A 70,183-nucleotide genomic window follows, 5' to 3' on the forward strand; every position below is an offset into this window, starting at 1 on the left:
GTGCCCAAGGTTTCCCACTTTGATTTCCCTACCATCCCCTGAACAGTCTCATGAAGGCAGCAGCGCCTCTGGGAAAGCTGAGCAGACAGCAGATGGCATGGGAAATTAGGTTGGGGTTAAAAAAAAAATAATGGAGATATCTATCCCATCTCCTAGAACTAGAAGGGACCTTGAAAGGTCATCAAGTCCAGCCCCCTGCCTTCACTAGCAGGACCAAGTACTGATTTTGCCCCAGATTCCCAAGTGGCCCCCTCAAGGATTGAACTCACAACCCTGGGTTTAGTAGGCCAATGCTCAAACCACTGAGCTATCCCTCCCCCAGGGTGACTGATGGCATATAAATATCTAGTAAGCAGACAGGATGTTCCCTTGAGGGTGCAGATGGGTTGGAGGTCACTAGACATATAGGGCCAGAGAGGCTCATTCCTTCTGCATTCCCCATTCACTTCTTCCTCTCCCTATGTTAACACTGACTGGAGGCCAGCTGCCTCTATGCTGGTGTGCCTCATATGGTAGTGTACCAAAATCTCAGAGAGCAGCAGCATACAAGGTCTACTACACAGCAATCTGGGCTCACACAAAGAAGTAGTGGGCAGGCTAAGTTTACTGAAAATGGGACCAAAAAAAAAAAAAATCTTATGTTTCAGAATAACTGGATGAACTAATAACAATAGTATACCATGATTGCACAGGGATGCATGCCAATAATAATAATATGGTAACCCTAAGAAGCTGGTCCTATTTCAAACCCATTATAGCAGCTCCACCTGCAAAATGAGTTGGTAAGTCTACCTGCTAATAGCCAAGTGCCCACATGACAAAACCACCACCACTGCTACAATTGGTTTTAATCAACCACTTTATTGGCAGTCTCAGTATAGAGCCTAAAGACTGAATGGGCTACGCAGACTGAATTTTCCTCTCCCTCCTAGAGAATTAGCAGCAAGGCATTGGGCATGCTGTGCTACTACTCTACCAATCTGAGGGGACAGAGAGAGGACTTCAATCTCTAGGGCTTTTGGTCTTGTACCAGCCCTATATTCATTCATAAATTGTGAAAAACATCACAAGCAGCAGCAATATCCCCTGCTGGCTGTGTTGCTGCAGTACCACTAAAAGCTTTCCCAGCTTGGCCAACTATCACCCAAAAACATCAATGACGCTGGTACGAAGTACACACAAGGCACCCAATAGAATAGAAACTGTCAACTACAGTCATTGCTGGATGGAAGATAAAACAGCTGTTTCTGAGAACTGGAAATTTAAAAAATAAAGAGAGGTAAATGATTCTTTAACAGTATTTAATATTAGAAGAAGCCAAAATTCCATGGTTCTGCCCTCCAGGGTATCAATTCCAAGGCTGGTTATGTGACTTCTGTGAAGTAGATGGGATAGTATACTGACTGTGTGTTCTCTTATACACAAAATGAGTTTGAATGGTTGCAAATAAATTCAGATATGAGAGGTTGGGTTTCCAAACAATCCCTTTATTAAAGGCAGTCTGACCCTCCAGTCTGCCTGTTTTCCTGCCCATGGCATTCAGGAAGGTTCAGGGTTAAATAGGATAACAAACAGACAATAAATTAGAACAGTAACAAGATAAAACTAAGGGCTCTCTGTTTTTGGACACTATCTGACTGAGCAAGTAAAGGTTGGTGGGGAAGTTTTTGAGAGCTCAACTCCCTCCTCAGTGCTTTCTGTCTTTCAGTCTAGTTATTTCACAATGCTGAAGTTCCTGTACTCCAGTGCAACAATCTTCTTCTCATTGCGGAATTCTGCTCGGTTGATGTGGGATTTGGGGCTTCCTGTCTTCCTGAGCCATTCCTGCAGCTCCCGTACCTTGACACTGGGACCTTGGATTTGTCCTTGCACAGTGCCATCTTCGGTGTTTTGGACCCAGCCAACGAGCCCCAGCTTCTTACCCTCAGCCTAAAAAGGAAATGTGAGATGAAGATGGGATTAATATGAATTGAAGGCAGACCACAGACTGGCATCTTTATATAGGAATCAGTCCCCAGGGAGGACCATGGGAAAGCCATCTATAAGAGAGATCCCATGGAATAGCCAGACAGAATGCACTTTGAGATTAATCCAGTTATCCACTGTAACACCTTTATATTGAAAACAGCACCTGCAATACATCCCTTGAGTTATCCCTAGGGAATACAAACCAGGTGTCACTGGCAACAGGCAGTGTCAAGAGATTCCAAACAAAGCACAGCTGTGGGTATAAAAGCCATGATGCTAGTGACTCAGCAAAGACTCTCCTGACTCAGTCTCAGCTGAATTACTTACAAATGACCCAGCAGCCTCATAAAAGCCTCTGGGACCTTTGCCGGAAAGAGTCTGTGCTGTAGACCATTAAGAGATCACAACAGAATGTCGGCTGACCAGAAAGAGGGTAAGGTGACTCCCCAGGACAGGAGGTTCCAAAAGGAAAAGACTTTGACCTTGAATGTTAATGTTTTTCATTAAAGTACAAAATTTAACTCAGATTTTGTTCTCTAGGGGGTTCAACAATACCTAGGCCTCTCCAGTCCCAAGACAATACTCTTGCTCTAGGACCTGGAATTTAATGGGCTATACTTATTTAGTGAGACAAGTCCTCAGCAAGTCACAACCCAACCCCAGTCCTCTCCCCCAAAAAGTAATGGATCCAGAAGGCAAGACTGGTGACTCCTGCAGCTACCCCAAAAGGAGAAAACATAGAAGAGCAGTAGGGGGAAACAGCAGCAGCTACAAGGTAGATAGGGCCAATGCCAAGTTGGGAGAGGCAGCTCAGGCCCAGCCTGTGCTGAGATTCAAATACAGATGGGAGTTCAGTACAACCTGGGCCCCGGTGGTGACTAGATCAAGGTGCCTGAGCAGCCCCATCCTGGATGAGCCGCCAGCCTCGCCCTCTGCTCCAGCATTTGCAGCAGACACACCTGGGTGTACTTGCGGAAGAACACTCCTTGGACCTTCCCAAAGACTTCATAGTCCACAGAGATGAGGCTGTCGCCCTCAGTCATAGTCACGCGCGCCTGGTACAAAAACAAAGCGGCGACTATTAGCAGAGATCCAGGGGGATGCCACCACCCTCCTCCCCCACGCAGGCCAGACGGGCTTCCCGCGGGGCCCCACTGCGGCTGCATTGCGGGGCTCGGGGGAGAGGGAGTGACCGGGGCAGAGGAGGAGTGGGGAGGTGAGGGGGGAGACAGGCAGGCCGGAACCGCACCTTATTTGGTGCCTAACGTCCCAGGACCCGTGCCCAAGGAGCCACTGAGCAGCCACCCGGCCCTCCCAGCAGGCAGAGGGAGCTGCCTCTGCTCCCCGCCGTGCCCTGGAGGCGGGATCACGCCTCCGCCAGCCCCCCGGGCAGGCGTCCCGGCTCCGCCCACGACCTGTCCCCTTCCTCAACTTCACGAATAAGCAGCAGGGCGCGGAGACGGGTCCGGCCGGACTCACCAGCCAGGGACCCGCAGCCAGAGCGAGAACTCGCGCTGCCCAACGGCTGTGGCGCGCTCCGGGTTTTACCGCCGTCCGGTCATAGAGCCGGGAACAGAGCAGCCCCAGACCATAGAGCCGAGCGCCAGAGCGGCCGACTCAGCTGGAGGCTAGAGCGACCCTGGAGATTGCGTTGGCGTGCTGGTTTCCAGGCAACTAGTAAACAGACAGTGCGCGGCGCCCAGCGCGGCCGGAGGCCCAGGTGAGGATGGCGGTGACGGGGCGTTTGTTTCCCTGGGGGTGCGTGAGGGCAGCACCTCGCCCGGGGGAACCTTTCCCGGGGCGGGAGTCAGGGGTTGGCTGCTGGGGTGTCGGAGCGTGTCTGGGCAGCCTCGCTCGCCAGAGGGCGTTTTCTGTGGTGCCGAGCACCTCCCGATCCCCCTTCGCTGACATGGGATAACGGGTCCCGAGCGGGGCCGGGCCTTCCCCACGCGGAAAGGAGGAAGGGTGCTTTACTTAAGGGCCTGGTTCAAGTCCCAGCTCAGCAGCCACCTCTCGCGGAGCAAGCCGTGCCTTGTCTCCGTCTGACAACGCTGCCTGTCTCAGCGTCTGGGACACGGAAATATCCCACCAAGGAACGTGACCTCATTGATTTTCACTGTCTGGGCTGAGAGACGGGCAATGAAGGAAACAATCATCAGCATCAACTGCACTTTGCAGGTCCTGTCAAAATTCATTCAGCTTTAGCAACCTCAGGGGCTGTTGGTTAATATAAGGGAAAGTGTGTGTGTGTGTGTGTGTCATAACAATAAATGCTGTTTAGTTTGACAGAGTCCCTGCAAACCTGCCCCATTCTCAGCCTTGTTTGCAATGTGTCACTGAGAGGGTTTGGTGAGTTCTAATATCAGCAGAAGGCTGTAGCCTGTTTCCTGGTCTCAGTGGAATAGACTTCCCTGCTGGCTGAGCACATTCCTGCTGCTTTCATAGCAAGACATTGCACGGGCAGGGAAAGAAGCATTTTATTTCCAACTGCATTAGAGAATTCAACAGCTCCATTAATGTCCTTTGGGCTGGTCCCCCCCAACCCAATTTTGTGAGTATTCATGGCCTGCCATACAATTTCTATTCCCAGATGTGGCCCTCAGGCCAAAACGTTTGCCCACCCCTGCTCTAGAGTATAGATTTTTGGGGAGGAAGCCCCATCTTGGGAACAAATATGTCTGTAATGTCTTTGTTTTTGCCCCAATGTTCTGCCGCAGGCACTGAATGGCTCAGCTGCAACTGGCTGTGTGTCCACCTGTGGATTCTATGGTGGCAGCTCCCAGTCTTCCATTAACAGGGCAGAAGAGATACCATCCCAAGGCCCTTGGGCACCAGTCCCGGCTAGAACACCTGAAGAACAACTTCCAGCAGCAGCTCTTGCGTGACAAGGAGGAGAAACTGAAGGATCTTTGCATCTGCAAAAGCCGGAGTTATTCCTGCTCTCTCTCTTCTGGGAGCAGCCAGCAGGACTCTGGACAGGGAGGCTTCTACTCTGCTGGACCCCATAGCAGGTATCTCACCAGCCAGACCAGTACTTTGCCCTCCAAGTGGGCAGCCAGACGGAGAGAAGGGGTGGACCGCTCCTACCCTCTGAAACCAGTCTTTCACCGCAAAGCTGAGAGCGTTCCAGTGGTCAGCACAAGTCAGCTCAGGAGCTCGCCACCCATGGCTGAATCTCCCAGCAATAGTTCTAGCTCAAAGAAGAGAGGGAAGTTGCCAGCAGCCAGGGCCCAGCCAGCTGTATTGCCATCTTCTTTGGCAGCAGAGCAGCGTAAGCAGTCAGCCACCCATCCAAGCAGGGCAGAGTTGGGTTACATCCAAAGGCTGGAGGCAGCTGGGCAGAGCCTGGAGGAGGAGATCCGGAGGAAAGAGGCCCTCCTCAGAGAGAAGCTGAGGAGAACAGAGGAGGAACTCAGGAGGATCCAGAGAGAGAAGCAGCAGGTGGAGGTGGAAGAGAGAAAGGAGAGAGAGGGTCTGAGGATGCAAGAGAAGAAAGCAGCAGGGCTTTCTGGGGGGAACATTTTCAGGGCTACAGCCAGGCCCAGTGAGGGGGACTGTGGTTGGGAGCAGTGTCCAGAGGGTGCCATGCCCATGCCAAACAATACCCACCTTCCCTATGTGCAGGGCATAGAGAGACTCAAGAGGGGGCGGCTGGTGGCCAGCAACAGCAAAATTCAAGAGCACATGGCTTTGGAGAGCATGGCCTCCTGTTCAAAGTTGGTCATGAAACACAGCCAGGGTCCACCTGCAGCAGCCCCCTCCGAACAAGACCCTGCAGCAGAAATGTTGCATTCACAGGATCCCATTGGCAGGGAGCAGGGGGAGCTAGGAGAATGTGGCTTCTGTGGGCGTCGGTTTCTCCATCTCCGGCTGGAGAAGCACATGAATGTTTGCAGCAAGAGCCAAGGCTCCAAGAGGAAAGTATTTGACTCAAGCATGGCGAGAGCCAGGGGAACCGAGCTGGAGCAATATCAGCACTGGAAGGGCAAAAACCCCACCCAGGTAACATGCACTTCCAGGCAACTGGCTGGCCTGGCGGTGTGTCAGTCCTTCCCTCTTTAAGAAGCATGGAATTATAGCTGTTTTAATACCTACTATGCCCCTGACACTCCATTCAGGCCCACTAGAATATCGCCACCTTTAGGGGATAGGCCAGCAATGAGCCCGTACACAGGACCCAGCATTAGAAGGTTTTAGGGGCTTGGTTTAGGACACCGACGCTGCCTGGAGATAGTCACCTGATCTCCAAAATAATGAAGGGGTATGAAAGAACTTGCTTATAAGTAGGGCCCTACTAATTTCACAGCTGTGAAAAACGTGTCATGGGCTGTGAAATAAGCCCTTCCCAGTGAAATCAGATCTCAGCGTGCTGTTGGGAGTGCCCCAGCTGGGGGCTGCTAGTCCAGGCTGGGCTGGGGAGGGATGGGATTTGTCCTTCCCCTGCACAGCTGCTCTTGGTGGTAGGGCCGGCTCCAGCTTTTTTGCCGCCCCAAGCAGCAAAGAAAAAAAAAAAGATAAAGCCACGATCGCGGCACTTTGGCGGCAGCTCTACCACGCCGCTTCATTCTTCTGTGGCAATTCGGCGGCCGGTCCTTCCCTCCGAGACTGAGAGACTTGCCGCCGAAGACCCAGACATGCTGCCCCTTTCCATTGGCCGCCCCAAGCACCTGCTTCCTGTGCTGGTGCCTGGAGCCGGCCGTGCTTGGTGGGGAGATCAGACCCACCTCCAGAGGCCACACAGAAATAACGGTGGTACACCCTCACTTCTCTACTGCAGCAGCCCCAGAGCTGGGCTTGGGGCTCCTACTAGGGTAACCATGGCTTCTGCTTGGGGTACCCCCAAATTGACCTGGGCTCCTGGACACAATTAATCTACCATGGACCAAGGCTCGCAACTAGGAGATCCCCTTGCTGCTGGGAGTGGCCCAGTCAGGGAGATCAGACCCACCTCCACTTCCCATAGGTGCTGGAACAGGGGTGCTGCACCTCCTGGTTTGAAGTGGTTTCCATCATTTACAGGGTTTACAGTTTTGCGTAATGGCTCTCAGCACCTCCACTATAAAAATTGTTCCAGCACCTATGCCACTTTCGGTCCTTTTACACTGTGCAAGGGGTAGAACCCACTCTTACCAGGCCAGGATGCTCCCATCAAGGGGCAACCTCTTAGTGTTGGGAGGTCTGCTGTGCTTAGGTTGAGGGAGCTGCAATATAATCGCAGGGTCCCTTTAGGTGGCTACTTTCCCCTGCTCCTCCTGATGACTGATGCCTTCCCTTGGCAACCACCATCTATCTCCACTGTCTCAGCTGCCGTAAAGGGGTAGTACCAATCTGGGGCTTTGCTGCACTGGAGGTGGGTTCAGGGCTGAGTATGCGGTTGGGCCCTCTATGAGAAGATGGTGAGTAAAGGCAGGACCTGGAGCCAGCCCAGTTATAGCTCCTGCCATCTATACTAACCACTTTTCCCCCTCTGTGCAGAATGAGCCACCCAAGAACAACTGGAGACAAAAGCATGAGTCTTTCATCCGGACCCTGCGCCAGGCCCGTGAGATACAGCATGTGATCTCCAAAGGGGGGAAGCTCTCAGACCTGCCCCCACTGCCCCCTGTAGAGAACCCAGACTATATCTCCTGCCCCCACTGCAACCGCCGCTTTGCACCCAAGGTGGCTGAGAGGCATATTCCCAAGTGCAAGACCATCAAGAACCGACCCCCGCCACCACCACAAAGGAGACGTTAAGGATGACACACTGCAGTGAATCCCAGCTCTCTCTCTCTCAAACTGTCTAGAGGAAGCTTTGTGTCCTCACCATCCCCCAAGCAGGCTGCTAACTTTTGAGATATTCCCCTGTAAAGTGAGTAAGGAGCTCAGGCCCCATGAACAGAACACTAAAGTGCTTGTACTTTGAGCTGCAGCCAGTGGTTCCTGAGTGTTTGCAGATAGGTCCGGGAGAGTTTAGGCCACTACCCTACTGCTGCTGGTTCCCATCTCTTCCCCTTCTACAGCTCTTCACAAGGAGTTCAAGTTCTCTTGCTTGAAGAGATTGCTGGGTCTTGGTGTGAGTGGGAGGAGATTACCATGATGTCCCTTGTGTAAGGAATGGGGTTGTTGGTGGGACAGCAGCAAGGGAAGAACCACCATGGGTGGCTGGTCCTCAGAATCATGATTAGCTGCTATGGTCAGGTGGTGGGGATGGAAGGCTGAGGGCTCTTTCCTCTGACATGTAGTAGTACAGTGTGGGGCAGAGGTCATCCAGAGCTCACAGATGGAAAGAAGCCCTTTAGTTAAGCACCAACAATGTGCTCAGCCTTGAAACAGCCACACAAAAATACCCCTATGCTGCTGAGATCAAACTGATATTTGTATGTTAGCACCCTGACTGTGCTGAAGGAAGCACCTGTCTGCAGAACAGCTGGGGAGTGGGCTAGAATTCTCCTCTGTTTAGCTGCAGATGCTGGCACACGAAAGCCCCCAAAGATCAATTCTCCAGCTTCATCTGCCAAGCCTATGTGTGGCGATCTCTGGGAAGAGGGGGTGGGAGGGAGTTCTCAGCTCCTGCAGTGAGAGGCCTTGTGTGGGATGATACAGTAGTTTGGATAAGTCAGGAAAGGTGGTTTCTTTGCAGAGAGAGGGAAGATAAGACATTAGCATGTTAGAACAATGTACAAACTACAGCTTTCCTTCCCTCTGTTTCTAACAGCCCCTGGAGGCAGAATCCAGAACTGCTTCCCTCTCGCAGCTGCCTTTTTGTGCTCAGTCCTGTTTATTTTCCGCATTGGTTTTGAGCTGAACAATGAAAACGGAGCAGGCAGGCTCATTCCATGCTTCTCCTGCAATAGCCCACGGGAGGATTTATTTAACTTGTTTCCACAGGAATTCATGAAAATCCTGGGACTGTTTCTATTGGACTTTGGGTCAGTAACATTTTGCTTTTCAACATCCAAAAACCTTAATTTTGGGCCATGTTTGACATAGCATCTCTTTCATCAGAAGAGCAGATTGGGGAGGAGGACCCATAAAATGCTGCTTCAGCACAAGAATTCCTTGGGGCAGAAGGCTTGCAGAGGGGCCTCATAGTAGCAGAGAAGCTATGTACGACCAGCCACTTATTGAGTATTTGGAGAGGCACCTTTCAGCCCAAGTTCCAGCATCAACTGTGGAATGGTAAAGACTCCTAGAGCTGGGTCAGGGCCTTTAGGCAACAGGGTGACTGTTACAAAGGGATTACTTACCAGGTGCACAAACTTGGACTCAGATGCAAGGTTCTTTCCAGCCTCAGTTTTCCATGGAGAGCATTCAGGCTGGCAGATGTCTTTAGGCCCCATGTAAGTAGCAGGTTGTTCAATACTAACGAAGTCCTAGCAGGTGGGTCACAAGCAGTGTAGGGATACCAGTGGAAGAACAAGTAATTCACGAGAGGAGAAAATGAACAAAAAAAGCCCAGTAGCTTTTTCTTCAAGGCCCATAGTGATCCTGCCCCAACTCAGCACAGCCTGGGGAAGATACACGGGCCAGATTTAACTAGGCTTAGTCAGAGGCTGGATATGTGGAAATAGTCCTTGATTGTGAGGTGTGTAATAGTCTCCCAAGGAAGTAGGAGACCTCCTGTCCCCAAGATAAGTGAGCAAAGCCCCCTCTCTTGGGACACTATGGTAGTTCTCAAAGACCCCAATTAGGGTTAAAGCTGCATGGTGCTGGGCACTGTACAAGTATTGAAGAGCTTACAGCCTAGGAAGAAATATTAAAATCCAGACACGGGGTCTGAAATGGGTTCAACATACATGCAGAGTGATCATGGGAGGCTGGGTACATGACTTAGTAACTCCATTTCTGCTTTTATTATTATGGGATAGCAGTGAGGTCACAGGAAGGCAGGAGAGGAGTAAATAGCAAGAAAATGGTGGGGGGGAGAGTGGAAATTCATCTGAACTGATGGATAAATGAATGTTTAAAATGAACTAAACATGAAACGAGTTTAAGAAAATCAGTACAGTAAGCCCTGTGATGTGTTTATATTAAATCCAATTTTACACCGTCCTCACCCTGTTCTCAATGTGCCAAAGGCTGTTGGTGTCAGCAATGCTGATCTGCATCACAGAAGTCAGCAGGGGAAGTTGGTGAGGACAATGGAGCTTTTAACTCTTGGGAAGTTGTGGGAGGCAGTTGAGATTGTGGGATAAACACATTCACTGCAAATTTCTGCTAAAATAATGAGCAGATTAAATAGCTAATGTTGACATTGAAGTTGTAAGCCAAATTGTCTGCTGGGGTTTCACTACTGAAGTCAATGAAATTATGCCAGGAGATAATTGGCTTGCCATCTTTATGTTTCAGAGTCAACAATGGGCAGTTCACTGCTCTTGTTGAGCTATTGTTTCAGTTCATCTGCAGACTCAGGCAGGCACACCGACACCACAGAATACAGGAGGCCCTGATTAAAACCTCCAGAGACGTAAGGGAGAATCAGAGTTTTTATGTTCTCTGTTTGTACAGCACCCAGCACAATGGGACCTTGATCCATGACTGATGCTCTGGTAATGCAAATATATCATCAGAACAGGCAGCAGTGCCGCTTATTAAAACTGCTGAATAGGTGACTGTGGGAGACTTTTAACACTCCAGTAAAAGCTGTTCTAAGAGAACCAAGATTTTGTTCCGTTGGAGCCCATCTCTTCCTGCTGCTCATACCCCATGTGGTACCACTGGAGCTGTGGTAAAACGGTATCCTCATCAGGAAAAGAAGCAGCATCAAGAGATCAGGTCTCTCGTGGAACACACAGCCTCTTTTCATGTAGATGACCCTCGTAATGCAAAACTTGCCACTTTTTCACAGCAATAAACCTTCCCCTAAGCTGAGTGCGTGCACACTTTCCCCACACCTCTTGGTGAAATGAGAACACAGGAGACCCTGCTCCAACAGGAACCTGCCCTGAGTCAAGATTCTGCCTGGAGGAGAGGTGGGAATATGCACAGAGACAGGACGCACTGGAGAATTAGTTTAAACATTTATTTAAACAAACTACAAACCACTCCATTCTTTATTCTTTCAAAGAAAGACAATGACAAACTAGTTATTCTGCCAGTGTCAGAGCAGGCATAAGTCGTGTTCCACTATAACAACTCAATAGCAAAACTAGCAAAAGACTTGACATATGGAGCTAGCAATGCAAAAAGGGGAGAAGTAGAAAGGGGTTTGAAACTGTTCAAAGGCACTTCTGCCCACTTGCCCTTCACTTTCCATCCCAAAACATGGTGCTGGGTTTAAACTGCTTTTTTGGTTGCATAGCTAGCTGGTGTGAAAATCAGTGGTCTTTAATAGGCACAACTTGGATAGCATGAATCCTCTAAGGCACATATGTGGTTGTGGAGCACAGGACACCCTCTGCCAGGGATCTGAATCCTCTACTAGATCCCAAGGGGAATCCAGTCTTCCCAACTGCAAAGCATTGAGAAATGAGGATAGCAGTGCACTGCAGAAGAGCAACTCCCAGCAGCTTGGTGCTCGCTTATTGGACATGGCTTAGGCTTAGCACTTCACTCCTTCTCAAAGCCACTGCTGCAACATGACAGACTCCATCTCCACTGCAGCAACAGAATTCTTATGCTGAAACTCCTAACCTGAGAACTAGCTCCAATACATATGGGAGAAGAGAGGGCACGGTCCCCAACAGTAACCAAGCAACCCTTGAACTCCTGGCATTCAAGACCCTACATTGAGGCTGTCTCCCTCCTTCCCTCCCTACAATGATAAGGGCAGCCAGATTGAGGTCTAACTGCCCAGGTTGCTGACCAGAACAGACTGCATTTGATTCAGCTCTAGAATACTACAGTGATAGGCACTAGAGAAGATCCTAAAAGACAGGACGCTTTGGCATCTGTCCCCAGACAGAGAATTTCATCAAGAAAAATGTTAGCACCCTTAAACAGTCCCCACAAGGGAAGAAAAGTCTAAGGCAGGTGAAACAGCTCTCATTGAAAGATTCAAGGCAACACTAGACACACCCTGGTGATGGGGACAGTTTTAGGGATAATGAAATCACAGTCCCACCCCACTGCATGGGAGGAGAGGACTCTGCTCCCTTGAAGCCCCACCTTGGGGAAGGGGTGAGGGACTAGCTTCCCCCTAGAGGCCCTTCCCAACCCAAAAATCCACCCCAAGTCAATTAGCTAAACAATTTAGAAAAATCTCTCTCATTCCCTACTAGAGATATGGGAAAGGCCACTTCAAGTTCCTTGGGGGAGAGAACCTGGTGCAGCTAGAGAAGGGGTGAGCTTTAGACTGAGGCCTAACCATATACTGCCCTTGGGAAAGATACATTCTGTGTGCACTGCAGTAAAGACCCATGCTGAGAGGGCAGCTGTGCTCCCACTTTGTCAAAATAATGGAGGGGGAAAAAATACTGACGATGCTGACACCAGTATGGAGACTGTGTGCCAGCCTATTGTGAGGGATAAGTAGAAGCAAAGCCAGGAGCAGCAATGGACTCGCTCTGAGAAACCAGACATGACAAGAGCAGCTCTGGCACCCAAAACTATCTGAACAGATGGAGTAATGAGTGTGCAACAGCCTGAGATCCAGATACACCTTTTCTGGTTAGGAAGCAGCTGGTCTGAACTCAACAACCCTATCTCAAGCAGTTCCCTCTGCTACAACTGGAAACTACATCCAATTCTCCTGTTTGTGCAGTGCTTGGAGGGCGAAAAGCACTAGCTGAGTGCTAGGCCCTCAGAATAAAGCATTTAAACTTCATCTGTAGGACTAGGGCACACAGCTGTATGGCCAAAGCCTGCACCTCAAGTCAGGGGCATGCTTTCTATCACCATCTCCCCACTGCCTCCAGAGTAAAACACATTCAAAGCTCTGTTTGCCCGTAAGCAGGATGGAGCTGTCCCACGGGCTAGGGCCCTGTCCATTGCCATAACGGCTGGGAGCAGCTCAGAGTTCACCGCTCTAAAGTGAAGGTGGGGAGTTAGGGTTCAGCCAATTTCCGTTCTCAATGATTCTCTCTCTCCCTCTCTCTCTCTCTCTCATCTAGAGGTGCAGTGACTAATGCTGGGGTCCCAAGGGCAGCTCTCAGGAAGCAGTGAAACAAAAAGGGCCACAAGCTGCTACCGGAGCCATCAACATGATGGGTCCAGGGTTGTCTTGCTTCAAGGGCAGGATTGATGGATGAGGTACAGAGAAGAGCTGCTGCTGCCATAATCACTGAGCTGACCATGACCCGGAGCTCAGGGCCCTGCCCCTCTGAAAACTCACTCCTAGATCATATCTAAAAGGAGGTGTCTCCCACCGAACGTACATGGGTGCTGCTCTGGAGCCTCCGCCCTCGCTCCTTATCTGTGAGTGACCTGAAGCCAGGAAAGCCGCTCTCTGCATTCAGTTAGTGTGTTGTGAAGTTGGATGGACCCCAGCAAGCTCAAGAGACTAGAGGCTGGAGCGGCATGAGTCCGTTCCCAAGAGACACCAGGAATCTGAATCCAAGTCAGTTTTTGGATCCGTTTCCATCTCTTCTTTGGCTGTCTGGGTTCCTTTGGAATGAGCCTGCAGCTGTCCAGACAAATAGTCAGTCACTCCCAGAACTCAGCTGCTGGCCATACACAATTTGCTGGCTACTCCAGATGCAAGTTTCTACCATCACAGAGAGAGCTACTATGGCAATCCCAGCCAGGACACACTACATCTAACTGCTCCCCTCTTCTTGGACAGGAGAAATACAAGTTGCCCAAAGCCCTTTAGGCACTGAAGTGCCTGCCTCATGGCTGTATTACTATTAAATTATTGCCATAGAGTAAACCAGAGTGTCTTTGCAGTTGACAAAGAGCAACAGGCACAAGGAATTTCTACCCTACACCCCTCTGTTCTGTTCCATCTCCTCCTGGCTTAAGAGATTTGAGTTTGATTAAAAGCTCTTCCTCTTCTCCTCCCCTCCCCCAAATCCAGCCAGAGCTAGGATCAAAATTCTCTACCCCCACACACAACTTCCAAAGGGTGTGGGGATTCTCAGCCTGAATGCCCCACCCAAGGAATGTCCTCACCTGCTGCATTCCCTCTGTCCCCCTGCAGAACCTCTGGAGCTGGGCACTGAGACGACTGGTTTCCTGCTGCAGCTTCTGTTGATCAGCCAGACACTGTAACACCAAGCCCTGCAACCGCTCCACCTCAGTTTGCAAAGTGTTGCACACACAGGCTGAAACTGGAGACGCTGCCTTTCCCTCCATATAAGGCAGGGCTGGAGCTGAACACATTTGCTGCAAAGAGAGATGGGGAAGTGAGTCTGTATGTGTGTGGAACATGTGAAACCTCCCAGGCCAGTGGCTGCCTGTGCCATGGTGAGAGAATGAGGATGAAAGATGGCACCACAGCTGCTGAAGTTGCAGATTTTCAAGCACTAAGTGCTGGATCCTTGGGCAGCCAGGTCTCCCCTGACTCCAAATTTGGACACACCTTCCTCCCTCTTTGCAGCTGTTGTCCCTACCTGCTTGTCATTCTGAAATCCTCGTTGATGCCTCCCCACCTCAGCTTGATTTCCCAGGTGAGTCGGGAATTAGCACCTCATCTAGAGATGGCAGCACTATAAACTCTTGTATAATTTCCTGCCCTGTCCATGCTTCCCAGGTTCCTCCCTCCCACTGGAGTCTCCCAGCATGGAGTTAATATTTCCCCAGATGTGTTAGCTGCATTTTTCCTAAACCAAAACTCCTTTTATTTCCTGCCCATATGTCTAGTGTCTCTTGGATTTCTCTCTCCTCACTGGTATTCACAACTCCTCCCAAGTTAGCATCAACTGTGAACATCACTAACATGCCCCTTTCCACTCTCATCCAGACCATTAATTAGCCTGATCCAATAGCCCCCACTAGACCTCCCCACATCTCAAATGTTGCCATTTATGCTCCCATCAGCTCTTAATCAACCATCATTCATTGTGGGAGATGTGATCTTAAGATATATGTTACCTGGGGCTCTATCTTGGGCTTGAATTCAGCAGGAGCATCAGAGGCCACTTTGAGTCCTTGCAGTTCCTGATAGGGAAGAGTCTCCTTTTCAGGCTCTGAAGAGTCTGTGCTCATAGGAAATGGGCTGTCAGGCATAGGTATGAATTCAGCATTCTCCAGTTCCTGGACACACACAGAAGCAACATTGTGTCAGAGATTCCTCATGCTCTCAAACACCCTGCATCTCTTCAGCCAGGACACCAGCACCCTCTTGTGGTGGAAAACAAGACTATGGCTTAAGGGCTACTCACGCAGCAGACCCCTTGCTTGAAGTCAGACTAGCAGCAACACTCTCCTCTGGATAGTAGCCTGGCACTGCACTAGGCTCTCAGATCATCATCGGGGTGAACTCCACACCATTTCCTGGTGTAGGGTGGTTGGCCAACAGGTCCCGTTTGTGTGACCATTTAGGCGTGTGACAATTCTCCAAAAAGGACCATACTAATGTACTCACCCTACACACACCCACACCATATATAACTTGAAAACTTATGTATGTTTATATGAGGCATAAAATGGAGTAGTCAAGTGGTGCCGTAAGCCTGTAGACAAGGTGAAACACTGGTACCTAAAAACAAAAAAGTGTCATTTTCTGCACAGTTCCAGAAACACTGCAACAGGACCATGAGTACAGTTTTTACTGTTTAAGTTAATTTCAGCACCTTAGTGTGGTACTTCTTGGTCAAAGCTACCAAACAACAGTGTATTAAAAGATTTTTTAGTTTTGCATGGGCAAGTATTTTTTTCAGAAATGAAGCTGTTTAGAATGTGGCAAAAAATGGTGAATATCAATATGCATCTGACGAAGTGGGTATTCACCCACGAAAGCTTATGCTCCAATAAGTCTGTTAGTTTATAAGGTGCCACAGGACTTTTTGTTGCTTTTTACAGATCCAGACTAACACGACTACCCCTCTGATACTATCAATATCAAAGTATCTTACACGTGATAATAGTTTTCTATACCTTCAATTGAAATTTGCTGACCAGATCAGTCTCATACTGAAGGTTTTGCACCAGTAGAAGCAGATTGTGTGCCTACAGTTTGTGCTGCATAGTGGGTACATATAAACGTATGTGAATTCCTAATATAGTGCTTCTCCATCTGTAAGCTATTGTACATATAATGTAGCATCTAGTCTGCCTGGTAAAAGATTTTAATTTGTAATTGCCTATGCATGCAGTACTTGCATTTGAAATATTCTAGAAACTAGCTTTTTAATTCAGTGACACTTATGCAGAGCTCTGTGTTAGAGATAATACATAGCACCATAATATAAATATGCAAAAGCTATGGGAGAAAGAAGTGGCCTAATGAGAAGTAATGAAGACTTCTGCACTGAAGGGTGAAGAGCATGTTACAACTCTTATCAACAATGTCATCAACAATATGACAAACCCATTTGACCTGAATCACATCCAGAGGAGTTTAACAACATATTTGCTAGACTGCATGTAAAACCAGGTGTACACGAGTCTACTGAAAACAGCAGATGTTGGTGAAGAACAAATAGATTTATGAGAAGGGCACTTGATTCTGACAGGACATATCTTCTTCAGCTCAGTCAAGAAATCTGGCATCAAAACATTTGCTGACATGGCCAAGACCACCAAATTTAAGTCAGGCAAAGGAGGGAAACTTGCAGCAGCTATTAGTCCTGAAATTGTTTTCTGCAGAGCCCCGTCCTTAGCAAGATGCAGAGATGATGTTTCAATGGCAACTCTTCTTAGTTAACCAATAGGACCTGTGCCTGTGCCCCTCTTCCATGCTGATGGAACAATGAGAAGAACAGATAAAACTGAATTAAGGCATCAGCTGGAAGCTCAAACTGAAAGACTCCATGAGCAAAGAGCATACAACCAAGAAGCCAGAGATGCCACGGCTGTCATACAACTGATGGCTGGAGACTAATTCTACGCATTCGATGAATTATCTGCTGAGTACTTAAGGCAGGTCCTAAAAGGATTTGACAAAGCCAATTCTGTAATCAAAGTCTTTGACAGATATGGCAGAAACTTTGTGAAAACTGCTGACAGACTGTGCTGGACAGGATATAAGGTTGGATGCAAGAAATACCAGATGATTGGTGGATGCCCTGTGCCTCCATGGAAAAAGTTTCTAAATGTGATATCCAACAGGCAGTCACTTCTAAAATTCCTCTATGAATATAGGGTTAAAAATGCACCTAAGTGTGTAGGAGCACACCCAACACAAAAATTCCTTTTTGCTGGAGGCTTTTCGGATGGTGAAATAAGCAAAACCAGTAGAGGGTTTTGAAGTAGTCCCAAGACTTATACAGAACTCAAGAGGAAGAAGACATAAGGATACTTTTGCATGCTGTATGTACCAATATGGATTTTGGCTCTCTGTGTGTCAAAGGAACCATAATAAGGTCACCTGATACACAAGTTTTGATCCTTGCTGTTCATTGCTTTCCAAAACTGGAACACATAGGTAACATGTAGGCACCATCACCATTACCAGCACAATGGACAAGCACTGCTTCGTATCTGTGCATGCAATTTGTGATGCATTCACCCTGACTTCTGCAACACACTTCCTGCTGTACATGTATTCACAGGATGCGACTCTGTATCAGCCCTATTTAATATTTAGAAAAAATTGTGTTTAATGTTGTCAAAACAAAGGTACCGTACCACTTCCGACATCTTGCCAAATTGGGAAAGAGTGATGGACAAGCAGCAATTTCTGCACCAAATAAGTTGGCAGCGGTGCTGTCTGACCAGCATGAGAAAGAAAAAAAAGAGACCCATAGAGACGCCTCAATCTAGACCTGAGGACAGTTCTGAAAAGCACATCAAAAGAGCATCTTGGCAAACAAATATTTGAATGTCTCCACAAATCGGTAAACCAGCTATTGGATCACTATTGCAGTGTAGAGGATGAACTACTGCCTGTACTCTTCAAGGGCCCAATAGCAGCTGAGCTTCTACAAGACCTTATTTGTGCCTGTACCAGTAGAGGTTGTTGCACAATCTACTGTGTCTGTAGTCAGAACAATCTTCCCTGCACAGAACTGTGTATAAGCCAAGGCAATGAAGACTATGTTATCCCATGCACTCCTGACAGAGATCATAATGATGAACAAGATGTTGACTAGGGATGTTACCAGAGCTATTACATTTCAATGATACCTGTAAAAATGTGTTATTAGCTTTTGTTTCACCCTTTAGATTGTTGTTGTGATGCTTTGGGTCACAAAGAAATTGAATTTTATGTCTTGCAACAATACCTAGAGTCATTAAACTAACAAATGTATGCAAATATTTCAAAGTGGTCTGTAGAGGGGTGGTCACCCACTCCCTAATCTGGAAAGGGTTACAGACAACCCTGGGAGAGGGCTGGGGCTGCGAGCTAAAAGCTAGGCTGATTAGGGAAGCAGCCATAGCTGGGCCACGCCCCAATCAGACCTCAGCTGGACCTAATAAAAGGGTTATGAGTCAGGAGCTAGGCACTCTCCCTCCAGCTTCAGGGGGAGAAGGACCTAGCTGCCTGGGAGCTGAGGGTGCAGGCAACAGAGGAGGACTGGGGAAAGGCGAGAGGAGCTCCTGCCTGGCAACTCCCCAGGTTGCAGGCCCCTGTGCAAGGCCAAATGAGGTACTGGCGTTGCAGAGGCTACAGCCCGGGGTTAGGCAAAGGCAGCAGGTCCAAACCCCCCCTTTGCCAAAGATGAATGCCTTGTACACTGCAGTCTGCCCCAGTGAGCGGGGGCTAGATGGAGACTGGCAGTAGCCATAGACTGAGGCGAGGTGGGGATAGAGGGTTGCGGGTTCCCTGGGGAAGGGAGACCCAGATCTGTGGAGGTACTGCCAGGGGGCAGCACCCAAGGTAAAGGGGCACCGGGGTCCGGGAGGGACACGGGGGCCAACGGCAGGCGGGGCACCGGCCAGCAGAGGGCACTCCAAGGCTGGAAAAGCTAATTCCCTGGATGACTAGCAGGAGCTGCCGCGCCAGTGAGTTGTCGCATTGCTACATGGTCATTTTGGAGACACTGTTCATCCCATTTCTATGGTAATGGCACCACTTGACAGCTCCACATTGTACCGCATCTTAAAGCGGACGTGATGAGCTTTCTAATGATGTATGAAGTGTGTGAGTGTAGATAGGGTACATTAAGTTGACCAAACCAGTGGTGTTGGCTGCGTGTCTAATTCCAGGTACTACCACAGAACAAGCAGAGAAATGCCAATCTGGTGAAGAGGAGGTCTCCTGTGCCTTCTGGTGGGGAAGAAAGACTGCAGACAGTTTAGAGAGAAGCCTCTTGGAGCTCTTCTTCCTGGACTCTTTGAGGAAGAAGGGGCAGCTTGTTCTCCCTTAACCGTGATCCCTGGGATTTTAGATAAATTCATGAGGCAGTTTGTTACCTTACGCAGCCAGCCAGGGCAGGAGCTGCTGTCAGCATTGCTGTCCCCCATGGCCTCTGTTGCACTGATCCAGCCCCCCATTCCACGATCTGCTTCCATGGTTCCCCGAAAGCCTCCACTTGGATCAGGGGTTTCAAATTCCCGTTCATTTTCCTCCTCCTCTCCACCAGTTGTGGAACTCTGAGCCACTGGCAGACAAGAAAGAGAAGCAGCAACCTTACACATTTCACTGGCTCTGCCTGTTCAGGGAATGCAGCAGGTGCTGGATCCCAGATGAGGCAGAAAAAAGAGAAGGGGAGGTTATCCCCCTGGAAGCTACTTTAACTGCAGAACCCTGAGGGTGAATGTATTTGCCTGGACTGTGTCTCCTTCCAGTTATGTAATTCATAAAACACCATGCAACCCTCCCCAAAAGTGACCCTCTGCCACACAATCTTGCTTCCTGGCCCTATCTCTCCCAACCCAAAAGTCCCTGGAGTGACTCCAAGATACGTAACCACCTCCTCATCCACCAAGCTGCCTCCTGTTACATAAAGGGACACTGATGACAAATGCCTAGACTGATCAGAAAGAAGAGTTGACTGTTTCCCCTCCTCCCCCCACCCCCACACACTATCTCCTTGTCTTCATATCTGTAGATACCCATCCAGTCCCACCACCTCCACAAGCATCCAGTCCAATCCTATCAGCCTGCCCTGCCATCCTAGCCCTCGTAACACAGTCTGTTTGAAAGTTAATGAGGTCATTGCCACTTTGGTGAGAGTTATTGAACCACTGGCACCCCAAGCTAAGCTAACTAGACACAGACCCCACAATGTCCAGCTCTCCCGCCAACAAGCCTCTGACCTTGCCCTGCTTCAGTCCATCCAAAATGTTTCTGCCAAAGGTGCCCCCTCCAGCAGCTGTCATCATATCACCTCCCCACTCACCTCCCTCTATTGATTTCCTCTTGCCTTCCACATCAAGTTCAAGCGTCTCATGTTAAAGGCCCCACACAGCTCAGCTCCTGCCTCCATCTCTTCCTACTCCTCTCCCATGCTGTTCGGATCCTTTCCCTTAGGCTTGGCCCTTCCTCATCTTGTGCACTAGTTGGCCTCCCTCTTTTTATTCAAAGCCCCTCACATTCTTCTTTGAGGCCTTTCAAAGACAGAACTGAAACCCTGTGATAGGACTAACTGCATCCACTCTCACGGTGCATTGGTGCAAGGGCCATGTCTGAAAAAATACAGAGGCCTGAGCCAGCTGGACACCGATACCATAATTCACACCTAGATACCATGGTGACTGGATAAAATAATAGAACCACCCTGCACAGACCATGAGCTTCCTTGTCTGCACTCAATCTGCAAGCCCCCTGATGGGCGGGGACTTCAACATGGAGTATACAGATGAGGTTTACATTTCAGGTGCTTGGCTCTCACATTTGTTATCTCCAGGGCCTCCTGCAAGGACCTGAGGTCTTTGCACCTCAGAAATTTCAGGTGTTCTAGTTTTCTCAGATCTCACACTTCTAGGGGGTTTGAGTGGGCTGAAACCTGGTTTGGTTAATAAGGACTGGTTTTGCTTGCACCTAAGCAGACAAAAGGGTGTCACTGTGCTAATTGGAGGCAAATAACCTCCTATCATGCTCCTCACAGATACTACAATACTGGAGAGGGAGGCAGTCAGCTGGCCCCAGTAGGGAAGGAGACCAGGAAGCCCAGTGCAGACAGGAAGCAGTGACAGTGGGATGGGTAATGACTGGCTCTGAAAGCCCTTTGAAATGACTCTGCACATGTCTGAACCTTTCCAATGTGCATCAAAGCTGCTGCTGCCCAGGAACCCCAGCTGTGGAGTGACCCGCATGGCTTTTACCCAGGGCTGATTACTCACCAGTACCGATGGACAAGCCACTACTGTTGGATCGGATGGTTTTGGAATTCAGCACCTTTTCTATGGAAAGAAAGAATATCCCTTCGGTAAAGGGGCTCTCACAAAGGTGGTACAAATCAAAACAGGACAAAACCAGTGTTCCAGTACTGGGACTGATATGGACTTGCCAGTGAGTTCCCTCAGAATGATCTTGACCCTCTCTCCCAGGAAGCCCATGTTAGTGAGTACTGAGTTATCACCACAAATGTCCTTGAAACAGCCTCTGTCCCTGAATCACACTCACCAACAATGAGAATGGTGTGCCAGCCGCGGCAGGACAGATCTGGAACGTGATGCAGAGACCCAAAAATGGGCCGAGGCCATGAAGTACAAATATCAGAGCCATGAGCTCTCTCTGTCGGTGTCATTGCCAGACGTCCATTCCCACCATTGCCCCAGGCAAAGATATGGTTATCTAGGAAAAAACTGATCCATCAGCCTGAACTTAGAAACACCTCATTACCCTTCCAGGGGCCCCACCACACCTCACTTCTTTCCCATAGCTACTCCGGTTCAAGACAGACAGGGCGTCTAGTCCACCTGCTACCAACTAGCCATTGGAAGGCTACAATTGTGTGTAGTGAAGTCTAGCAGCCAGTCTCCAGCCCACCACTTGGTACCCTATGGACAGCATTAGCTAAAGCTTTGTGCTGCCCTGCCCCACTGATATGGCACCAATCTGGGAAAATTTCCCTTTTCCAGTCACAGCCTTTTAAAGCCTGACTGTGCCAGGGCTAACTGCAAAGACGGCAGCCTTTCTGTGCTGCCCTGAATGGCACAAGATACAGGAAATGCTTCCATTGCTAGATGGAAGCCAAATGTCTGAAACTATTCTGCAGACCCAGCCCACAGGAGGAGTCCACTGCAGCCCCACAAATGCCCACTCACCATCAGTAGCAGCTATGGTGAATTCATCTCCACATGAAACCCTGATCACCTGCTTACCCCCAAGGGGGCCTCCCAGCAGGTTAATTCCCAGATGCTTCTTATAGTCACCAACACCCAGCTGTCCACACTTGTTGGAGCCGAAGGTCAGCAAGCGTCCCCGCTCTGAGAGGAGGAATGAGGAGAGTCATGGTAGGTACCCAAGACAGGAAGCAGCCATGCACGCAGAGAGAATTACTAGCAATAACCCATGACCAAAAAGGAATCTGCTAGGAACTTGGTCATGCTGGAAGGGGGCTATTAGCCAGTGAGAATTGCTTCAACCCAAGAAAATCCCCCAGCCATTCAAATATCATTTGCTTCCCACCTCTGACTCTGGATCCCGTGACTCCTCCCAGTCCCGTAACTGAGGTGCTCTGGCAGGGGGAACCTGATCAGGTTCTAAAGCTGAACGTCAGCCTTTCCCAAGGTATTGTCCTTTCCATGCACGAGCCTCTCCTCCCTTTAGGAGGGCTGAACCGAGCTCTGATATTGCTGCTGCTGAACAACGTGAAATTCATGCCTGCTCCAGGAACTGACAGCCAGTGGCAAAGGGAGCTGAGACCCTATCTAAAACCTTCAGTGCCCAAGGGTCAGTACTCGGCTCACAATCACTGGATGGGGCTTCATGAGCTTCTACTTTGCTCAGTGGAGCTGAAATGAAATGGAATAGAGCTGATTTAAAGGACCAGCACAAATGGTATCCTACTAACTCCGAACACAGCATACAAGCCAGTGACATGTACAGTGAAAGCCTATCCCTGGGGACTACAACTAGCTCCTCTAACTGGGAGTGGGGAAGTGGAGCCATTCCCCAACACCACTTGAACTGTGAGTAGGTCTCACCATCTATGGAAGCTGTGTGCGTCTTTCCTGGGGCAATGGTGCGGATCTTGTAGAAGGAGAGCTGCTTAGCCAGAGTAAGGGAAGTGGTGTAGGGAACTTCATAGTAGGTCTGAAGGAAGAGACCAGACATAATCATGTAAAGCCCAGAGCCAGTACCCCAGGGGCACACACATCATGCACATTCACCAGCCAAGATCTATCTATGCAAGTCTTGGGTAGAGGACAGTGCTGGGTCTACCAGCCCTGCAAGAAGGCAGGCAATTCCTGCCAGGCTCAGATTCCACTTACGTTATATGAGTGCCCCAGATGCAGCTAACATGCTGTTTTAGCACCACAGAAGTGAACTGAACCCACTGGCAGATGTGAGGCTGGGGAATGATTTGCCTCTCATCATACTAGCAGGTGCGTTAGGATTTCCCTTCCCCCTGCAGTTCTGAGCTGGGATCCAGCGGATGGACGTATCCCATGTGATGGATTCCTTGCCATTGTTGGGGGACCTCTGCTTCCCCATCTTCTAGGAAACCCTGGGAGCAGGCACAGGAGCACCAGATGCACTCACATCATGGTTGATGATCCCAGACGTGCATTGGTTCAGGCCCAGTTTGTTGAACTCGTTGAGTCCACATGCCAGCACTTTGCCCGTCTGGGTCAGCAGGAAAGTTCCATCACAGCCACACTGGACTGAGACAATGTTCAAGGTCTTTGGAACATCCACCTAGATTGAAAACACAAATGCCAGGAATCAAGTCCTCACAGATATGGAGCAGAAGCCAGGGACCAAACCTAGAACACAGGAAATACCTGACTGGATCAAAGAAGTGGTTCATCTAGTCTAGGTCCTATTCCTGACAATGTAGTGAGTGGGGGAAAATGATCACAGTAAACATTTTAGCCATGCAAACTTGCTGATTCCATGTGAGGTTCCAGAGTGCCTCACAGTCTTCTCTACTATTGACTAACCTACATAATTTTGTGTAATCTGCAAAATTTAACCCCCCTCTGTTCATCCACCTGTTCTGATCATTAATAAATACATCAAGTAACACTTGGAGCCTCCAAGTAAACTTCTTGCCATGAAGAAAATTGATAAATTATCCTATCCTTTGTTTTCCGTCTCTTAGCTGGTTTCTAACCCATGATAGAACTTTACCTCTCACTCCTTTTGGGAGGGATTTTATATGGCTTTCCAATAATCTTTGGCAAGTTATATCAACTCATTTTCCTTTTGCCATTATTTTGTGAAACACTCAAAGAATTCCAGTAGGTTAGAGAAGTGCAATTTTCCTCTGTAGATCTGGGGCATGGAATTTGGTACTGACTAATAGTTCAGGAAGCTCTTCTCCTACGGGACTTTCTTGTCAAGTTCATCACTTGCCATTGTCTCTGCAAGGAAGTCTCAGAGCAGTGAAGTTGGAAGTCACAAGGCACAGGGAGCACCCTAGCTTGGCCATTTTGAGAGCTATATTTCCCGTCTCAGACAGACTGATAGCTGCCATTAGATCTAGTGCCAGTGATTGGTGAAGGGAATAAGTGAATATGGAATCATCAAAACTCTGCAGTGCCCTGGGAAAAACAAACTCAGGCAGCAAATTTTTGAAAACAGTGACTCATTTGGGCCCAGATTAATGCCCGAGAGGTGTTTCGGAAGGAGGCAGCTGGAGTTTTACCTTCTGAGGGGTGTAGTGATCCTCTTCCGAATCCAAACCCAGACGCCCTGTGTCAGCAGAGAGACTATGGTGAGAAACAGGCATGCACAATCTTCCCATGGCTGAGAGGCCTGTCCCTGGGACGTGCTCTTGTCCTTCCCCACTCCTAGCAGAATCCCCCAAAGACAGGAACCCTGCTTCTGGGAAAACAGTGCTGCTTTCCAGTCATCAGGGTAACCCCTTCAAGGACAAAGTGCACTGCTCCAGTTCACAGGGAAATCTCCGTCCCAAAGGCAGAGTACCTGGGGAAACCACCCTACCTCCTAATTTCCTAGTAAAATCCCAAAGGTTCATTCCTCATCTCTCAATCTAAGTTGGAAAGAAAACCCCATGAACGACTAGGTGATTTTTGGCCTCCAAAGGCTGGTCCACACTAACCCCCCACTTCGAACTAAAATACACAACTTCAGCTACATGAATAACGTAGCTGAAGTCGAAGTATCTTAGTTCGAACTTACCGCGGGTCCACACGCGGCAGGCAGACTCCCCCGTCAACTCTGTGTACTCCTCTCGCGGAGCAGGAGTAGCGGCGTCGACGGTGAGCACTTCCGGGATCAATCCGGGATCGATTTATCGCGTCTAGACAAGACGCGATAAATCGATCCCAGAAGATCGATTGCTTACTGCCGGACCCGGAGGTAAGTATAGACGTACCCTAAGATGCCCTAGGCAGCCCTCATCCATTTTCTGCTTTATAACACTGCATCGTAGCCACCATCCTGCCAGTTGCGAGTAAGAGTGGATGCGTTTCCATTCCCTCTCAGGGTCATACTGTGTCTGACCTCCCTAGGCCTCCAAAGCTTGGAACAGGTTCCAGAAAGAGGACGTGGCATGACTGCACATACCATATTCCCCACAGCCCCACGAGTAGACCTCTCTGTTTCTGGTCAGAACAGCCACGTGATTATCTCCACAGGAGACCTGCTCCACAGGGTTGCTGAGGAAGAAGTTCAGCTGCAGGGGGTCCAGGACCTCAGAGCCAAATGCCTTGTCAACACCCATGCAGCCATAATAATCCGAGCCAAAGGCATACATCTGGCCTTCATCTGCATGGAAGAAGGAGCAAACTCAGTCGCACACGGAACTTGCATCAGGCTGCCTATTAGCCTCCCATGGAGTGGCCAAAAGAGCCTGATGCCTCATCCCTCATCTTTAATACAAAGGAGTGGCCCCAGGAGACTATAAAGTCTTTGCCTGAAATGTAACCTAGTTGTTCATATTAAGATGGATCATTGCACGCTGGGACCTGCAGGCCTCTTGTTTGAGAAGCTCAGAGAAAGCCAAAGTGTAGCCTTTCCCCTGGTAAAGCTGCTCTGCTGATCTGGTCTTGGAGGCAGACTGGTCCACTGTGCAGCAGACCCAGGTCTCTCCTCATGCCACCCAGTCTCTCACCTGTGATGCAAACGGTAAAGTCATCCCCACAGGACACCTGGTGGATAGCCTTCCCCTGCAACTTCTCCACACGCTTTGGCTGCCGGTATGAAGCTCTGTCTCCATGCCCCAGCTGGCCATGCAGCTTTGTGCCCCCCTGCATATTCTGTAATACATAGAAGCCTGGTAAAGATGCATGTCCAGAGCTCAGGGGGATACTGTCAGTATCCTTGAAGCCTGAGACTGAGGAGGTAAGGAGAAAACAGCAAGGGAAAGCGTTTTAGTACCCTATCCTAGGGAAGGGGCTGGTCTCTCAGTGCGGTATGATACCAAACACCACTTAAATGCCACGTTGGGCTTTCAGTTAGTTTTAATTATGCCCTTAGGAGGAACAATCATAGGTTTCAAGCCACCAGCTGATGGCCAGAGGAGTTAGGAAGGAATGCCTCTCCTTTCCCATGCCTACCCAAATGGACAGATGCATTATATGGCTAAGGCCCTGTGTAATCTGTGATGCTGCAGAACTGTGTGCAAGGATCTTAGCTTTCATTATTAGATACACTGCTAATGCTTATAGGTGCAAAGAAATCCTTAAGCATGTGAAACAAGTGTCACAGATGCAGCAATGTCTGCCTGAGTCTGCAGACAGACTGAAACAATAGCTCTGAGAATCTTGAACTTCCCCTTTCATCTTGATGGATTGTTGATGCTGAAACCTAAATATGACAATTAGTGTCAACAATGTTAATGATCTCACTGATGGTTTTAGTAGTGAATGTGTTTGTTCCACAATCACCAGCTGCCTCCCTCCCCAAGAGACCTATCCCCTACTCAATGATCAACATTTCCTGCTCCTCCTCTTCCCCTCTGAACAGGTTCTATGCTGCAGTTGTGTGTGGTCAATACAAAAATCTGCAGAACGCTGAAAATGTAGGTGTAGGATACATTTGTTTAGTTTAATACCAAAGCAACAGAGGAAACAAAAGTGAATTATTTTAAAATTCACTATAAAACTCAATTTTTCCATTCACCTTAAGCTGCTGCAGTCTCCAGCTTGGTCACTGAAAGAAGGGGCCCTTGCTGCAGAATTTGGAAACAGCCTGCTGCAGAGTACTCAGAGTCCTACCTATATCCAGCCAGGCCATAGTTCCTGCACTCAGCACATGACTCCTGCATTCTCATTCCATGTGGTCTCTGTAAACCTTTCTCTAAAAATAGATACAGGCCAATGGAATAGTACAAGACTGACACTGCACTTCCAGATAGGGGAGGGAAAGAAAGGGTACTTGGCTCAGGGCATCATGCCACAGTCCCTAACTTACCACCCTTTGGTGTGCTGCAATTCTGGGTAACATCAGCAGCACTTCAACACCTGACTCCACAGCAGATCACTTCCCCCCACCCCCTCCCCATCATAAAAAAAAAATATATTTGAGAGGTTTAGGTTAGCACCCAAAGGGGCTGCCTCCAACCATTTCCGCTACTTCAACCAATCCCCAAACTTGCCTACATTTCATCTCTCTCTTTCCTGAGCTTCCATTCTCCTGTTTCTAACAGACTGATAAACTGACCTATGGCTGGATACTCTAACTTTTACATCTTCTATCCCTGGCCTCCTTGCCTTCCCAAGTTCTTTCTGCTTGGCTCACTTACCACCCAGGTGTAGAGCTCCTTCTCCACTGTCACCACAGCAAAGTGAGTGTTTCCGGCACACACCTGGCGCGCACTGCAGCCACTTTTGATGACATCCAGCTTCTGGGGGGTGGACTTCCCACCCCCCCAAACATACACTTCACTAGTGCGCGAAGTCACCACTGCAATTGGTGTCTCACTGACAGTGCTCGACCTGTATAAGACCCCCCAGAACACAAATGCTCTTAGTATGAAGCTATGAGCACTGTCAACACTGTTCAACCCAAATCCTTTCTTCTGGTCCCCACACAGGAGAAGCTAAAAGAGAATTGGACTGCTTGCGTCTGAGCTGCAGCTCTTCACAAACATTAATGGATTTTTCTTTATAAAAATTCTTCTCTCTTCAGAGACTGTGATGTCTGGAGTATTCTAAATATGCTCAGAAGCACAGCTGGGTGAGCACTACAGAAAAAGGAGCCTCCAACAATCATTCAAATAAAAACCAGAATCCAATCGGATGACATTTAGAATACTGACATGACAGTTGGTATTTGTCAAATGTGAAGGTCTCATGAGTACTCATGAAAAAATGCTCAAAAAGCGAAAGATTCACAAATAATCACGCAAACATACACAAAGGAACACATGGCCATCTCAATCTCCAGTTTCCCTTCAACAGAATTTCAGACATCCAATCAGGGAACAAAAACACGCTACATAACTTAGGTGACCAGTCACTCCACAAACAACACAACACAAAACGGAAGCCGCAGTCAAAGCAAGTAGTTTGTGAACAGCACGTGGACTGAAACAGGATCAAACACAGAGCTGAGCCAATGCTTTCAAATAATCAATTTGTGAAAATCAAACTGTTTGATAATTCGCCAGCAGAAAAACAGCTACATTTATTGCAGAAACTATTTGCTACAAATTAGCTCATTAGCTGCGATTAAAGGAGAATTTATACACATACTGTTTTATGAAAAACAGTCACAAAATTCAAATGAATAGCCCAATTCCTCACTCGCAGCCTGGTGCCTGTGAGCAGTGATTATGATGTCGTGGCGTGCCCGAAGACTGTTATGAATACCACCACACCTCACCTCTTTTTTTAAAAAAATAAATAAATAAAAATATCTAGTCCTCCTCATTTTCAAAAGCCTCAAAGTGGAAACTAGTCTCTAGAAATGTGAGTCTGTCATGGGATTTAACTTAAAAACTATGGGTTATTTGTTGTAATTTTCACTGTTCCACCACTCCTCAATTAATTGAGCTCATCTCCGCACCTCAACCATAGCTAACTTGAGTTACCGCTCCAGTACTGTTTTTGAGTTATCTGAGCATAAGACACTCTCCTTCACCCAAACTTCACACACACAAAGAATTCTGCAACAAAAACTTCATTAGGGCTGAGTTAGGGTTCAGAATTTATCACCCTCAAAAGGCTGCTAACAGAACTTTTATAGAAAATTGCACACTTCAAAGATCAGAAAATACCAACGTTAGCTTTGCCCCCTTATCAACACTCACTCAGTGTCAGTTAGCTGCATGTTATCTGCCAATAATTATGGGGCCCCTTCAAGCAAATGACTTATCTCAGAGACAGAATGATCCACCTAACACTCTCCCCACATGTAGTAGAAACTCCCACCTTTGCACTTGAGACGAGCCTGAAAAGAAGGGGTCAGATTATAGCCTCATACACTGATGAGCATACAATTGCCCCCTCCCTGAGTTTCTAGCATTTAAAGTTTTTCTAACTATAACACTCCATTAAGGATGTCACAGCCTCATCTCTAACATTCTCAGCAAAATTTCTAGGTAGGGAGCTATTCTCTACAAATTTCTCTTTAAATACATGCTCAAATCATTACCTTGGTCGTTTGGTTGGCCCATTAAGCAGAGTGACTTTCTCCTCCATCTCCCTGCCACAGGGGGGAAAAAAGGAAAAAGAAAAAAAAGAAACACATTATAGAAAATAGTAACTACATATTACTACAGCCCAAACACCTTACAGACTCGACAAACTGACAAGCCATACACAGGGATTACTTTCCCTTCAAATGAAATGCTGCTCCTTCTGGGGTGGACCACGGCAGCTATTTACACATCCTACAGCAATACATATGATTAGTGCAGAAGTAACGCACCACAGAGCTAACAAACTCTCGTGGGAATTAAGGGACACAAAAGGAATATACCAGAGCCAGAATTTGGCGATGATGATGAAGCTTACACCCCAACTTTTGTGAAAAGTACCACTGGATCTTTAATGACCACAAGTGAACAGGATCTGGATTTTAAATCTCATCCTAAGATGGAATGTTCAGCAAGACAACAGCCAGGAGCATCATTCTGGGGGTTGCATACCAACGAAAAGCACCTTTAAGCAAGGAAATAAATCTACCACCAGGGTGGCCAAAGGGTAACTCAAACAGTCTAACAGCATGGCCCACAGCCACCCTCATCTTACATGAAGGAGTAGGTAGGTTACGTCTCTGCCAGGCCACTTAGAACACCATGAAGCAGCACATCTTGGGACTTGACTTGCAGTCTCTGTGGGCTGCCCCGCTGCACTGAAGATGAGGGTGGGCAAATAGTCAAGCACAGTCCTCAGGCTCCTGGTAAGTTGCCAACATGGTCTTTAGTGCAGCTAAGTGTGGGCACTCACTGAAATAGGGCATTTTCATCACAACTCTGCAGGGAAGGCTAAGGGGAAAAGTGCTGGACTGGGCTTATTACATGAGATACAGGAGATAAAAGGGCTTTTATAATGATCTTACAAGTGCCTGAGTGCTGCTATGTGTTCCCAAAGGTCTAACTTGAATGTCAGTAGCTAGGATCCCTCTAAGGAGTCTCAGAGAAACGCACAAGAGTTCTCAGCATATCAGCTGTTAGGCCGAAGAGGCAGATGGGCACTCCCCAGCCCCCATGCTCCCACCGGTACGCAGGTTAATTAAAAGGCACCAGCAAGGCTTTCTCTTGCCTGAATAGCAGCAATCCACTCCCCTCTCTTGAAAAAGGTAGAGTCTATTTCAAGGTGTGCCTCCTAGCAGCCAGAAATCAATCTAAGGGCTGAATTCGGGAAGCATCAGAATTATTAGTTTGCTCTAAGGTCCCTCCTGACCCCTACAGCCCATCTATGTCCAAGGTGAGAACATTTGGCTACCTCCTGCGTTTGCTGAGAAGAACATGTTCAAGCAGCTCATCGGCAGTTGGCCTCTTCTCAGGATCCTGAAAGAGGTGAGCAAGAGGTCACTCCTAAGGAAAGTCTACAGTGAAATCTTGGGATAGAATAGCTCATTCCAGCCCCCACTGGTCTCCTTCTCTCATGCCCTGCTTGCCTTCAGAAAGGCAAGCGGTCAAACAGAAATGAACCAAAGGGCCATCATGTCTCTGGACAGCACAGGGTTAAATGCCCGATATTCAAACTGGGGGCTCCCACACTCCAAAGATGTGTGCAATTTAACTGCCTCCAAGAAGCACGTGCTCTGAGGGCAACAAGAACATTAAGCCAAAAGGCATAGCCCAGAGAGCTGGAGCCAGAGGTGGAGCCAGGACAGATCATGCTGGGAAGATGCTTCCATATCTATCATGCTGATAGGCCTGCTGATAAATGTGAAAACCTCAGCCTCTAACCATCCCCCAACATACAGCATCAGAAAAAAATCCAGCACCCCCCCCAAATCCCATGGAGCTGGAAAGGCATCCAGATAGGAAGTTTTCAGAGAACAAGAGGAAGCAGATGTCACTCTCACTGACACACCAGGCTGCACAGGTAGCTGCATGTGGGAATCTGTCTGCACCTACATACCCCACTCTGAAATACACATCTCAGCAGTCACCCACTGCTCTGGAGCTGCAGGACTTAGGCAATGGGCAGAAGATCTGAAGAGAAAATTAATCTTCCCAACCTGATCGAGGCAGGAGTGCACCATCTGGATCAGCTCCAGGGAATAGACACTGGAATCAACCTCCATAGCCCGATTTCCCTGTACAATCTTCACACACAGGTTTAGGGGATTCTAGGGAGAAAACAATGACCAGTTGTAAAGGAGCTGAGCTGAATTGGACTGTGGGCCCAATGGGGAGGCATGCTGCAGGCCTCTGATGTTTATCATCTCTTTCTCTGACTGGGTACTCAACATGTCCCCACTCCTCTCAGCTGCTACTAGGTGCTGCAGCAACCTAGTCACCTCCCCTGCAGAATGCTACCTCTTCCAGACAGCCTTTCCAAGCTAGGGTTTGGTGGCAACACCAAGCTTCTCTCCAAATGAGGCAATGAGGGAGAGGATGGGCTCCTCCCTGTATGTCAGGCTCCATCAGTGTACAGAAGCTCCCCAGCTCTGAAGATACCACGCAGGCACTCATGTACTGGATTCTAGGCACCACTGACAATGTAAAGTCAGAAAAGGACAGTGATTTGACATGGCCCCATAGCTGGTACAGAACATATCACAGCCATACCATGCCAGTTGGCTGCCTGGCTGCATTCCCCACATGGCCACACTACACTAGCTGGGAGCTTTATTCACCCACCCACAAGTGCCAGCCAGCCAGCCATGCTCCCCACATAGCTGAGTGGTAACTCCCAGCTGTGCCAGTCAGCCACAATCCTCACATAATTAAGCCGTGGAACAAGACAACATAATTAAATCCTAGGAGGTTCAGAGATTACAAACTCTCACAAGAGGATGCTGTATTGTGAAACTCCCAACTACCAGCATAAGATTTATGAAAGTGGGGGGAGAGAAGAGAGATGGGACTTGGTTGCACAGCCAATTAATGAAGTCCTGCTTTGGTCAAAAGGGAATGTTTCCCTTCAAACATTGCTACATATCAGGACCGTCTGCATTCCCTGTGTGTGCGAGGTCTCAGGTTGCGGGGAGGATCAAAGAGTATCAGCAAAGCTGGGCAGGAAAAGTTTGCCCATATTACTTCCAGCTCTCGGTTGTACTCTCAGACCCTCATGTTCATAAATACTCAAATTATTAGCCGCCATGAAGGAATAAAAATAAAAGTTAGAAAAGCTACAGGACAAGCAGAGACACTGTGACAATAACAGACAGCATATTCAATTTATCCCACAGTCTATGGACTTACTGTAGCATCAAAGGTTCTCTTCAGGGTGAGAAGTTCAAAGACAACACAGCCCACAGCCCAGATATCAGATTTGAAGTTGTATTTCACCCCCTGGCAGAGCTCTGGGGACATGTAGTATGGAGTTCCCACCAGCTGAACAACAAAAGCAGAAAATCTTCACACACATTCCACCCAGACCCACCATAATTACTACGGGCCCATCAGTGTTTCCATTGCAAACCCTAATTTTCTAATGTTTACAGAAAACCCAAGGTACCCAAGCTGCTCAGACTCTGATGTAGCACATAGTGGAAGTTAGGACTTCAGGAGAGGGACCTATAGCCCCACCTCACCATTCACCACCTTGCAGATGAGAGCAAACAGGACTACAAAGCAGGTGATGACAACATATCAGGCCCAGCCATCCATTTCTCCTCACCCTCCAAGTAGTCTTGGGAAGGTGAGGGGCAAGGAATCTGACAAAGCATGTGAAAGCAGCTGCCAGCTCACAGCTGGTGAGCAGTTCTGTCTGACTGTGGGATGTTAGCAGACAAAAGCTGCTCTGTTTCAGAACGAAGAGGAAAGTTTTCAGGATGAGGAAGCCAAAAAGCCGGCCTGAGTCCCATCTGGAAGACTTCCGCTGCAGGACTGGACTTTCCTCAACAATGGAACCTATATTTTGGTTAAGTGCAGAAGCCATCATGAACACCACATGAAAGATGAACAGCTCAAAATCACAATGAGAAACTGAGAACGAACATGACAAGTGGTGTAAGTGGGAAGAAGCTTCCAGCTGAATAGGCTCTTCCCCTTAGCAATGAGTCAGACTAACCACTGTGGAATGAAATTGAAAGAAATGAGAATAGATCATGTCTTTAGGAAGAGGGGGATATTTATAATCCTCTTTATGCAAACTGTCTCAGCAACAGACCCTGGGACTGGTAGGCTAGGCTGGGAGAATGGGCAGTTATGTCACAAATGAGGTAGGCTTTCATTAGTCTTTGCTAGAATCTTACCAGAGGCCTGTGAGAACATTCACAGGGCTATTTCAATCCCTTCTTACTCTATCATCCACTATCCATTTTCCCTTAAGCTGGGTGGTAGTTATACAACTCCACGAACTCTAGTCACACAGTCAAATACCAACTTCAGCACAGTCAGCATGTATTTATTGTCACCCTCAGAGACCTCAAAAGTGTCAGAATGAATTTTGCTCAAACTATCCACCAGCCAAAAAGGAGGGGGCAAGAAAAAGAGAGAGACACTCCTTTGAACAAAAAAATCAAGCATGGAAATTCTCAGTACAAAAGATGAATTTCTAAATGTTATGTGAGGAAAATGGGTTATAACTGAAATGGTTTTGCTATAGCAGGAGCTACTAGGGCAAACTACAGTAACCCTAAGTTCCCATTTGTTATGGAGCTCTGTAATAGTAGTGCTGATGTTCTGGAAGGAAGTTTTCAAAGGAATGAAGCATCCTAGCAAAACACCAACAGCTGCATTAAATTTAACAATCAAGCCTTAGGGGGAAAAAGTGTGTGTTGGCAGGTGTCCTAACCTATAAAATCCTTAACAGGTTGGTATTCAGAGCAGTCTCCAATTCCAAGCCTACTAATCACCACAGGAACAATGGAGCTGGGAGATCGTATACTGGAGGGAGAAGAGGAGAGCTTCTTCAACAGAACTGTATTGGATGTTCCAGGACAATGTGCTCCAAACACCTGTGCTACATCGAAGTCTGAGCAGCTTGGTGCTTTGAGTTTTGTGAGAGAAGACTGATGTGTCTCTCTCCTCCCGACCACCCCCACTATTCCCTGCAACACATAGCTCCCGTTCACCCTCCCCCTCCTGTCCCATTAAACCATTAGTATTGCAGAAGCCCGGTGTGCCCCAAAAATGCTGGAAGAACCTGTGAACTTTAAAGAAAAGCTTTTTTCCTGGGGGGAGGGTCATATCCAGGGAACCCCTTGGTCAAATGACCCCAAATGTGGATCACAAACCCTACCCTGCATCCCCATAAGACACAGCAAATTTCAAGACAATATGGACAGGCATGCAGATTTTGGAACACATAGGAAAATCATCCTTTAAACAGAATAATCTTCTCAATCCTAACTGTAGCAGAGCTGCTGCTCCACTATAATATTTATGTAATTAATCATCAGCAACTGCTTTTCTATATGCAGAGCCCCAACGCAGGATAATCCTAAAAGCACAGGAGGTGCAGAGAGGTGTGATGATCTCAGATGAATGAGAACACCCTATGGAGATTAACACAGCCTGAAACAATAACTCAGAGATGTGTTAATTGCTCCATTCATCAGTGAGTGTTTCCATCTCCTGCCCTAGCACTGGAGAGCCTGTCATACGCATCAAGCATGACTGTTCTCAACTCCTCACCTGTGTCAGCAGAGTCGTCTTAGTTCTGTTCCCAGCTCCCCCCAAAAGCGTAGGGCTTCTCCAGATCCTGGCTCACATAGGGTATGTCTACACAGCAAAGAAAAAGCTGTGGCTGGCCTGTGCCAGCTGACTCAGGCTCATGGGGCTCAGGCTGTTTCATTGCTGTGCAGAATTCCAGGCTCAAGTTGGAGCCCAGGCTCTAGGACCCTCAGAGCCTGGAAATCTACACAGCAATGAAACAGCCTTGCAGCCCAAGTTGGCTGGCATGGGCCAGCTGAAGATTTGTCTTTGCTATATAGACATACCCATTGGCGTCAGAGAGATGGACTCAGATTCACTCCCCCACTAGAGGAGCGGGCACCTCCAGCTCACATGAAAAGGTAGGGAGGGGCTCAGGGACTGCCAGAAAGGCAAGCCCCCTCCAGAACCTGACTCAAGAGTGGATCAGGGAAGCAGGATCAGACCTGAAAGGTGGGCAGAGTCTTCCAAGGACCCTGGCACATCCCCAGAGGCAAGGCCCTCCATATCCTAGCTCCTGTGAAGGGTGCATACATACAGAAGGGGAGAATGTAGTATAGGCACTGACTCCGTGGGTGCTCCAGGGCTGGAGCACCCATGGGGCCACCGGCAGCCAAGCTCCCCGCCCCACCTCACCTCCGCCTCCTCCCGAGCGCACCACGTCCCCGCGTTTCCTCCCAGCGCTTGCTGCCACAAAACAGCTGTTTCGTGGTGTAACAAGCTCTGGGAGGGAGGGAGGAGGAGCAGGAACATGGTGCATGCAGGGGAGGAGGCAGGGAAGAGGCGGGACCGGGATTTGAGGAAGGGGTTGGAAGAGGGGCAGGGACTTTGGGAAAGGGGTTGGAAGGGGGGCAGGGTATGGGTGGAGTTGAGGCAGAGGCGGGTCAAGCACCCAGAAGCGCCAGCAGAAGTCAGCGCCTATGGAATGTAGGACTGACCAGAGTTGCTGACCAGCGCCCCTGCCTCTGTTCTCCTCTAGTCCTCCTGCCATTTATCCCCATGTCTCCTTCCCAGAGTCCCTCCCCCTCACCTGAGTACCCAAGTCCCTCTCTACTCCCCTACCACCCAGCTTCATTTATCCCTTCTCCATAATCCCCTTCCATTTGATGCAGCCTCACATCCCTATTCCTCCACCCACTAAAAAGCACTACCCCTGCCAGCAAGCATTCACATGTCTAATTTTTTTTCTTTAAAACAAAAATCCTTTGATTACGTTGCCCCAAAATTGCTCTGCTACAATATACTCACAGTCTCAGCCATGGAGTACTCAGAGTTCAGCTTCTTTGCCAACCCATAGTCTCCCAACTTAATCAGGTTTGCCTTGGTGAGGAAGATATTTAATGTCTTTATATCTCTGGTGAGAAAAAGCGAGAGAAGTGTCATATGAAGCTGAAGTACTTGAGTGTGTTTCTGCTCATCAGGATTTGGAGTGAACTTGTTGCCTTCCTTTTTCTGTTAGCCCTGAATGGCGTCTCTCACTGTACCAGACTTGATTAGCATTTCTTCAGGCATGGAAAGCCTAGTGTTGCAATCACTGACAGAGCTTCTCATCCCCTAGTCCCAGGGCAGTAATCACCTTAGCTGCCTTTGATCATATATGCACAAACAGAAAGAGTCAGGAACATTCGTCCTTCAGAGCCCAATGTACAGACTATGGTTCTTTCTCCTGTGAACCACAGTGAAGACCATTAAAGACAGTTTTATTTTTCCATTTTCAGAAATGGGCCAATCCCAAGCATATGAACCCATGGAAAATTCTTAACAAAATAAAACACAGTGTTAAACCAACCCAATCCTAGAACTTAGCTGTTAAATATAACAGCCCTCTGCCTCACTCTTAGGCAGAGGTGCTGGAACTAGGGGTGCTGCCACATCCCCTGGCTTGAAGTGGTTTCCATTATATACAGGGTTTACAGTTTGGTTCAATGTCTCTAAGCACCTGCACTATACAAATTGTTCCAGCACCCCTGGCCTTAGGCAAAGGCCTTTGGGAAGAGATGAGCTTTACACTAAACTCTTAAGGTTAGGAGACTTAAGTATGAAAGAATGTGAATCCAGAGCTTTAAGCCCCTCACTGAAAACATAGTCCCCCAGACACATTATTTTATATTTAGAGTTCTACAGATCAACATCAGCACCTGGAATTGTGAAGAAGCCGCCACTGCAGTCCATGGAGCACTGGTGTGATGTGGTTAGCCCACATGAGTAATGATGCAGATTCACACACTGATCTGATGCTGGGATATTATTGCAGATGGGGACAGTGTTCTCCACTAGTGATTACCTCCAACCTGCCTGATTTAGGAAATAAATTTGTTTTGTGCTTCAAGTCAGAGGTTGGTTTATTCCCTTATTGATATTTACCTTTTCACTCAATCAGTAGGCTCCAATGGCTGCAGCACGGGCTACATAGAGCAATTCTTTTCTAGTTCATTGTGCAAAATCAGCAATGCAGTTTCTAACCTAAACTTGTGAGATGAGCTAGCATTTAATGCCAAAGCACCCAGATAAGCCCTGAGCAGGGAAGCTTCCCAAAGGAACACCAAACAAGTATGACAGATTTCCCCTCTCCCCATGCCTCCTGCTAGCCTGGGGTATGCTGCTTCAGAAGTAGGAGCGCAGAAATTTTCAAATGGGTTTGGCCCTCAGACACATGAATCCACTTTCACCCGAGCTTTGTTACATTAGACACCTACCTGTGAAGGATTCCAGCTCTATGGATACAGCTCACGGCTGATGCAATCTGAAATAGGTACCACACTACCATCTGTAGAGGAAGGAACAAAGGTCACATGAGGTCCAAAAATTACACACACCATTGTCCTGGCAAGCTACAGTAAGAGAACCTGGTGACCATCAGCAAGGAATATCCTGGCTGGAGGCTCCTTTAGGGAGAGGTCTTCTTCATTCCCCTGGAAATCTCCCAATTTGGGGATCCTTATAAGAGGGAACCTCCATAAGATAATTTTGTGTCAGTGATCTTCAAAGTGCACTGTGACACGTGCTATAGGAATTGGTAACTTACCAGTAAAAAATAATTAGGAGTGGCAGCTAATGATCTTCTGAGGGAATTTGGGGTGGGGTGGGGTGAGTCTTTGCAACCGCCAACTTGGACCATTTTATCTTCACAAGACTCACAAATTCTTCAAGTTTATTTTATGAGCTGCGCAAATGTGAGAATCTTAATACAAAGTGGGAGAAGGAAGCAGTGAGAATGTGGGAGCTAATGAGAAAAGAACAGTACAAATTAACAGGTATGGCCCAGGAAAAAGGTCCAGTCAGACAGGTTCATTAAGTAATCAGTGAATGAGTCGTATTTGGACTAGATCCCATGGAAGGCCAAAACAGAGAAATGAGCAGAGTGATAGTCAGACGGGAATGCAGAAAAGGAAATCTTAGAGCAAAATCTCAGCTGAGACTGTAAAGCAGCCACAGCCACTGATTCTCCCTCCATTATTCCACGCATGATATAAAAGGCTTCCTGATGCCTCATAACTGCTTATGATGCCCAAAAGGAGAGGCAGGACTAAAGCCCAAAGGATACAAGGAGAGACCCCTGACAAGAATAGAGGTGAGCTAACGCTACGGGAAGGAGCATGGTATAAACACCCAGATAACTATATAAGTTCAAGTAGTGCTGAAACCAGCACCACTGCTATCCTCAAACAGCCCAAATTACCTCTTCCTCAAACAACTTGTCTTTCTGCCGCAGGATCTTATCGTAGAGGTTCCCCCCTGCAATTAAAAGTGAGAGAGAGAAGCACATCTTAGTTAGTGATGGTAAACGTTCTGCAGATGTATCATCGGCAACCCAGTTAGGAATCTCCTGGACTGTTGCAGCCTGTTCAGAAGTAGCTCTCCCTTTGTAATCTTCACTTACACTCTGCAGTGTCTCACACAAACAAGTTCTTCTTCAGAATGCAAACCCCTTTCCTCTAACAGGGAAATTGGCACATCTAAGGCGAGAAAGGGATTATTCTCTCTCAGCACCACCTTCAATTTGTTCTAAAAGATGTATATGAAAGAACAGCCAGTCCCTTATGTAACAGTGTTTCCTAGAATGGGCAGACCTTTATACCCTGTACAGGAAATCAGACTAGACTGCCCAGCAGAGCACAGCAAAAAACTCAACACAAAATAAAAAGAATTACAACCATTGCAGAAAAATCCCCAAGAGCAGCAGTGATTACATCCCCATCTTCTCTGTCCATGCAAGCCCCATTATCTAAGTTTGTGATCATCAAATGCCCTGATGAAAGATATACCGTGTGAAATGGACAATCCAACAAGAGCAGAAGCCTTAATCAGTAATCACAATCTCTGTCTTCAGGCTGCCTAGCAATTCCAGTAGGGTGAGTTGAAGATCTAGGAAAGCTAAAAGGAATGAACAAATGGACTGCAGCAAGCAGTGAGCAAGAAAATACTCCCTACCAAGCCAGCAGCTTACTGTCAAGTCCCAAGTCTCCTCTGATTACACCCTGCACCATTTTAGTCCTCAACAATCATCTACTCATGTTCCAGTGGTGATTATCATAGATGTAAGGGATGAAGGGACCCATTAGGCCCTCTTTTTCATTCCCATGGAGACAGCACAGCACATCCTGCAGTACATTCTCCAAGGCTTTGTCAAGTCTTAGGTGTTCCAAGTGCTGGTGATGGAATTCCTTTATATCCCTTGAGAGAGGGTTCTACAGATCTCCTTATAAGGAAGATTTTCCTAATATTCAATCTAAATTTCCCTTTGCTTAATTTCTTCCCATTCTTCCTAGTCATATGCAGGCTGCACGCAAACCTTTCCTCACTTTGCATTCACATCTTCTAAAATATTTTAAAACAATTTATCTTCCCCTTTAGTAATTTAAAAGACAAGCTTTTATATTTAGCTCTTTTCTTTCTTCACAAATCAAACTTCCTTTCCCCCCATCCCGCCTACCCCAAGACCTTTAATAATTTTTGTTGTTTTTTTTCTGAACTCCTTCCAATGTACCTGCATCTTTTTGGCACAGAACTGCCCAAGTATGAATGCTGTATCTCAGGTACAATATCTCCATGGTCATATGTAGGGAGACACTTTACCTCCCCACTTGGTTATGTGATGCCGCTGTGTGTATGCGAGCCAAAAAAAATCACATTAGCTTTTTTCTTTTCATATCAAATCATTGCAAACTCATGTCTAACTTGCTGCCAACTAACACACTGGGGTCTTTCTTGTTCATTCTTGTTCCCAGGTTTTTTCCCCTCCCATCAATTATGCTTGAGGTTATTTTCAACAAATGTATTAATTGGCATTCTTCCATGATGAATCCGGGTCTAGTTCCAGCTCTGCCACTATTGCTGTGTGACCTTATGCAAGTCACAACTTCCCTGTGTGTTAGCATCCCCCTCTGTAAAATGGGGATAATATTTAACTACGTTTGTAAATCCCTTCAGGATCCCTGGAAGAGAGGGGTTATATACTAATATTATTTTCTGTCCATATCATGGTTTTGGATCTCCATAGTATATTTGATAGTGTCTAGTTAAATCTTGCTTGAAAAATGAATATAAATTATTTTGGACTGAAACCTGGCTGAAAAACTGCAAACACAGAGCAACAATAAACTTCAAAAGCATCCTATTTTCAGAAGATGTCTAGTAGGGTTGTGAGTAACTGAAGTAGGCATGGTCTTATCTAACATATTCATTAGTTATCTGGAAGGAGGCAATGCATAAACATCTAATTACTGAAATTCACAGTTTATACTAAACTGAAACCCACCGCCAACACCAGAAATAAAACAAAGGGGCCTAGAGAAATGAGCAACATCTGATGCATTTCATTTTCCCACTATTGCGGTCTTCAGGGCTTATAATATTTTTCCAACACTGACTAGCCCAAACACTAAGCCCATTTGTTAGGTCAAAATTCAGCTGTGTCTTAAGACACACACCCTCCTCCTGGTCACCCCTAGTTGGTCCCTAATACTCCTGTCTACTGCAGGGTGAATTCTGAGCTCTCAACTCATACTGCCCCTTCCTACACCAAATAAATCAATTAATGCTGGTCTGCCCTCAAATAAAACAACTTAGAGAGAGTGTGCATGTGCACGCATGCGTGCACATGCATGTACATGGGGGGATGTAACCATTAATACCAGCCAGCCCTTCTCTGGCCCCTCAAATCAATTTATACTGGCCCCAAACCAGAGCCTCTGTCAGAGTGGCAAGAGGACTCACACAGTGGTGTCAGGGGGCTGTTTCCCTCCTCCTAGACCAGGGGTGGGCAAACTTTTTGGCCTGAGGGCCACATCGGGGTTCCGAAACTGTATGGTGGGCCGGGTAGGGAAGGCTGTGCCTCCCCAAACAACCTGGCCCCCGCCCCCTATCCGCCACCTCCCACTTTCTACTCCCCTCAGAACCCTCGACCCATTCAACCCCCCTCCCCGCTCCTTTTCCCCTGACCGCCCCCCCCGGGACCCCATCCCCTATCCAACCTCCCCTGCTCCCTGTCCCCTGACTGCCCCGCCCCCTATCCACACCCCCGCCCCCTGACAGGCCTCCCACTCCTGTCCAACCCTCCCTTTTCCCCATCCCCTGACCCCCCCCCCCAGAACCTCCACCCCATCCAACCGCCCCCTGACTGCCCCCTGGGATCCCCTGCCCCTTATCCAGTCCCCCCCGCTCCCCGCCCCCTTACCATGTTGCTCAGAGCACCAGGACTAGCAGCCGCACCGCCTGGCCAGAGCCAGCCACGCTACCGCGCAGTCTAAAAAACCAGGGCAGGCCGGCGACTCTCGCAGCCGCGCTGCCTGGCAGGAGCACGCAGCCCCGCCACCCAGAGCACTGGCGGCACAGCAAGCTGAGGCTGCGAGGGAGGGTGGACAGCAGGGGAGAGACCGAAGGCTAGCCTCCCTGGCTAGGAGATCAAGAGCCAGGCAGGAGGGTCCTGCGGGCACCGCAGTTTGCCCACCTCTGTCCTAGACTGACACCTCATCTCACCTAAAAACAAGGGCAGCGGACCTGAGGAGCAGCGAGGCCCTGGCCAGCATGAGAGCCAGTGATTATACACCCTCTGCCTGTCACCCTACCAAAGGGCTCTTGTACAAGTGCCTCCTCCTGCCAATATCCCCACAAGCAGAGAGCCCTGTGTGTGAGGCACCTTCAAAAAGCTGTGCATATGTGGAGTCCTCACCCTTCCTGTGGTGATGGTGGCAGCATGAGGGACCTTGCTCCCATACAAAATAATCTTCTGCTTGTGTGGCAGGTAGCGTTAGTGGAAGGCCCCAAGCACACACAGTCAACTGCTCAGGTGATTGGACTCCCCCACCACAGTGCCCCCTACTCCAGAGAGTGGAGGTAGTAGCTCCATCCAAAGCTCTCTGCTCCTAACAGCAGCAGCTGCACATTCTCTCTTCTCCCAACTGCCTTAACAGCAGTGATAGCCTGGGCCCTCCCCCCCCGTTGCCCCAACAGTGGTATCCACTGACCACCCCACCCCCAAAATGGGATCAATCTCTCTTCAGACTTCGGAAGTTATCATTGCATTGGTTTAAACTTGGCTCATGTTTGAAAGGTTCTCTCCACAACCATAATGGCTAGAAACATTTTTTTTCCAATGGAAGATGCAGATTCTACAAAAGCTGATGGCACTTGCCTAGAAAAGATTCCTGCTTACCCTGGACAGGAGGATTTTCAAGCCCCGGTTGTAACTCTAGCTAAAGAAAGGACTCATTTAAAAAGGTGCTGTGTCTTCTGGCCATATCCCTAAAACAGGGACATGTCCTGTACTGGCAGGAAGATGGAGCAGATGACCCGATAGGAGAACTGTGCAGAAAGACCTATGTACATGCTCAAATGTGGGAGATATATTTAGAGCTCTGTATTAACAATACCTCCACTTCTTTCAATGCTCCATCTGCTCACAATTCTCCAGAAACTGGTCAGTCTCTGGAACTACCTAGATTGATCACTTAGCTTCTCTTTTTGGCACCCTGCAACAGACCCACAATATCCCCTTCTCTAGCTATACTAGAAGATTTGGCTTTATGCCTCTTCTCTCTAGAAGATACTCAAGAAATACAGTTAATGCTCCAGCAGATTCTGCTCCAGAGCTGCACGGGACCTTCCCTTTTGCAGGTGGAACTGGAGATCTCACCATTACAGTATTCCAGCTCGATCAGCAGTGTGGTGTTATCCATGAAATGATTGTAGTAGGCAATGATGTTGTCATGCTGCAACAGAGCAAGGATAACTATTTCATTCAAAGCATCACGACGCTCTTTTTCTGACAGTCGGGTCAGATCCACCTCCTTCCACACCACAAGCGAGTCATCCTGAAACACAAAGACTCTTAATTAAAACATATTGCTGGGAAGGGTAAAGAACAACATGTACCCTTGAGTCAGGAAATTAAACCTCCATGCAAGGTAAACACACTTTCTCCCTCTTACAGATTTCAGTCAAAGCTTTTGCACAGAATTACTTTAAAGTTTCTCTATTTCTGAGGCTAAAAATCACTATATGTAGCTGTTTTTTCTAACTGGCCAGCATTCTCGTGTTTTAAAATAAATTAGGAACTTATCAAGGAAAGTGTTATAGGGGAATGGGAGGTTTTTGTTGCTTTTTGGTTATTGTTTTTTCTTGCAAAAACTCAAACACATTGTGCATTCCCCAGTAAAACAACAATTCTGCTATAATCCATTATTTTCCCAACAAGCATTAATATAGGGTATGGTGAAAGAGCATTGGCCCTCAGAAGCTCCTCGCTACTCCAGAGCCAGTTTATCCAGAGACTTGAAGAGCTACAGAGAATTGTAACAGTCTGCCCTTATACACCGACCCAATTGTAAAATTATACTGTCCATTCATTGGGTCATTCTGTCAATGCCTGGTGAAACATCATTGTTTGTCCCCAGCCATCCATGCTAGAATACCTAGTTGTCCCCTTCTTCCAGCAGAAGTAATAAATCCTAAAGACAATTTGATAATTGGAGTCAAGTGTTTCTCTCTGCCAGCAACAACAACAAAAAAATGGAATTTGGATGGATTTAATTGAAAGGGGAGAAGAGAGAGCTCTGGCTTCTGTGACTGAGTTTCCTCTGTTTTCACTGAGATTGTGAACATACTAAGAGCTTCAGTCAGCTCTGCTAGATGGCCTCATTTGTTATAACTGGTGAAAGCAGCAGAAAAGTTTGAGGTACATTAGTGGCAGGGATTCTTAATGCCACACTTTGAAAATCTGAGAGGGCAAAAGGTCAACGATACTCTAAGCAGCACTAGCCAGACTCCAGCTCAAAAAACCATCGCTTGACATTAGCATCTTCAGTAATCACTTGGGCTGCCAGCACCTCAATTCCTCTGCTTTCCTTTTCCAAACAATCAGCTTTCAGGCCTGGGTATGGCACAGAAATTGTACTGATATCTATGACAGAAGATATCTGCCTTACAATGGTACACATCCATAATAATTAGATCAATGATACCACTGACCAGGCGATGTGGCTGATGTGCATGCAGGCCCCTGCAGAAGCATATGGCACAACTTTGCAGTGGTTTAGCTCCTCTCTCTCAGGGATAACTCAGAGGCCGTTGTTAGAGAACTACTCTTTTCCCAAGGCCTCTCTCTGGAGTACCACAGTGGACTATCCTGCGATTCCTCCTGTTCAATGCCTATAGGAGACTTCTGCAGGAGTTGGATGCTTTGGGCGGTAATATCACACATTATACTGAAAATACTCAGCTCTATGGTTATTTCAACATACATCAGGCCACAGTTTCTCTGCCTTCCTAGTGCTCTACAGAGATTGGAAGTGAACTGGCCGAGGCTCACTGCGATGCCAGTTAGCAGAAGGGGTGTGGCCGGGGCCCATGCTGGTCCCCTGTCTAGGAGGCAGGCCCTGGCTTGGGCAAGACGGCTTGCAGTAGCGGGGCTTTATCAGCGGAGGCAGGGCGCGCAGGGTCCCTATCTCCAGCCACAGCTGATGGAGAGGCCGAAACCTCTCCCGCCGGTAGCAGCCTGGCCCAAGCCCACCATGCCCGCGTCGCCTCCATAGCGCAATGGGCTGGCGTGGGCCGCCGCTGTCTCTGCACGCGGCCCTGGCGGACTGGCCGCCTGCTGCCCGCGGACTCAGGGCCGCACCGGGGGAGCGCCCAGGCGCAGCCGGGGGCCGGATACGCCCTCAGGCCTGGGATCCTCGTGCCGGGGAGCCGCGGGCCGGGCGCAGCCGCTGGCGGTACCTCGGTCCGGCGGTAGAGCGTGGCCTCCCCGAAGGCGCCGCGGCCCAGGATGCGGATGGGGGCGTAGTGCAGCTCCTCCTGCTCGGCGCTCAGGCTGGGGCCCGCGCGGGGCCCGCCCCGGCCCGAGGACTCGCTGCCGAAGTCGGAGTTGATGGAGTCGCAGTGCCGCTCGTACTCGCCCAGGGACATGGTCCGGGCGGCTCGGCCCGCCGCAGGGCCGGGCACTCGCAGGAGAGGGGCGGCCCCGCTCGGGCAGGAGAGACCTGGAGCGTCCCTGGCTCCGCGCCCGCTCTATGTCGGACCCCTCCCTCACCGGCCTCCCCCAGGTCCCGCAGCCCCGACAGGCTCCATGTTGGCTCCCGCACGTCCCGGAACCGCTTCCGGCCGCCGCCGTGACCTGCGCGCTCCTGCTGCCCGGCGGGCACCCGCACGAGGGGGAGCCTGCGGGGGAGGGGGGTCCTGGGCAGGGCTCAGAGGGCGAGGGGCTGGGCAGGACTCCGAAGGGGGCTGTGTGGGGGAGCGCTCGGAGGGGGGCTCTGTAGGGGATCACTCGGGGGGACTGGGGCGTGGTCAGGGCTCTGTGAGGGAGCGCTCAGAGGGGGCTCTGTGGGGGATCACTCGGGGGCACTGGGGAGTGCTCAGAGGGGGCTCTGTGGGGGATCAGTCGCGGGGACTGGGGAGTGCTCAGAGGGGGCTCTGTGGGGGATCACTCGGGGGCACTGGGGAGTGCTCAGAGGGGGCTCTGTGGGGGATCAGTCGCGGGGACTGGGGAGTGCTCAGAGGGGGCTCTGTGGGGCTGGGCTGGGGGAGCATCGAGGGAGGCTCTGTGGGGGGAGCACTCGGGGCTCGGGAGCGCTCAGAGGGGGCTTTGTGGGGCTGGGGGAGCACTCCGGGGGGCTCTGCGATTGGGAAGCGAAGACAGCTGGGCCTGGTAGGGGATCTCTGTGGCCCGTGGGTAGTTTGGGGGTGGAGGGTTGCTGGAGTCCCGCTCTAGTTGGGGCTGTTTCTTTCTCCATCATTGCTTGTTCCTAGGCCCCGGGGGTTCTGCACCGGTCTCATTGAGGAGCCGCCTTCTTGCGAGGGAGCCTAGCCAGGCACCAGTGGTGTTGTGGGGAGGCCTGGCCAGGCAGGTGCTTCTCCACAAATCTTCCACGTGGTTAAATAAGCCTCCACCAGGCCTGAATGTCAGTAGTGGCCTTAATGCCAGAAATAACCAGCTTCAAGCTCTTGCTGGAGAGAGGGCCAGTGATCGGATAGGCTGCAGAGAAGCCTAGATGAAGAGGCAGCCTTTAAAGGTAACTTGGATCAAAGGTATTCAGGGCTTTGCAAATAGCGACCAGCAGAGGGAGCCAGTGCAGAAGCACAGCCCAGTTCAATATGCTTCTGCCAGACCACCCCAATCAGAAATACATGGCTGCATTCTGGACTAGCTAGAGCTTCTGAGTGACTTTCCTGGTTAGTGAAAATTAAAACTGGGCATAGAATGGAAGAAGGGAGGACCGAGGCATGGTCTGTATCTGAGAGGAGGGGGCATAATAATATTTCTGATTAGGTGATTTGTGATGGGCTTAATATCATTTAAACAGATCAAACATAATTTAGTAATAAATAATGTGTTACACTATTTTGTGCCACTTGATCCAATACCCATGTCTAATCTTTCTCTACCCAAGTCAAAGTAAACTTACCGTGAGCAGCCCCATAAATAATATTTAGACCTAGGGCTGCAATAGCCCCTCTGTCATAAGAAGTACTAATGACTTTAACCCTAGAGTTTATCTGCCCATAAAAATGTAAACAGTCTATCATACTGATACTTTGTTCTGAGATAATTACAGTTAAATATAAGAAAATGTGGATTAATGCCAGGAATATGTTCATTTTTAGGATATTTTACCTTAACCACACAAAAGACTTTGGGAGTTCAAATATAAATCTCCCCAAAATAAATGAGGCAACTAAAGTCTGGTTAGTATTGTCTCTGTCACTCAGTTTGAAAATAGAGAGGCTTTTTTTTTGTGATTAGAATGTGACATGATTATGGTGCTGGCTAATGCAGCTAGGGCTAAAGAGCTACTCAGCATTTCCATTATAAACACTTTTTTTAAAGAGCAATAATTTGCCCATCAAAATTCATTTGCTGTGTGACATAACTTTTCACACATAAAGATCTTCTCTTCTGTCTGTCCTGTCTTCCAAAGCTAGGGTCTTCTAGAAAGAAAAAATTGTAGTGCCACATTTTCAACTTCATAAATAAATGATTTTGACAGGAGTGCGTAAAAGCTCAGATATACAGTACTCTGTTGAATAGGTCACTATCCTGCACTCCTTGTCCCTGCATCATGAAGAAGGGATCTGGCAAAATGAAGACATTATAAGTGAGAGTAATGGGTCTGGAGTGAGGAGCAGCATACTGGAAGACAAGTGGAAAATCAGTGTATCCCTTTTCAAACAAAAAAAGAGTAATCCTGTCCAATATTGTCCTGTAAATTTAACTTCTGTCCATAAAATGATGAACAAATAGAGAATAAAATCACAAAACCTCTACTACCCTTACATTGAGCATTGCCCTACTCCACAAGTAGTCCTACTCAAATCAGTGGGACCACTTGCATAGTAAGAAAGATATTAATCAATGCAAGTAAGAATGGCAGAATCTGGTCTCTGGACACTGGAGAGTAATGGAACTATGATTAATAAGAAGCATTGGCAGTGAATACAGAATAAGTCTTGTCAGACAGACCTGTTTGCTTTAAAAAAAAGTGAATAACAGGAATTATTTACATTAGAATATATTTGGGTTTTGGTGAAGAATAGTATTCTATGCTATGTCCCACAAAATCTTAATTGAAAGATTAATTCAAATTGATTTGGATAGGAAGACTCATATGGATGGATCCATTGATAGGAACAGTCTTATTTAATTTCATCATTGATGATCTTCAGAAGGGACAAGACACCATGTTAATGACATTTGTAAAGGTTACTAAATTGAGGGAACTGCAGATGGTACCAATGACAGAGAAATGAAAAGTATCTAGAAATACAGAAACAGAATGAAATCCAACTTGGGAAAATGTAGCTGATATAATACACCTGGTGGAAAATTATCCTAAAACGAGACACTGAATGGGAAGAAGAAATCTGGGAAGCAGGAATGGGTGAAAGAGACCAAGATGGTGAGGGTTTACAGAAAAGCAGACAGGAGTTGCAATGTGATATGGCTGCAAAGGTTTTGTGCTGCACCTATTGAGGCACCACATCCCAAAGCAGGGAGAAATTAGTTCCTCTCTATAAAGCTGTAATGCAACATGAAACCCCCCTGATGCTGTTTATACAAAATCACACAGGTTAGTTTGTACATGATTCAACAGCTCAAGGACAAAGATACCTCAAGATGATGAACTATAGAAAGAAAAAAAGAGAGAGAGAAAACTACCAAGGAGATGAGATTACATTTTGTGAGAAGTGTTCAGTAGCAGCTCTTTCCGTGTAACAATTCCCAGGAGGAAGTTATCCAACATCTAAATCACTAGTATCAGAAAATGAAATAATACAAATCAAATGAGGCCTCAAGGAAACAACAGCTCTCGCAGGCATCAGCTCTGTGTGTGACCCTAGCAGCCATGAGCATTGGGAATGCTACCCAGCTACCATCAGTCCCATGACAGAGACTGTTTGGGCAACATTGAAAATACAGGGGTAAGCCAATGAACAGTTTAAGATGAAAGATGACAGACCATGCTGACCACTTGCAACACAAATGAATACAACCATTTTATTGTTGCAACAAAATCTCAGGATCAGCTGTTTCAAAGGTCATGGAACAGGCCAACACAAAGCATAAGACAAAACACCACTCATTTGTCATTTGAGAGCCACACAGCTCATCTGTTATAAACCGAATGAAAAACATTCTTCACAATGTAATAATTCACTCGGATGCAAACTCTCATAATCCTGTAAAACACGTGTTTCAAATGACAAAATGTAACAGACATCTAGCCACCCCAGCTGGCAAAAGGAGATGCACCAAAAGATAAGCAAATAGCTGTGCAAGCCTTAGGCCTGGTCTACACTTAAAAATTAGACCAAACAAGCTATGTCACTGAGTTCTGTGAAAAATTTTGCACCCTGTCTGTTGTAGTTAAGTCAACCTATTTTCCCCTGTAGATATGGCTAGGTCAAGGGGAGAATTCTTCTGTCAACCTAGCTACTGCCTCTCAGAGAGGTGGATTAATTACTTTGACAGAAAACCCCCTTCTGTCAATGTAGGAAGTGTCTACACTACAGCAGCACAGCTGCAGCACCATAGTTGTGCTGCTTTAGCAGTTGTATTGTAGACATACCCACTGTGTGGCTCGGGGGCTTGTCTCTCTCACCAACAGAAGTTGGTCCAATAAAAGATATTACTTCACCCACCTTGTCTTTTTAATATTCTCAAGAGTCAGATAACCCCAGCTACTATGCAATCCTCAGAGGCTATGTCTTCACTACTAAAAGGTGTGGTTTTGTATTGAGAATAGCTGTTGTGATGTAAAATCCTAGCGAAGGCAAGTTGAGTTATACCTTGATATAGCTAGTGCAGGTTAGCCCCATGCCCCTCTCCCTGCCTGGGCTTGATCTCCACTAGCTACATCAAGGCAAAAACTACAGTGCTTTATCTTCACTAGGATTTTACATTGAGATGGCTATGTAAATGGATGAGCATCATGGTACCTAACTTTTAGGTGCCTAGAAAATCACAGGCACACTACTGTGATCCACAAAGCCTGAATTAGGCACCTAGGTTTCTGTACAATGAATGGGGAGATAGATGCCTTAGAATGTGATCCACAAAGCCACCACAGTAGGCAGGGAGCTGCTTAAGCTAACCAATGGGAGACACTGACAAGGAGAGTATGCTAAGCCCTGACCCTCTCTCAGAGAGGGGTGCTTAAGTACAGGTTGCAGGGAAGTGCTCTCTGTGATCCATGAACCAGGGGAAGATAGGTGTTTAGCTCCCTAAGTTGTATTCTAGTATAGTAGGTGTACTGGGAGGCCATTTACTGGATTGGGCCCTTCAGGCAAGTTCACATACAAGTGGGGAGGGAGACCCCCTCTCTTATAACATTTAGTCAAGTGAAGAAGGTATTCATTCTGAATGTGTGAGGCCCCTCATTCAACTACCCCCCCACCTCCAGAGCAGGAGAAAGGATTTGAACAGGGATCTGCTCCCTGTCAGGTGAATGCCATAACCACTAGGCTATGGAGTCATTCTAACTCTTTAGCCCAGTTAACGTGTCACACTGGCTGGAGTGTCTCATGACCATGAGTGCCAATCTCAGGACAGACTATCAAAAGGCAGGGCAGAAACCCCAGACTGGTTGTTTGTTCTATAATTGTTTCACCAATCCAGTAAAAAATGTGAACTCCAAAAGCACTATAGCAGTTTTATCATAGAGTCACAGACAGTCTCCTTGGACATTCCAGTTTATCTTGCCACCCGGGTAAGTGATAGATGGTCACTTTACATCAAAAATCACATATATTTTTATAGTTACAGAGCAACCATTTATAACATGGGATACAGACATTATAAGTGGGATTAGTACATGAAGCATCCTACAAGTGTTCCATAAAATCTAAACACATTGTTTTAACTCTAATATCTGTTTTGATAATGCTAACACACAGGTAAGCAACACTGGTTTCCAGCTATGTATTTGTAAGGGTTCAGTGAGGCCGAAGGACCGTGGCCTGAGCTGGTACTTGGTCTGCCAGCATCACATAATTATAATTATTCTATTATTTAAATGAACTTGAACTTAAATAAGAGCAATTGAGGGAGACCCACAGCAGAATATGCCATAGCAAAGAGCTCTGGCCACACCAGCTGGCTGGGTCCTAGAGTGCACTTAGAGCTCAAAGATGCTTCACATCAGGGCTGAGGTCCAGGCTCCATTAATACTTCTGAAAGTTTGGGGGGAGGACACTTGTGTTGAGAGTTTCATGGTGTACTTTTTCAACAGAAAACTCCATTCCCTTATACTGTGGCTCCCATCCTCCACCCCAGCACTGGGATTTGTGGAGAGGCTGAGGGACAAATCTCCCAAAATGCATGAGCCTGACTTAGGTGTGTAAATACCTCATTGTGCATGTGCATGGCAGAGTTTGCATGCATATGTGCTCATGTGCTTTTGTAAACTGCAATATATGCACACATCAGGGTTAGTGTATGAACTGTGGAGGGCTCCTGGCCCCAGTGACTTTGCCTGTGTATTTCAGTAGAGCCAGGATTTCACTTTGGGGCTTTAGTCTCTTCATAGTTACGGTTCTAGTCTAGGCCTCATTTTCACATACTGACCTAGAACTCTGGAAACATTCTTGGCCTTAACATTTTTGCCACCACTCACAGACTATAGTAGATATTATTTCCCTTTTTACTTTTAATGCATTTCATTATTATTAGTTTTAAATTACAGGACTTTAAAAATTAGCCTTTTAAAAAATCTGGATAAATTACTAATGTTTTATGTCTAACATAAACTGGCTTCTGTGCCTTGTCAGTAGCAAAAGCTGACAAAAATGGCATTTTCACACATTAAACATTCTGTACATTTCTATCTATAAAAACAAAAATAGCCAACTTTTAATAAGAAAATATTAACAAGTTTATTAGCATCCTTAATCAATACAATTTAAAAAAAAAGAGATAAGAGAACAAGTGAAACTAAAGAATCACCAACAGGCCTTTAATGATCCTTGATATCTATATCTCTCTCTCTGTCTATCTACATACACACTCCAAATTGTAAACTTAAGTAAGTTATGCAACCCATATTCCTATTATTGGCAACTTTATCATTCCCCTTAATTTGTGGTTTGTTCCACACCCTCCCACTACATCTTGTTCCAATTTAGACGGGAAGTGATTCAGAGCAAGGACAGATATGTTTGTGCAATTACAAGCAAAATGGCACTCCAATCCTGACTAGCACCTCTGGCCATTACTGTCATATAAACAAACCAGTTTCTCCTCAGAAAGGCCAACATGTAACATTTTCAACATGGTGCCACTCCATTCTTTAAAAGTGTAGATGTGAGAGGGGTTTGATGGGAAACACTCTATTAACATGTTCATAAGGCTCCTCCAGAGTTTTAAGTTTTCTGTGTGAGTCGTTCACGTTTGTGACATCTTGTGGTATAGGGTCATTGCTATGTTGTGACAATTTGTGATTTAGGGTCACTTACTGGTTAGAGGCTTATGTCTAATATTTAGGTCATACTTAGTTTAGTTAAGTGGTTGTTTTACAGGCCTTGGGCCTCTGTTACAACATTAATTCTTATATTTCACATCTATATACTAAATATACCTGGTATCTTTTATCCTTAGCTACACAGGGAAAGCTGCTAATCAAATGGACTCTGGCAAACATTGGACATAAAATTGCATGCGCTGAGCGAGCCCCCTGTTCCTTATTGCCCCTTATTGTTCCTTATCTTCTCCTGTGACCTATAACTCTGGCGCTCCTAGTCTGTGCATTCCCAGTCTATGCAGAGCATTTTTGCTCTGTATCTGTCCATGGTTAGCTTAGCAGCACTGCTGGCAGCAGAGCTGATGTAAAGAGCAAAGACTTTGGACCTCAGAAGTCATTTTAGATAGTGAAGGTGGGAAACCAGGCAGGCCGCATGATGATCAGAATGGCTTAATGTGTAAGTTATGTAATGACATCTTTAATCACGTACATTATACAGACAAGCCTCTACCCTTATGCAATAAAAAATACTTGTGTATGAAGACTCACACAGATAATATTTTATACAAAAGACAATCAACTGCAAGGTGGTTGGTTTTCCTCCCTGTAAGCTGCCACAAATATCCTCAGCCAAAATAAAATTTGAAATGTTGAGTCCTCACCATCTACCAGGATTTGAGTCTGGTGCAGGTTAAAGCTCCATGCCTTTCACTTCATGTGCAGAAACTACTGCATGTACTGGATTCACTAGGATAAGCACATTACATTGGACCTGAAGAAAGGAATGTCCACTTAAAATGAGGGAAAAGCTAAGACCCTCCAACACAAAGGTTTAGGTCCAGTATTTCATAGGCTCATAGAGGTTAAGTCCACAAAGTACTATTACATCATCTAGTCTAACCTCCTGTATAACACAGGCCATTACATTTCACCCAGTTACCCCTGTATTGAGAACAATAACTTATGTTTGGCTAAAGTATATCTAGCAGTCACAGGAATCCAAGCACAAATTGTAAATTCAGCAGGAAAATATAGGCACTTTTAACATCTACAACCCATCTATGTGGAATTAGCAAACAGGGCAGAAATCCAAGAGGCCTTTTCAGCAGGAGGTTTTATTCACATTTATTCTTTTTATTTATTATTTGTATAGTGGTAGCACCCAATGACCCCAACTGGAATCACTCTACCATTCTACAAGCACACAGGAGGACGGACATCAACCATGCCCTGAAGAGTTTGCAATTGCATCAAAATTTATACACCAAATTCTTTTCAGTACATAAAGACTTACACATACCCCTTTACACACTGAAAATAATTCATCTGAAATCTCTTTCTGACCCAAAGTTTTAACCACATATAACTTTATAACTGAAATCAGCTTAAGCTCCTAAAGTATCTTCTGCTTCTTTCTTCCTCTCTCTCCCTCTCCCCATCTCCGTCCTCCAAAAGGAAATTTTCAGCTAAAAACTTTAGCTCAAAGTTAAGGTTGCCAGATAACCTAAATATTGCTTAAGCTATATGCCACGTATGTTAGTTAATTAAACAAAGTATGGAGATAATCTGTCACTGTAGTGCAGATATAGGATGTAATCTTTAGGTATTTCTAATTTGCATCTCACTATAATGTCCAGTTATAATATGAAAATTCATATTAAACCATCCAAATATCATACATACGTTGATCCTTTTTTCTCATTACTCGTTCTTTCTGTGCTAGGTGACTAATACCAGTTTAATATTTTTGGTATGGCAGGGAACTCAAGTATTCCATGCTTCTACAGTGCGTTTTGCTTTCTGCCCCCCTTCTCCCCTTTCCATCTCCCCTCTAAGGGGGAGTGTAACAATGCTGTTCTGGCGGGACCCAACTGAGAGTGCCAATTCAGGACAAATTGCTTAAACAGGGCAGTTACAGCCCAAGGCTGGGGTTTTTCCACCTCTAAGGCAAACCAAACCAGACAGACTAAGAGGACTTTGGTCTCATCCCACTGGCTAACCACAAGTCACACAAGCAATTCCCTTAGACACTCCAGTTTCCCAGTATCACCACCAGTGCCCCTCGTTATGGGGACAAATGGTTATGAAAACCAATACCCCAATAAAAGAAAAAAGGTTCTCCTGACCCCAAAGGATCAAGCCCCAGACCCAGGTCAATGTACAAATCAGAACCCACAAATCACGCTGTTGCCAATCCTTTAGAACTAAAATCTAAAGGTTTATTCATAAAAGGAAAAAGATAGAGATGACTGCTAGAATTGGTTATATGGAATCAATTACATACAGTAATGGCAAAGTTCTTGGTTCAGGCTTGTAGCAGTGATGAAATAAACTGCAGGTTCAAAATCAAGTTACTGGAGTACATCCACAGCTGGGATGGGTCATCAGTCTTTTGTGTAGAGCTTCCATTCATAGCAAAGTCCCTCCAGAGGTAGGAAGCAGGATTGGAGACAAGATGGAGGAGAGGCATCAGCCTTTTATAGTCTTTTCCAGGTGTAAGAACATCCCTTTGTCCTTACTGTGGAAAATTACAGCAAAATGGAGTCTGGAGTTACATGGGCCAGTCCCTGCATACTTTGCTGAGTTGCAAGGCGTATTCGCCTTCTCTCAATGGGTCAATTGTATAGCTGATGGTCCTTAATAGGCCATCAAGCAGGCTAGGCAGAGCTAACACTAACTTGTCTGGGAAGTTTCCCAGAAGCATAGCATAAGTTTGAAATACAGACAGTATAGAGCCAATATTCATAACTTTACTACAAAATTGATACAGACATATAGACAGCATAATTATAACTAGCAAACCATAACCTTGTCTTAGACACCTCATTTGACCCCCCTTTATACAAGATTTGGTGCCACTACAGGACTTTGGTTGCAACCATGTTCTATATGGTCCCAGTTCAAATCAATAACATGACAAGAAGAGGCCTCTAAGGAAACGAGCCCAGAAGGATGCCCATGGTTGTTTTTGGGTAGGCAGAAGGGGGAGAGCAGCTGGGTATGATGATACATTTTTACAGGGGGAGGCGGAGGGGAAAAGGCAGAGAGCAGAGCAGAACCTGAATTGCTGTGCTCTTCACAGGCTAATAAGCGCCATGCTCTCCTTTTTACTCCCTGCTCCCCTCCTGTGAAAGATGCATCAGTCCGAAGTTTGCATGCCCTCCTTCCCCAACAGCAACTATCAGCTCCAGGGCAGTTAAGTTCCCACACTCAGAGGCTTCTCTCTACTCATTAAGGGTAGAGGGAGAGAGGAGCAGAGCCTGAGGGCCTTGTGGGCCTTAGGAAGGCAAGTGCTGGTGGAGGCAGTAACAAAGGAAGCTAGAGATAGGGCCAGCCTAAACCAAGTGATTGGGAAGGGGAGTCCACCAACATTAAGTGAATTTGGGGAACCTTCGCAGGGACGATCCCTCTTTTTCCAAACCCTTATCTTTCCATGAGACGCCCAGGTAGGGACCTACTATCCTTGTCTCTAACAGATTGGTTTATTTGATTCACACAGCAAGAAAATGTCTTTAACATGTTTTAATTAAAAACCATTATCTACCTCAGTTATGGCACAGCACACAACAAAACACAGGTGTTCCACATTGTGGTTATTTGTTACACATTTTGATGTCTTCTGGGAGATGTGTGATATGGTGTAGGATGTTAATTTCATAACAACAAATAGAGCAGCTGCAGTAGGTGTTCTGAACGGAGCATAGAATTTGCCCTGACATAGGAAGAGAGATGGAATGTATGAGGCTATATCTGAGTTAAAGCAGTTCTAGGTAAAATGTTTATGTACTGTCTAAATAATGTTAGTCATGTTCAATTAGAATGGGTGGGTGGAAGATGCCTGGCAATGTCTGTCTGATGCAGTTTGCTTCAATAATTACATCTACTGGTGATGTGTTTGTCACAAGTAGAGATGGACCAAGACCCAATTATCTGAACAGCTCAGCTTCAGCCCATTGCTCAGACTTGGGACAGAATTAACAAACCACATCAACTCCCTAAGAACTTCGAGGAGATCCAGACCCAAATCCAAACTATCCAGATGAGAGAACAGCTCTATCTAGTGATTATATACTTAAATGTATGCAGAGAGACTACACACCTCATCTGACAGGGCTGAGAATTTCCCTTCCTGACATGTTGAATGGCAGTGCTGTCTACTGAGAGTTATTATTCCAATAGCAGCCACAGGCGTGAGCCCCATTGTGCCAGGCACTGTATAAATATAACAAATATGGTTGCAAGAGTACAGGATGAGAGGTCGTAGACTAGGTCACCTGGAGCTAACTCTTCTGGAGATGTCTGTAGCATGCACACCAGAAAGTAAGCTGCCATAGAAGTATAGATTTTTTTTGACTGCAACACCACTTAACAGGAGAGAATGAAAGCTCTCCTGAAAACACTAGTCTGAAATCCTTTCCTCTACTCCTGCAATGCCAGGGGGGTTCTCATGACCTGTGCTGCTGCATCATTCTTTAGGAGAGTTAGCAATTACCCATCTCACCATATGGGGCACCTAGAGAAATGGTGCAGGAATGGGTGCTCGCTTCCAGTACTACAGTTCCAGCGTCTCCCAGCAAGAGGTACAGGAGCACAACAGGGGACACTGCCTGCATACAATAAGGAAATTGCCTAGTAGTCACTCCAATCAGTGCATATTTGTCACTCACATGGGGCAAACCCATGTTTGAGATTTAAAGTTCCCTCTGTAGAACAGACCTAAAGCTACCCCATTTCTCTTAATGAATAGGAATTAACTTGGACTGTATGTCACGGGGAACCGACAATGAGATATGGAGCCTTTCATCTCCAGAGCACCAGCCCGTGTCAGTTACCAGCTGAGAGTTATTTGGTGAAATCATTTGATGATCTCAGTCCAGTTGCTTCACAAAAGATGGCCCCTACATGATCAGATGGCATAGTTAGCAGAGAGGGCAAGGATTTACTGAACCAGAGACACTCTCCCTGTTAGAGGTGGTCCTTCTAGGTCAGTCTGAGTGCTGTTTGTCCTGCTGATGCCTGTGCTGTACCTGTTCTGCAAACTGAAGTCCTGCAATCTCCAGGCCTATCAACATAACTCCTTTCAGCAGCCCAGAATTCACTTACATTCTTTAGAATTTACAAATTTAATTTACAAGCAGTTACTGAGGTTAGAGTGGAGGAAATTACAAATCTCCTTTAAGTGCTGAGATTTCCCTGGTTAGCGTGCCTGCAGTCAGGAGTGCAAGGAGAAGCAGTTAGTGGGAATATGGCCTGAAGAGGACAAGAGTCACACAATTCAGGAGGGTTATTTTTCCAAAGGAAACTTTATTTGAGAAAAATGACAAAATCCCCAGACCAGTAATTACAGGCAATTCTATACAAGTTCCCCAGGTCTGTTCCCCAGTCCCCATACAAGAACTAAGAGCAGAGACAGAGGCCGAGCAACTTCAATGTAACTACAGAGCAACAGTCACCCGGATGTAATGCTAGCCTCACAACCTCATTTATGTAAGAGATCTCAGTGTGCCAACTTAGCGAAGGGGTGAGCAAAAGCAGAGACAGGAGAAGCGCCTCCAAACATTCTTTTCATTCTCAACTTTTTTAAGCCTTAGCAGATCTGCTACAGGCTTCAGACTGTGGGAAGCTAAATTACCTGTAACTATCTCTTCTAGCTCAGTCCCATCCTGAGACATCGCTGCTGTGGTGTTGTAACAGCTTCCCAGTGCTTAAAGGGATAAAGCAGGTGGGCCCTGGGTTCTGAACAGAGCTGTTAAAAAAGCAGAAATTAAAAGCAGCTTGGGCACTTGCAGGTAGAACTAACGAGGTCAGGATCTTGTAGGTGGGGAAGGGGGAGGAGGGCTAGTGAGGAAAGAGCAAAAAACCTAAAAAGATACAAAATTTCAGGATAAATGATACAAAACTCCGACTTGTCTAATGGATTTAGAAAACAATGGAGGGTCTTGCTTTCAATTTTCTCCTCTTCCTTCCTGGCTGCCTCTGGGCTTTTTTTTTTTTTTTTTAATAGCAGGATAAATTCAGACTAGAAAAACATTTCCCAACGTAATTTCAGAAAACACAAATGCTGCTTTGTCTGAATGGCAGGGAGACCTCTGGGCTGGAAGGACGAGGGATGTGTGACCAGGGGCTAGGCCCTGATGGTCTTTTTGCTCTAAGGGAAGGTGAAAGAATTTTCATCATTCTGCCCAGAAACCCTTGTGGGATAAGTCCAGAAAATGAACCTACCTGGCCTGTTTAATCCAACAGCGTGCTAGAGGCAGTAGGACTACAGAGGGCCTCTCACTACATACAGCACAGCTACTCTCACCAGTTTAGGGGAGTCCCCAAGACATTTCTGCAATTGTCACATGCGCTCGTCAACTCAGAGACCTCAGAAGGGGCACATCCGTGTTCCCACTGTGTACTGTACTCCACTTCATCTGCACTCCCTCGGCTCCTCTGAATGCCAGCCTGTAGGGGGCCCCACACATCCCCAGAACACAAAGCAGGGCATGTCATGTACAGGGAATGAGGGTCCAGCCAGCTACACTTGGCATTAACTCTAACAGAGTCAGATGAGAAGAGGCCCTCACAAAGTTCCCAACCTACCATGCTCCCATTCCAAAGATGGGCCCAAGCATGCACTGAAAATCTGAATCTGAGCAAGGCCTTCTGCCTCCACACAAAGGTCCCTCAGTGACCACAGCACTTTCAGGGAACTGCTGCATCGTTTCAGAAAGAGAAGCAAATCCAAGACAAACATGTGGGGACAGGGTGGGGCTGACTCTCAACAGCTTGTTTGAGTCAGGCAGGTTTCTCTTCAGGCTCAGCAACATCTTGCAGAGCCTGTTAGCCCCCCATCCTCCAAACTCAACTCTTATCTGCCTGAATGCATTGACCCATCATCGCAAAGATTCCATCTCCCACAGGGAGAAACACCAAGGTCTATGACAGAGGCTAAAATTCAGTGCCCCCTCCCTGCTAGCACTGCAACCCGTCACTTTGCACCAAGTTCTGTTTGCATTGGGTTGGGTTCCAGAACTTCGGAGTTCCCCCTCCCCAAATTCTAGCTGCATGGCACCTAATGAGCATAGCCGGTTCAAGTTGCTCAGAGTAACGCAATGGTCACAGACAGATGGGAGACACCAAGCTTAGAATATAAAAGGAGAAAAGACAGCCTGCAAAACCAACTGCAGCTGTCACAGAAACAAATTTTATTTCATCACTGCTTTAGGAGTCCCCAAACCCACCACAACCTCCCCCGCCCCCACCAGGAGGTCACAAGCCCCTTTGTAGTCTCCAGTGCTTATACTCCCCTCCCCTCTTAAGGGACAGTTCCTGAAGAAAACCTCCACTCAGCATGTATCATCTGCAAGATGGCTCTGGAGGGCCATGGCTGGGTCCCAGCGGTGTCCAGCTGGGTTTGAGAGGAGGGGAAGGGGAATTACCCCTTTACTCAATCAGCTTCTTGGCCTTGAAGAAGCGACGCAGATAGAAGACCTGCCAGGTAGCCAGTCCGATGAGACAGAACATGGAGAAGATGCTGAAGTACAGGACCCGGATGTTGGTTGACTCTGAAACAGACAAACCCATACAAAGAAGCTCTGATGCCCAGAGTCAGGATAGAGGATCCTCTTGAGGGGAAGGTCTCCCAGAAATCATCTTCCCTCAGCCCTGCAGAACTTCAATGGTGAAATTTTAGGAGATTTGAGGGTGAGGAGGAGGGAACTGGGGGCTGAGCAGATGCAGCACCAACATGAGGCTATTTTCCCATGGCAGAATCATGAGTATTGTGTGGGAGGAAAGGAACTGACTTCTAGAAAGGGCTGGTTGAGCGTCCCCCTCCCAGAAGTTTAAAGGTCTCTTGACAGTGTACAGAACAGACAGTGACAGCTGTAATTGCCTAATCTCCAAATTCTGTCCCATTAACCCAGATGTAGTGAGAATATAGATCTTACAGCTGCAGTCCTCCCTGGGAGTATATGAACTCTTACCATTGGTGTCCCGCATCTCCTCCTCTCGCTTCTTCATGTAAGCAAAGTCATTAACAATGGACTCTGAGAGGTCCTCCAGGCGCCGCAGTTCCACTTCCAGGGGCTTCAACTTCTCCACTTTAGCAATCTGTTAAGGGGATAATCAGTGAGTCACTGAGCTAGAAGCAGCAGCTCTTACATGGGCCTAGGCAACCAGCCTGAGCCCATTATTCATCCCCACATGGCCAGATCTGGGGCATCTCTCCCTTAGGACAGTGCCCTCTGCAGGCCAGAAAACCAAAGGTAACTCCACAATAGCGAGGTTCTCCACACTGTTACTCCATCTACCCCACCCACTCCTAGCAAGACATCTATAGCTGCTCCTGCTCACAGCAGGAACATAGAATGCGTGCTCATGCGTTCACGTATTTAAACACATTCCCTTCTGATTCTCCCTAGTTCTCGTTCATTCAGAATTGGTTTCTGGGGTTTGGGCTGGAGGAGTCTGCCACGTGGCTGAAAGTTACAACAAAAGTTACATGTTCTTGTGTGGGTGGTATGATAACTCCATGCCAAAGGCCTGCACTCAGGCCCTCCCCACATGCCACAGGAAAGGTAGAGGAAAAAAAAAAAAAAAAAAAACACAGGAAATTCAGTTACAAAGCCCACTCTGGTACTGCAACAACTTCTGGGTTGAAAATGTAAACACACCAAGTCAGAAAGTTCCCCTTCCCAGAAGCACCATAACTTGACTACATTGCATTTAAATCTAAGGCATAAACACGAGCACACACAATATGTGAACATGACGTAGACAGGGGCTGCTAGGAACAGGGGTGGATAAAAAATTGTTTATTTTTTTTTTAATAAAAAAATTCAGATTTTTAAAATTTAAATCTGATGAAAAAAAAGTAAATACAGGTTTATTTTTAAAAATACACCTATTTAAAATTAAATTATAAGTTATGATAACCTATATTAAGGCCTGAAGTTATTATAATCTATTAAAATAATATTATTTATTTATTTTAAATTAAGTAATATGTCTGGTGCCAACTTTAAAAAAAAAAAATCAAACCACTGAACTTATTGAAGTTACTGGCTAAGCACCTGGAGTCAGCTTTTGACAGCAGTAGCCTCTTCTGCAGGTACAGAGAGAATATTTTCTTCATTTCAGTTCATTCACCTAGTTCAGGTGAATGACTAACTCATTAAAAGTTAAGAAACCAATAGGAGTCAAAAGAGCAGAAAAACTAGTTTCCCCTCTTTCATCTATAGGCATGAGAGGTGAGATCTACTAGTTCTAAAATCCTGAAGGACACGGTGACCAGAAAAAATCACCTCAATTTATTAACTACAGATATTTCCTTACATAAGAACGGCCATACTGGGTCAGACCAAAGGTCCATCAAGTCAGTATCCTGTCCTCTGACAGTGGCCAATGGCAGGTGCCCCAAAAGGAATGAACAGACAGGTTATCATCAAGTGATACACGCCCTGTCACCCAATCCCAGCTTCTGGCAAACAGAGGCTCGGGACACCATTCCTGCCCATCCAGGCTAATAGCCATTGATGTACCTTTCTTCCATGAATCTATCTAGCTCCCTTTTGAACCCCATTGTAGTATTGGCCTTCACAACACCCTCTGGGCAAGGAGATCCAGAGGTTGACAGTGTGTTGCATGAAAAAATACTTTCTTGTGTTTGTTTTAAACCTGCTACATATTAATTTCATTTGGTGGCCCCTTGTTCTTGTATTATGAGAAGAAGTAAATAACACTTCCTTATTTAATTTCTCTTTACCACTCATGATTTTATAGACCTCTATCATATCCCCCCTTAGTCGCCTCTTTTCCAAGCTGAAAAGTCCCAATCTTGTTAATCTCCCCTCATACGGAAGCCGTTCCATACCCCTCATCATTTTTGTTGCTCTTTTCTGAACCTTTTCCAATTCCAATATATCTTTTTTGAGATGGGGCAACCACATCTGCATGCAGTGTTCAAGGTGTGGGCGTAAAAGGCAATAGATCATATATCATATAGAGGCAATATGATATTTTCTGTCTTATTATATATCCCTTTCTTGATGATTCCCAATATTCTGTTCCCTTTTTTGACTGCCGCTGCATATTGAGTGGATGATTTCAGAGAACTATCCACAATGACTCCAAAATCTCTTTCTTGAGTGGTAACAGCTAATTTAGACCCCATCATTGTATATGTATAGTTAGGATTATGTTTTCCAATGTGCATTACTTTGCATTTATCAATATTGAATTTAATCTGCCATTTTGTTGAATTTCATCTGCCTTTGTTTAATAAATTAGTTACCGTATATACTCGTTCATAAGCCGAATTTTTTTAGTAAAAAAGGGAAGCACCATAGAAGGGGGTCGGCTTATGAACGGGTATAGAGAGGGAGAGGTGGGACACAGCCCCTCCCCCCAACAGAGGGAACAAGGAGAGGCAGCACAGCCAGCAGAGCCAGAAGGGAAGAGGCGGGGCCAGAGTCTCTCCGCTTCTGGCCACGCTGCTCTCCCCCCAGCCTCCGAAGCAGCTGCAGCTCCAGGGCTGGCAGGCTGCAGCTATGCTGCTCGGTCCTTTCCCCCAGAGTAGGCTGTGGCCGCGCCGCCCGGCCCAGCCCAGCCCACTGGAACATGCTGTGGCCGCACCGCCCGGCCCAGCCCAGCCCGCTGGAACATGCTGTGGCCGCGCCGCCCGGCCCAGCCTGCCAGAGCAGGCTGCTGCTGTGCTGCCCAGCCTGCCAGAGCAGCTCCAGCCAGGTCAGAGACATCCTCCCCTGGCCCTCCCCAGATAAGGTAGGAAGGGATGGATGGGGAGAGTGTGGGGGTCCTGGACTAGGGGTGGGGTCATGTGGGGGGTGGTCACAGGGGTTACTCCCCTGACCCCCAGCTTCTCCCCTGATAAAAATTTCCCCACCAGTTGCTGTCCCGGCCCGTCAAGGTAAGCAGCTGGCGCACTGGGACACTTTGTTTACTTAGGTTTACCTTCGTGCCTGCGGACACTCGAGGTAAACAAACCACCTCGGCCTGCCAGCAGCTTATCCTGATGGCCCGAGAGCCAAAGTTTGTTGACCCCTGAATTATAGTGTCGGCTTATGAACGGGTCATAAACATTTTCCATTTTTACTTATCCATCTTGGGGGGAGGTTGGCTTATAAACGAACCGGCTTATGATCGAGTATATACGGTAGATTTAAATGCAACACATATCTTGATAAACTTTTTTCTTATGTACTCAGCGTATTTAAAATATTTTTAGTTAAATAAAAAAATATGCTGTCTGTGCATTTTTAACTGAATTTGAATTTTTATCCAAATAAAGCTGGACAGAAATTAGAAATAAAAAATTAATCATCATCTAGGAAATCAGAAATGCATCATTCATTTTCTAACATAATAAAAATGTAAAAATCAAGAATCCAAATAAATATAAGTTCAGCTATAAAATAATTGCTTAAACCCATGTATAAATACAATGTATCCTTCCTGATTAGCAAAAAGAAGTACCAAATTTAGTGTAAAGTCTATATTTATTGGAAAACCAACATGTTCTAATGGTTATCAATCAATGAGAATCAACCTTTCTTTAGGAAAAATCACTAAAAAGTAAAAATGCAAAACATGATTAAAATTGATGATTTAAATCAAGGTTTCCTGCTAATTTAAATAATGATTAAAATCAGTGATTTAAATCAATCAGCTCTGGCTTGAAAGCAGATTACATTTCTTGCCATTGCTACATTTAAATTCTCCACCCTAGTGTAGCAGTAACACAGGTTCCTGCCCCGAATTCACCATTATTAGTATTGCCATCTGCTCTGTGGCGCCATATAGATGTGATAATATATCTAGTAAGGAATCGATTTGTCAAAAAAATGTCCGTGAATCTTTTTTGTTGTCTGTATTGTTACAAGTATCAGGGGGTAGCCGTGTTAGTCTGTATCTACAAAAACAACAAAGAGTCTGGTAGCACCTTAAAGACTAACAGATTTATTTGGGCATAAGCTTTCGTGAGTATAAACCTCACTTCTTCGGATGCATTAATCTGTTAGTCTTTAAGGTGCTACCAGACTCTTTGTTGTTTTTGTATTGTTACAGACATACTTGCTGACAGGTATTTTGAAATACATTACCAAAATAATTGAAATGGCGTGATTATATTGTGTTATTTTGACAAAATAAAATATGCAGAATTTTGCAGAATTCTTGATTTTTTGGCACAGAATTCCCTCATGAATACTATTTGTTTCTGCAAGTAATTGAGTCACTGTGTGATGAACACTCCACAGCGTGAGTATCCCCATTGAAACAAATGCTTTGCCAGACTGGGGCGTTAGTGAATGGCATAGTTAATATCTAGCATAGTACTCAGCATGTCATTGTACAATCACTGGACTAGAAATGAAGACAATAGATTAGAAGTGCAATGGGAGTGGAGGCTACAGCATGGCAGTGGGGAGCGCACCCCACTGGCTGCAGAGGTAGGAGATCACCCTGCCACCCGCGCCCCCTTTGGGACATGGACTTGGCAGTGGGGCTGCACCCTAACATAACGCAAGGGCCAGGGCTGCCCCACCCCAGGGCCCTGTCCCTCTGGGCCAGGTGCATGCATTAGCAAGTGAGAGGGACACTCTCTCACGCACACCCAGATCTGCCCCCACAAACCAGGTGTGGGGCAAGCCAGCTCAGCCTGCCAGGAGCCAAGCGTGGAAGGGTTAGTGTGGGGGAACCAGGTGTGGGGTCAGAGTGTTCTGTGGGGAGCAATCTGAGTGTGGCCGGCTCCATGGGAGGTGGGGGGGGAGGAGATTCCAGGTGCAATCTTGATACACAGGGACTCAGTGGGGGGTTCCAGGTGCAGGGAGAACAGGACTCGGGGGGGGGGGGGTGAGGGTGGTTGGGGCTCAGCAAGGAATGTCTGGGAGTGGGGAGCATGGGGCTTGGCAGGGGGAAGGGTGGGGTTAGGTGCAGGGAGGTCCATCAGCGGGGTGGTGCAGGCAGGTGGGGGGTTCAAGTGCGAGGGGCTCAGCAGGGGATGGTCTGGGTGTCTGGATGCAGAAGGGTGGGGCTTGATGGGAAGGTAGGGGTGTGTGTGTGGGGGGGGGGGGGGGGGGGGTTCTGGATGCCCTGGAGGTGGGTCTGACCCAACCCTGGCTCCACAAAGGCCCATGCAAGGGAAAGGGAAGTCCTTTCTCTCTCCTCCAGCCCAACTGGACCCCAATACATGGTAGGACCCACTGGCTGGGGCATCCTCAGCCCTGCCACTCCCTCACTCTGGGCACACCACGATACCGAGCAAGAGGGACAGAGTCTTGCACTCACACCCAGCCCCCTGAAGCAGTGTTTTGTGTCTCCCCCAGCTGCTCCCGACGCCCAAGCCAGATGCACCCATGTAGGACCGCTGCCTGGGACGGGTGCATGAATTAACTACTCTGCAGGAAGAAAGTAAAATCTGCAGGGAACAATAATTCTGTGCTTGCGCAGGGGTGCAGAATTCCCCCGGGAGTAAAACAGACAGCACAGAGTATTCTGCTCAAGCTGTTTTTTGTGCAGCCAACAGGGGGAGCTCAAACCTGGGAATTCTATAAACAGTGACTTTAAAAAAAAGTAGCAGCAAGAGAGAATGGGTTTAAAAAGATATTTAGAATCAGACCAACATTAGCTAATTGATCATTTCAGTAAAGGGCTTTACGCATACCATGCCGCCACCTCCTCAATTAATCCCCTTCCCATTCAGGGGCCCACAGCACACAACCTTTCCTAGTAGCTTTGGGCACGTTTACACTGCAATAAAAAACCTGCGGCACCAGGCGCCAAGAGCTCTGGTTAATTGACTCTGGCACGGACTGCGGGGCTAAAAATTGCAATGGAGAGTTTCAAGCTCAGGCTAGAGCCCGAGCTCTAAAACCCCACAAGGAAGGTGAGTCTCAGAGCCCCGGCTCCAGTCCAAGCATGAACCTCTCCACGGCAGGTTTTAGCCCCGCAGCTGGAGCCCTGAGACAACTGACCCAGGCTCTGAGACTGAGTGCCACAGGTTTTTTACTGCAGTGTAAACATACCCTCAGTGACTAAATCTCTGGTCAGGCACCTGATGAAACAAGTCTAGAAGTGAGAGAGACTCAAGATGACTTCCTCTAAGATGTTGCTCTCCACATCCAGAACTGAAGGATGCCGAGTGGGAAGGCTCTGCTGGGAAAAGCCTAAGCTTCTCACTGGGCCAAGCCCTGAACACCCCTTTGCATACTTGCAGGACTGAAGGGGGTTAACAGGTCTCCTTTAGCTGCACTAAAGGGAGATCTGTTAATCCGCTGCAAATATACCCAGGGCTTCCAGGGCACCCACCTGTCTGTCATCATGCCACTATTCCATTATTAACGAGCATGGATGTTCTGAGGGCTTGTCTACCGTGGGATTTTTGCAATGGCGCAGTTACACTGGTGCAAACTCCTACCTAGTTGTGCTGTGAAAATGACTTGTACAGGTGCAGCTTACCTGGTTTGAAATTGGGGTAAGCCACACCAATGCCAATCACTTTTTACACTGGTGCTACCCATCTATAACAGGAACTTGCATCTGTCTGCACGACCTCAGCCCCACCCCCACCCCTGCCCATCCATCCTTCTCTCTCCCCCTAAAACTTAATCAGCCACTTGTCTTTGGGGTAAGAATTTAATTTGATTCACACTTAGAGGGATACTGAAAGCTGAAGTTCTGCAGAAGGCCTCGACTGGCAGCATATTTCCACATGAGGGGCAGTAGCACAGTCCTTTGAATCCAGCTCTATGTAATTCACAGACTGTACACTAGGGGGCAATCCTTCCTCTGCCAGCTATGACCGAGCCCTTCATCTCCTTATGTTGTGAATACTTGGAGGTAATGTGCAGTGCCAAGAAAGGAAAGACCTTTTCTGCAGAAGGGGCCCCAGAAATGTGTGTAGGTACTGGACACCCAGCTTCTTCACTGGCCCTTTCTCTGGGCCAAGGAAAGTCAATAGGGCATAGGAGCTGCTGAATCAGGGAGTTTCCCATGTCTGGAGGTCCTGTTTTCACATATTAGAATCGTAGGACTGGAAGGGACCTCAACAGGTCTTCTAGTCCAGTCCCCTGCACTCATGGTAGGACTAAGTACTACCTAGACCATCCGTGACAGATATTTGTCTAACGTATTCTTAAAGGCCACCAATGATGGGGATTCCACAGCATCGCTAAGTAACTTGTTTCAATGTTTAGCTACTCTTACAGTTAGGGAGTTTTCCTAATGTCTAATCTAAATCTCCCTTGCTGCAATTTAAGCTCGTTATTTCTTGTCCTGTTCTCCGTGGATAAGGTAGAAGAATTTATCACCCTCCTCTTTATAACAATCTTTGATGTACTTGAAGACTGTTATGTCCCCCTCAGTCTTCTCTTCGCCAGACTAAACAAAAACATTTATTTTTTAATCTTTCCTCTTAGGTCATGTTTTTTAGACCTTTAATCATTTTTGTTGCTCTTCTCTGGACTTCTCCAATTCGTCCACATCTTTCCTGAAGTGTAGTGCCGTAACTGCACACAATACTCCAGCTGAGGCCATAGCAATGCTAGTCAAGTGGAATAATTTTTTCTCATGTCTTGCTTACAACGCTCCTACTAATATTATGGGAATGCTGCCTCAAGTTCTATTTCAGCCTGACTGTGTGGACTGAGCAAGAGCCTTCTCCCCTGCCCACTCCAGCTGCTAGCACCTCTCCTTGTCTCTTTTCCTTTGGTTACTCTCCTAAAACAAGTGAGGGACACAGAGTGGCAGGAGGATTCTGTATACTGAGTAAACACAGGACAGTTGCACGGTTCCCTCTTGCCTTAATGCTAAGCTTTGCCCGTGGGAATGATTAGGAATGCTGGCCCACCCACACTCTGCCTAGCAGACACCATGGGGTGGAAACACTGGGGCAGACTCTTAGCCTGAGTCTATTTCTCGATGCCTAATCTCTGGAAGCAGAACCTGACCTGTAGGCAGATAAAGCGAGTCAGCACTGTCCACTGTGGACAGAAAGGAGGGGCAGTGACTTCTGCTTGTGGAAGAAGGGGAGCCCGCAGGGTAACTTGACAAAAAGCTTCTTGGAGAGCAACTCCTTCAGCTTTCTCTGTAGGTGCTGCCTCGGCTCAGCTCTGCACATCAGGTTCACGGCCTAACTCACTTCCCAGCAGGGAAAAGGATGGTCTTTACTTGAGGTACTAGGCTGAGACTTGGGAGATCAAGATTCTTTTCTTGGCTCAGCTATAGGCTTCCTAAATGACCTTTGGAAAGTCCCTTCCCCCCTCTGTGCCTCCACTCTTCATCTGTAAAATGGGAATAATACTTAATCTTTCAAATACACACACACACAATTATAGTCCTGTTATAGTCCCCACCTAGACACATTTACCACCAATGCCTATTTTCTCTTCTCTGAGCTCAGTATAATTTGTTAATATCCGGATGCTAGATGCCCAGAACTGGCTGTAGTGTCCCAAGTGCAGTCAGCCCAGAGCACAGAGAGGGCCTGTCCCCTCCCTGTTCCAGGATGTGAGGTCTTTACCTACCTACTTCAGAACTGCACTGACCCTTTTTGCTGCCATCTAACACTGCAAACTCCTGCCTAATTTGCTGCCCACTCTACTCCCTGAACCATTCCTGTTTCCCGGGTACATCCTTTCATGTGGCTTTCAGTTATTATTCCCACTGAACACATACAAGAGCTTTCCCCAGCTTGCGACTGATCTTCCCAGGCACCAGCCCTGCAGGGGTCAAAAGCCAGAAAATACAAGCTTAGAAAAAACCTGGTTAACAGTTTGCAAGAGAGCTACCAAACTTCACTTCCCTCTCCCTCCCCAAACCAGCTAGTGACTGTCCCAGGTAATTGGTATCCCATGTCCAGGCCCAACAACTGGGCCCCATCTGCAGAAAGGACAGCGAGACACAATCCTCCTCCCTGCATACTGCTCAGCATGCCTCAGCACTTCAAGCCAACACTGCAATTGTCCCTGGAAAGGCAGCTGCCCCCTCCGGGGAGGCTGTGGATCAGCATCTCTCGTGGCTGTGAATGGAAATTATAAAGCTTCACATTTAGGAGGCTTTGCCTTTTCCTTGCATTCCCCCTGCTGTTGGGGCAGCAGAAACTACTGGTGTCAGCCTGTTATTGACTCCAATACCTAAACCCCAAAACCAAGTCATGCTGGCTGGCTGAGAAACTTACCTCTTGGGCCTCGGCCCACCCAGAATTAGAGCAGCCGGTTTTTTTTTACATCTCTACCACATGAGACGCTAATGGAAGCTCCCAGCTGCAGATAGGCTGTCATCACGGCTGGGAAAGCAGTTTCCCCTCGCAAGCCCCAGATCCAAACACAGCATCACGTGATTGCTAGGAAGGAGCTCTGAGGTACCGGCAGCAGGCAAGGGACATACCTCCTCATAGTTCTTTGCTTCCACTCCATGCTTCATGTCCAGGATCACGAGCTGGTCCGGCATCCGCCCCGTTCCTGGAAGTGCATTGAAAGGATTCATTGTGTG

At 47.1% G+C, this 70,183-nt stretch overlaps 4 protein-coding genes across 8 annotated transcripts in view; 1 reads left to right on the forward strand and 3 right to left on the reverse strand.

Moving 5' to 3' along the window:
- Window positions 1-841: 841 nt before the first annotated feature.
- On the reverse strand, window positions 842-3,314 carry ACYP1 (acylphosphatase 1). 2 transcript variants are annotated; one of them, XM_054028362.1, is made up of 3 exons: window positions 3,218-3,314; window positions 2,928-3,023; window positions 842-1,929 (listed from the first exon to the last, which is right to left on the reverse strand). In XM_054028362.1, the coding sequence occupies exons 2-3, from the start codon at window positions 3,009-3,011 to the stop codon at window positions 1,714-1,716; spliced, it is 300 nt and encodes a 99-aa protein (XP_053884337.1). In that variant the 5' UTR covers window positions 3,012-3,023; window positions 3,218-3,314; the 3' UTR covers window positions 842-1,713. The 2 variants fall into 2 exon arrangements, with proteins under 2 accessions (XP_053884337.1, XP_053884336.1); XM_054028361.1 differs by lacking the exon at window positions 3,218-3,314 and having other exon boundaries at window positions 2,928-3,185.
- A 176-nt stretch (window positions 3,315-3,490) lies between these two features.
- Window positions 3,491-10,002, forward strand: ZC2HC1C (zinc finger C2HC-type containing 1C). 3 transcript variants are annotated; one of them, XR_008444926.1, is made up of 4 exons: window positions 3,491-3,688; window positions 4,686-5,970; window positions 7,444-7,819; window positions 8,666-10,002. XR_008444926.1 is itself a non-coding variant. In XM_054028359.1 (3 exons), the coding sequence occupies exons 2-3, from the start codon at window positions 4,693-4,695 to the stop codon at window positions 7,702-7,704; spliced, it is 1,539 nt and encodes a 512-aa protein (XP_053884334.1). In that variant the 5' UTR covers window positions 3,491-3,688; window positions 4,686-4,692; the 3' UTR covers window positions 7,705-10,002. The 3 variants fall into 3 exon arrangements, 2 of the variants coding, with proteins under 2 accessions (XP_053884334.1, XP_053884335.1); XM_054028359.1 differs by having other exon boundaries at window positions 7,444-10,002; XM_054028360.1 differs by lacking the exon at window positions 3,491-3,688 and adding an exon at window positions 4,112-4,146 and having other exon boundaries at window positions 7,444-10,002.
- A 956-nt stretch (window positions 10,003-10,958) lies between these two features.
- NEK9 (NIMA related kinase 9) lies at window positions 10,959-45,887 on the reverse strand. Of its 2 annotated transcripts, none has more exons than XM_054025383.1 (22): window positions 45,453-45,887; window positions 43,372-43,549; window positions 38,917-38,972; window positions 37,934-38,004; window positions 36,486-36,591; window positions 32,841-32,972; window positions 31,652-31,762; window positions 30,907-30,971; window positions 29,612-29,662; window positions 27,759-27,951; window positions 26,127-26,271; window positions 25,580-25,780; window positions 24,696-24,742; window positions 23,588-23,743; window positions 23,029-23,137; window positions 22,147-22,308; window positions 21,503-21,673; window positions 21,220-21,279; window positions 19,348-19,535; window positions 14,923-15,084; window positions 14,002-14,214; window positions 10,959-13,507 (listed from the first exon to the last, which is right to left on the reverse strand). In XM_054025383.1, exons 1-22 carry the CDS (start codon window positions 45,639-45,641, stop codon window positions 13,391-13,393), a joined length of 2,883 nt encoding a protein of 960 aa, XP_053881358.1. In that variant the 5' UTR covers window positions 45,642-45,887; the 3' UTR covers window positions 10,959-13,390. The 2 variants fall into 2 exon arrangements, with proteins under 2 accessions (XP_053881358.1, XP_053881357.1); XM_054025382.1 differs by having other exon boundaries at window positions 10,959-13,513; window positions 45,453-45,885.
- A 12,087-nt stretch (window positions 45,888-57,974) lies between these two features.
- TMED10 (transmembrane p24 trafficking protein 10) overlaps window positions 57,975-70,183 on the reverse strand; it is a 21,740-nt gene continuing 9,531 nt past the window's right edge. Inside the window, exons 3-5 of the mRNA XM_054028630.1 lie at window positions 70,079-70,152; window positions 60,661-60,787; window positions 57,975-60,240 (exon numbers count right to left, since the gene is read on the reverse strand). Coding sequence (XP_053884605.1) covers window positions 60,119-60,240; window positions 60,661-60,787; window positions 70,079-70,152 — 323 coding nt within the window. The 3' untranslated portion in view covers window positions 57,975-60,118. The remainder of the gene's footprint in view (window positions 60,241-60,660; window positions 60,788-70,078; window positions 70,153-70,183) is intronic.

Source organism: Malaclemys terrapin, chromosome 4, assembly GCF_027887155.1.
Source record: "Malaclemys terrapin pileata isolate rMalTer1 chromosome 4, rMalTer1.hap1, whole genome shotgun sequence".
Taxonomy (NCBI): domain Eukaryota; kingdom Metazoa; phylum Chordata; order Testudines; family Emydidae; genus Malaclemys; species Malaclemys terrapin.

Coding starts and splice junctions, on each gene's coding strand:
- ACYP1 (XM_054028361.1), bottom strand. CDS start 3,134: ATGCAGCCGCAGTGGGGCCCCGCGGGAAGCCCGTCTGGCCTGCGTGGG. Junction 1,930..2,927: donor TCTTCCGCAAGTACACCCAG/GTGTGTCTGCTG, acceptor TTTCCTTTTTAG/GCTGAGGGTAAGAAGCTGGG.
- ZC2HC1C (XM_054028359.1), top strand. CDS start 4,693: ATGGCTCAGCTGCAACTGGCTGTGTGTCCACCTGTGGATTCTATGGTG. Junction 5,971..7,443: donor AGGGCAAAAACCCCACCCAG/GTAACATGCACT, acceptor CCCTCTGTGCAG/AATGAGCCACCCAAGAACAA.
- NEK9 (XM_054025382.1), bottom strand. CDS start 45,641: ATGTCCCTGGGCGAGTACGAGCGGCACTGCGACTCCATCAACTCCGAC. Junction 38,005..38,916: donor ACAAGTTGTTTGAGGAAGAG/GTAATTTGGGCT, acceptor CTTCCTCTACAG/ATGGTAGTGTGGTACCTATT. Junction 23,744..24,695: donor ATCACTACACCCCTCAGAAG/GTAAAACTCCAG, acceptor TTTTCAATCTAG/GTGGATGTTCCAAAGACCTT.